This window comes from Neopelma chrysocephalum, unplaced genomic scaffold, assembly GCF_003984885.1.
Source record: "Neopelma chrysocephalum unplaced genomic scaffold, ASM398488v2 Primary Assembly neopelma1_138, whole genome shotgun sequence".
Taxonomy (NCBI): domain Eukaryota; kingdom Metazoa; phylum Chordata; class Aves; order Passeriformes; family Pipridae; genus Neopelma; species Neopelma chrysocephalum.
The window spans coordinates 2,395,603-2,466,409 of record NW_020897800.1 but is presented as its reverse complement, the minus strand read 5'-3'; the positions used below and the strand labels follow the sequence as shown (position 1 = coordinate 2,466,409).

Below are 70,807 nucleotides of genomic sequence, written 5' to 3'. Positions count from 1 at the left end.
AAAGGGGAAGGACAGACTCGGGTTACTGGGAGCTGTTAGGGCAGAGTGTGTGTGTGTGTGTGTGTGCAGTGAAGCAGAGGAGACCTGGATATGCTGGGCTTGGAAATGACAGCAGGGATGTTTGGCATCTCTCTGGCCTCGGAATCTCAGAGATGGAGTCACAACTCCATGTCCTCCATGGAGCAGGACACAGAAACAGGGCTCTGCTCTGCTGCCACTGCAGAGATTTATCCCAGGATAAATCACATTAAACCAGCTCAAGCTTCATCCTAAAGCAAGCTAGGGAGTTGCTTTTCCTCCCCCAAGGCTCTATCTACAAGTTAAATTATTTTAGAAAATAAAAACTAGTTAGAGAAACAACTAGTCCCTCCTTGCTGTCCACAACTAATTTCATTTTCCATTTATATGTAATATTTTCACTTCTCTCCCGCAAAATTTGCTCTGGCTGTGAGAGGGTGGGGAGGCCCTGGCACAGGTTGCCCAGACAAGCTGTGGCTGCCCCATCCCTGGAAGTGTCCAAGGCCAGGTTGGACGGGGCTTGGAACAACCTGGGCTAGTGGAAGGTGTCCCTGCCCATGGCAGGGGGTGGAATGAGATGAGCTTTAAGGTCCTTCCAACCCAAACCATTCTGTGCAGCATTTCTGTAGCCATTTACAGTATTTACTCCCAGTTCCATCCCCTTTTTAGTTGTATATCTTGAATTAGGTGCTGTGGTGACAGCGCTGAGACGACACAGAGCTGTTAAAAACCCTGATGAAGGACCCATGATTTCCTCCACTCTTTAAAACCAGAGGGAAGCAGGTATTCCCCTACATCCCCCCCACACCAGAAGGCAAGCTCTGAGTTTTGTTTCTAGCAGGAACTTGGCACTTTCCCTGTGAGACCTCTGCCTTCACTTGCCCTGCATTTAGCTCTTTTTCCCGCTGATGATTAAGCCCTTCTGAGGCAATATTTAGAGCTGCCTTAATCTCCACCCCATGCTGATGGCAGAGCATCACCAATTCTTCCTTCCTTGCTTGCCTTTTTTTTTTTTTTGTTCTGCACCTGAAGAACTCGGGGCTGGTTATTTTAGTGCCCATTGCAAGGTTAGTCAGCCTGGCTTTTGACAGCTCTGATTCCTCCACGCAGCAACCTCCAAACTGCTGCTCTCTGCTGATCTGGCCTGGTTCCCCAGCCCTTGCAGGCATTCTGATGACTGTTAGCATCCTTTTGAGGTGGTTATTCATCCAGCTAGAGCTGGAAGCCTCCCTTGGAAGGTGTCCTCGCCCCCCACCTCTCAAACGTTTTGAACTCTGCTGGTTGTTTTCTTTTTCCTTAGAAAAATCTCAACTGCAGTTGCTCCTCTGAGCTCCCCAGTCCAATTTTCATTCCTGCGGATTTCTCTTCACCAACGAGGATTTTGCCCATTTGAAACCAAGGACCTTATTTGCAGGCTTTGTTTGCCTTTCCATTTGGTTTTAATTGAATCAGCAGTTAATCTCTGAGGCCAGGGTTGCTTTCTCAGTACCCTGCCCTCCTTGCTTATCAACAGCCAGGCCAGGGCAATGCCTCCCCTCACTGGTTCAGTGCAAACTGGTGAAGAAATTCGCCCTCTCTCACATGCCAGAATATATTCCCTACTGTTATGAGTGTCACTGATTTTTCAGGCTAAATAAGGGACTCGCTTCCTGAGTAAAAACCCACTTTTTCAGTCTGTATCAGGTGAATAATTTTGCAGGACTCTCTGTCCCCGCCCCAGTGTGACCCTGGGAATGCCCAGCACAGCCCCCTCACAGTGCCAGGACCAGCCCAGCTTTCTTTCCTCACTCATCTTAAGCCTTATAGATTCTTTTTGCAGCGTGTCAAGACTTGGAGGATTCTCACTATAAAGCTCTGTATTGCCCCTTCTGCTCTAGATACCTTCAGGGAACTGTAATTGTTTCAGATCTGGTCTCAGAGCAAGGTTTGCAGCTCTCCTGCTCTTCCTGCACCTCATCAGAGACACGTTGCATCTCATGGTGTAAAACATCCTCTGCTGGAAAGCAGGATGGGCTGCAAATGATGATAAAATGCAGTTCCCTGAACTGGGGAGCCACTGAAACCAGGATTCAGCCCAGAATAGACAAGGTTTTACCTTCTCTCTCACTTCTAATTCCTCCAGCTCCAAAACACAGACTTAAAAACCAAGGGACTATGCTTGGATGTAGTTCCTGTTAAATTTTCCTCTCAGTCACCATAACAGCAGCTGCTGGATAAGTACAAAGAGCTGGTGTGGACACAGGGCAGTAGCACAGAGCATCCAGCACCTTGTTTTAATGTGTGGCAGGGGTCATGAAATGATACAGAAATGAGCTCCAGCATCATTTACAGCACTGCAAGAAACAAAACCAAAGCAATCCATGCACAAAGGGGATTTGCTTTCCTCTCCTTTTAATCTGTTATTTGAGTTCCTCTTTAAAAAAAAAAATCTTCCCTGATGTTTCTCCCTGAGCTCTAAAGCTTTCCTCCAGCCTGCTCAGGTGGGCACCAGGCCAGGCTGCTCAGTGATACTGTTTGCTTAGCTTAGCTCTGGCTCCTGTCAGGAGCAGCCTTGCTGGCTGAACACACTCTTTGGGGCCATATGTGGTGTTATTTACACGGGGAAAGGCAAGAAAAAAAATGTATCTTTGTGAAATACGAGGCGAGAGGGAAGAGGGAGAGGGGTGGGACAGACACCTCAGCCCAGCCCAGGGGAGGAATTAGCACAGATAAGGACACAGCTCCTCAAACGTCCTGGGAGGGTCTGCAACAACCCTGGTAATGGGAGAAGGGGCTGGACAGGCCTCTGGAATGGCTGCATGGAAGCTCTGCTACCAGCTGAGAGACTAATTCACTTTCTGTGCTTTTTCCCTTTTTCCCCATCCCCGTTTTCTGTGTGAACAGCAGAGGAAGGAGGGCACGGGCTCTGCTCCAGCCCGGCTCAGCCAGGGGCACTGGGGGGAGAGAGAACATCAGACAAAGCTGAACGGGCTCTCTTAGGCTGGGCCTGAGCTAAAACACTGAAGAAGAGCACAGCAGGCACTTGAACTCCCCAGCAGGTCCTGGCCTGTCTCCATCATTACCTTTGTGAAGCAGAGCAGCCCGAGGACTGTTCCAAATCCCACAGCAGCTGTGGCAGGGAATGAATGAAAGCAGAGAGAGGTGGGCTGAAGACATGAGGTGTTCTGTCATCTCCTCTTGGCACAGCAGCTCTCTGCTCTCTCACTGGTGCCCAGGTTTGGGCTCCCAGCACAAACAATCCCTTCCCAGCACAGCCCGTGTCAGTACCCAGCTGACAGACGAGAGATGCTGTGCCACTGGAGGTGCCATCCTTCGGAATAAGATGTAAACCCAACTGCCTGACAGCTTGGACTAGGAAAAAAAACTCCCTTGGCAGCTCCTGCCCGCGTTATCTTCCTCCCTCAGCCAAATTCCAGGTGAGGAGCCGAACAAAGCAGCAGTGATGAGCTGCCAGTATTTTAATGAGCAGTTCCCACAGACACCTTCCTACCTCTGCCTGTGATGAAACTCCCGAGCAGGTGCACGTGTGAGCTCCCAGAAAGGAGCTGTATTTACCTCTCACTTGTTCAAACAGCAGCAGGTACAAAAAGCCCTCTCTCATAACCATCACTCAGAGCGGGGAAGTGGCTTATTTGGCAAGGAAATTGTCGTCGAGAGCAGTTTGCTGGGGATGTTTACACGGTGCTTCTGAGGGTATAATGAGTGTGCTGATAAGATAGTGAAGGAACCGGTGACTCCGACGAGGAGGGAATAGGATGATGGGAAGCTGTTGGCTGTGTTCTGCAGGCTGTTTGGGAAATACCCTGCCGGCTCCCTGCAGAGGGAACAGCACTTAACTCCTGCAGCATTTCTTTCAGGCCGTTTAGGGAGAAGGTCTTTCCAGGACAGAGAAACAGGACTGGGAGAGCTGGGATTTCCAGGATCGTGTTTTTCTCTCCCCCATCCCAGGATGGAATGTGGGGTGTTTTCCGTGCTGTAAACCCAGCGATCCCTTCCCAGCTAATGTGGGGCATTCCAGCAGGGAGAAGGAGGGGAAGAGGTGCTCTGTTAACCCCCCAAGGAGCCCTGGTAATGCTGGAAGGGAATCCTGGAGGCACCCACCCTGCCAGGGACGTGCAGGACAGGCACGGACCAGGGGAGCAGCACATGGGGAGCAGCAGAGGCTCCTGCTGTGCTTTGGGGCTGGTTCAACAGCTCTGCTGCTCCCCAGGGCTGTGTTTCAGTGGCAGTGGATTTACCTTTCTGTCAAGGCACAAGAAAGACAGGAATATTATACCCAGGAAAGCTCCAGTCGTGTCCTCTGCCCCGACCTCACTGTGGGCATGGGGAAGGCCCTTCCTCCCAGGGACACCAGGGATGGACCCATCCCTCCGGGATGCAGCCCCGGGCAGGTCCAGGCATCCACCTCACCACCAAAGATTGGGATGGAGATAAACATCACCCCCACTCCCCCCCTTGCTCAGCCCCAGGCACCCGATCCGACCCCAGCCGGCACCACGGGCAGGTGGAGGGGCACCACGGGCAGGACCCGTCGTGTCCCGGAGGGATTTTGCAACACGCCCAGATTTTTGGGGCCCCCGACACCCGTGTGTGGGCCACGGAGGACACCTAGTGGCTGGCAAACCGGGCGGGGTGCCCTGCCCCACAGCACCCCGTCTGCTGGGCACAGCTCTGCATACTCAGCTCCCCTCTCCATGCCTATTTCTGCTCTCCATCTCCCCTTTCCATCCTCATCTCCCATCTCCATCTTCATCTCCCCCTCCATCTCCCCTCTCCATGCCTATTTCTGCTCTCCATCTCCCCTTTCCATCCTCATCTCCCATCTCCATCTTCATCTCCCCTCTCCATCCTCATGTCCTCCGTTCATCTCCATCTCCCCTCTTTATCTTCATCTCTACTTTCCATCTTCATCTTCCCATCCTCATCTTATCTCTCCATCTCCATCTCCCCTCTCCATCCTTCTCTCCCCTCTCCATCTCCATCTCTCCATCTTCATCTCTACTCTCCATCTCCATCTTCCCATCCTCATCTCATCTCTCCATCATCATCTCCCCTCTCCATCATCATCTCCCCTCTCCATCTCCCCTCTCCATCCTTCTCTCCCCTCTCCATCTCCCCTCTCCCCTCTCCATCTCCCCTCTCCATCCCCAGTGCTCGCACACAAGCCCCAGGAGCAGGGAATCCACACGGTCCCACACCATGGAGGGGGAAATCCGGGCTCAGCACCTGTGACACCCTCCCAGCCAAGTCCTGGCACAAGCAGGATGTGTGGGAGATCCCTGGAATGCTCCGTGGGGTGGGCATATGGATGCAGACAGCCAGGAAGGAGGAATAAACATTTCATGTGTCCTTCTAGGCTGGATTTACAGTCTGGTGCAGGGCACGGGGATGGGCAGGGGAAGGGGAGCTGGGATGGGCAGAGGATGCTGGAGGATCCCCCTTCCAAGTGTGGCAGAGGGAAGGAAGAATTTGGGTGGCCAGCAAGGCTGCACCAACTAGCCTGGGGGGTCCTCTCCCCCACCACTGGGGTGCTCAGAGGGTCCTGCTCTATAATAAAGTCACTCAGAGTGCACTGGGAGGGACAGCCCCACTCACTGCTCCATTTTCCCCCACTGCACAGGCAGGATGTGAAAATCCTGGAAACTCCAGACTCCGGGAAAAGCTGAGCACTAAAGCCTCAGGTGACAGACATGGAAACCTTCCAGCAATGCCCAACAGCCCATTGTCCCTCACAAACAGCCTCTGACAAACCAGCTGCTCTCAGCTAGTGGTGAGCAGGGTGGGCGAAGGCGTCCCTCGTGTGTGTCCACACGGACACACTGCCCTCCCTCCCACTGCCACGGGGCTGGGAGCCCTGCAGAGCTTCAGCCAAGTGGGTGAGGGCACTCCTGTCGTGCCCTGGGTGGCAATGTGTCCCCCTGCCACGGGGAGCTGCCCCCAGAGGGCAGGATCACCGAGGGCACAGGAGGATGGGAGGCAAAGCCGAGCGCGCCCTTCCCCGTCCCAGGAGGGAGCTGCAGCTTCCTCACCCAAATCTTCCTCCACCCCCTTGGCTCCCCTCCCTGGGTGCCAGCCAGCCCCATGACGCTCCATTAGGCTGTGCTGGGACTTGATGGAGCCTCAAACTTCGGTGCAATTAATGTAATGAAGCCCAGCGAGCAGCGCACGCCAGGCTCCCGGCGGAGCAGCAGCTCCCTGCGTGTCCCAAGCTCCGGGTGCTCCCTGCCCGTGCACAGCAACATCCCTTCCCCACTCCTTGGCTTTCCTGCACGGCTCAGAGCTGCCTGGGAATCTCCCCCACGGTTTTACCCTCTTTCACAACCGTGCCACCTACGAGGAGGCCAAATCCTGCCTGGCTGCTGGAGGAGCAGGCTCTGCCAGGAGGGAGCGAGGTGGGGAGGCAGCAATGGGGGAGGCAGCTTTTGGGCCCTCTGGGTGCTGGGCACTTTCCAAAGCTCACATGCAGCTGCAAAGGACTTCTCCAGCCTGATGGGCCACCCTGTCCTGCAGGGCCAGCAGGCAGGGGTGGTGGCAGTGCTGCCAGGAGGATGCCTGGCCTCAGGACTTGCCCCTTGCCATGCTCCCAGTGCCCAGGCTGCTCCCCTGCACCTTGTTACGGGCACTTAACTCACCACACACAGCTCCTACTGTGGTGACAAAGCTGCCACCAAGCCCAGAAAGCCCTGCCCTGAGGGGGTAGGTGAGAGGATGGCCAGGCAGGGATGCAGCAGGTGGCAATGCCTGTGCCACCAAGAAGCTCATTACCCTCCCCTGACTTTGAGTTAGGTCCTGCTGTGGGGGTTCCTTGAGCTGGAAAACCCTTCAGAGGTTTGTTTTCTGCCACCAGACCACATAGGAGTGAAGCAAAGAACCCCCAGTGCAGTTGGCAGGATGGTGGGGGCTGTCACAGGGGGGCTGTGAGGGGGGGTTTGGGGTGCAGGGGATGCTCTGGGCTGTCCTGCTGCACCTGAGGAGCTGGGGCAGGGAGCTGGGGGAGCTTTCTAAGAGGTGGAGGCCGAGCTCTGCCATCTGACAATGGATTTGGAAGGAGACACAAACAGGTGTGAAGCCCATGAGCTCAGTGCCACTGACGTCAGAGCCGCTGTGATCCGCCTGTCCCCGCATCCCTTCCAAGGCAAACATCAGACATTTTCCATCAGACACTGCTCTCCTTGGGTGCCAAATCCCACTCCCATTTCTGCAAGCCAGGGCCGGTGTCCACACGCTCCTGTGGAATTGCAGGTCCCTTCCCAAGCCTCAGACACCGAGAGGCCCTGACAGGAGCAGGTGAGGGACCTGGGAGGACGAGCTGTGTCCAGGACTACCTGCTCCCACTCCATGGGAATGCCAGCAGCCAATCTACCCCGTTCCTGGAGAAAAGGAGCCTTGCTGGCCTTCCCTGCAGCCTGCTGATCCTGTTGTTTTCACCTGGAAAAGGGGATGGCATGACACAGTTGTTTTTCCCAGGCAGCTGCCACCACCCTAAACCAGGGGGTGGGATTGGGCTGCAGAGGGATAATGCTGACCAAGGGCAGGCAAGCCCAGACAAGGCAGCACAGTGCTGCTGCTGCTGCTGCTGAGTAAGTGGTGGATGCTAAAACATTCCCCCAGGTCTGTCCTGACCCTCAACCTGCCTTGGCTTCTGTCACGTTATCCTGAATTTATTGCCATGAGTAAGTGAGGGTCAGGCCCCGGGTTCACTCTCTTATCTGGGTTTTATATTTCTCTCCCAGAATTGTTCTGATTTTTTCGCCCCTTCTCCCTTCTTTTCCCAGTGTTTTCCCCCTTGGTCTCTCCCCCTTCACCTCTGTCTCATATTTCTTTTGCTGTCCTATTTTTTTCTCATTCTGTATTTACAGTGGAAGGGGAGAGGGGAGTAAATCAAGAGACACTCGTGCACACACACACACACACACACACACGGGCTGGATATTTGTCTTGCTCAGTCACAGGGTGAATAAGCTCCCTTGTTCCAACATGTTTTCAGATTTAACTTCCCAGGGGCTTTTCAGAATGAGAATTCCTCTGAGCAGCCACACACAAGGGCTGAGCTCACAGCCATTTGCTGTGTGGGGTGGCCTCATTCCTCAGGCTTTTCCCCCCTCGCTATGGATTTCCAGGAACCCAACAATGACAGGGAGCCCACCCAGAGCCTCCCCCTAAAGCCTCCCCGTGGGCAGGGCAGCCCAGCCAGGCCAGGCTCGGCTCCTCAGGTGGCTCCTGGTGTGACAAAGCCTGGGCAAAGCCTCTCAGGGAGGTTTTTTCTGCCCCCTCCACAGGGCAGAAGGTACAGGAAGCAGAATCTTGGCTGTGGGGATTCTCCCACATCTGTGGGATGCTGCCCTGAGTGGGTGATGGTCCCATCCCTCTGAGCCCAGCTCAGGACTCTGGGATCCAACTCCAGACACTGAGGCTTTTGCAAGAGGTGAAGAAACTTGTGGGGGACACAAGATTTGCCCTTAGCAATGAAGCCACTGAGCAGAGCTGACCCCACAAAGCTCTGTGGGATCACCCCCAGCCCCTCACCAGCAGCCAGCCCATGAGCCAGCCCAGTGCAAGGGCAGGAAGCCCCTCCTCAGCCTCACCTCAGAGCTCTCTCAGGGCACAGGTCACCCTGTCCTGCTCTCCCTCCCTCTGTGCTGGGCTGCTGCTGACCCTGGAGGGCTCGGCAGGGACAGAGCCACAGTCACCAGGAGTGTTTCTCCACGCACAGATTTCTCCTGCCCTTGCCAGACCACTGCCTGCAGGGCTGCTTGGCTTCATGTTGCCAAATACAGAGGATTTCACAGGATTTCACGGGTTGTATTAATAGCTGTCTGTCCTTTTTCTTCTTTCCCTGCCTGTCCTTGTCCTGCTCCTCTCCATCCACCCGTGTTTCCCCACTTTCTCTCCGGGCTGGGCACTGTGAGTCACACACATCCCAGCAGCCCCAATCCCAGACCTCACCAGGGACTTGGATTTTGGGAAGGCAGAGGCTGCCCTGAGAGGGAAGCTGGGGAGCTGCTGCTGCCCTGTGAGGACATGGATGCTTGGAGAGGGAAAACAGGGAACTGTGGGAGCTCAGAGAAGGGAAGACCTTTAGAAGGAGACCAAGGAGGAGCAAGTGATGCTGTTCCTTCTAAAAACCTCTTGTCACCCACCACACAACCACACAGAGCTTCCTCCAGCTCCACTAGCACACAGTTCCTGGCCATCAAGGAGAGAACATGGAGATCCTGGGGGCTCTAAGCCCTTGCTGGAACCTCCACCTCAGGAGCAAATCTTTCTAGGGAAGGAGGGCAATCTCTTGCAGCTCTCTAGATATCAATACATTCAGTCCTGCCAGCTGCAGAATAGCTAAAGAGTGAATAAAACATAAATAAAACTGAATGTTTCATTGTACTTCTCCAGCCCCCCAAACCACGAGGTTATATAAACTATCAATTGCACATAAATAATACGTCTCTGTTGTAACATGCTTTGTTCCCAAAGATCCCAGAGCACTTTAGAAGATTATAAACAAGCTGAAGCAAAACAATCACAATCTCCCAGGTTTGCATGAGGAACCAGCCATGAAATCCCCCCTCCTGAGGCTGAAAACTGCCCCCAAGGAGCCAAAGCAGATGGTAAAAAGTCTCCAGTGGGCCTTGCCAACCCAGCTAAGGAATATTCCTTCCTGATCCCAAATTTGGAGATTGTGTTTTAGTGCTGAGCAGACACTTGAGAGGTGCAACCAGCCCCACCCAACTTCCCCATCTCAGGCTGGGCCAAGTGCATGAGAAGGGGGTGGAAAAGAAAACAAAAACTGAAAACCAATGACACAGAAACCAAGTTAATCATCAAAGTGGGGGCTGGGGGGGGAATCCTTCCCGGCCTCCACAGGCAACCAGCAGGAGCCTTGAAACACAGGCTTAATTAATTAATTAAAACCAATATGAACGTGGTGCAACAAGTCTTGTAAGCACATTGGAGGCAATGCAGGATCCTCTGTACAGTTATGCAACGTGTTGATGACTGCAGCAAGCTCACCCTGAATCCTGGGTTCTGGTGTCCAAGACTGCTTCAAAGGCTGTCCCTGAACTCTGCCCCTGTGATGCTTTTCTGATTTCCAACCTGCATTTTTTAATGGCCAAATTCACCCTGTTTGATGTGACAACAGCATCGCCCTTCAACTCAGAGCTCCCCTCTTTAGCTGGCATCCCCCTTCCTGTCCTCCACACCCATTTCATGCTGAGCTGTCATTTCCCTCCTTCAGCCTTCTCAGAGCTGAAGACTCAGCAGAACCACCAGAAAGGGGTCCTCCCCCAGGCAGCAAATCTCCTCCAGTTGCTGCCCTTGTCCTGCCCCACAGCCTCTCCCTCCTGCAGTGAATCACCCTCCTCCTGCACGCTCACCCGGTATCGCTGTTCCAACACGGCCATTTGTGTCCTGCCTGGAACTTCTTCCAACAATTAAGATTCCCCAAGGTCCAGCTCATGGCCTGCAGGCCTGATTTAAGCCCTGGGAAGCTCGTCCTTGGTCAGCTTGGTACCCTGGAGGAGCTGTTTAGATGCCCACGCCACCCCAAAAGTCCAAGTCCTCGTACCTGGAGTCAAATCCTGAGCAGGACTTGAGCGGAGCTGAGCCCTCGGTTCAGCAGGTGCCCAAAGGTGAAAATGCATCCCCCAAAGAGGATCCTCCTGATTGAGTTCTCCTTCCCCTCATCACCTGCTGGGAGACACGCAGCTGATGGGTCACGTGGAACCCACGTTGTCACAAATATCTGAGCTTCACTTTGTGCCACATCAGTCGAGTCTGTCTCACACAAACTCAGCACGGGGAAGAGGAGGTGTGGTGGTGGCAGAGGAGGCTCCAGGGAGACATCACTGGGGTCTTCCAGTACCTTAAGGGGGTGTCATGGTTTGAGAGCTCCAAAATCCAATTCATGAGTCCAATGCCCCTTATAAGAAGGAGGGAGAGGGACTTTTTATATGGGCGGATAATGACAGGACAATGGTTTTCAACTGGAAGAGAGTAGGTTTGGATTTGGTGTCAAGAAGAAATCATTCCCTGGGAGGGTGGGGAGGCCCTGGCACAGGTTGCCCAGAGAAACTGTGGCTGCCCCTGGATCCCTGGAAGTGTCCAAGGCCAGGTTGGAGCAACCTGGGGTAGTGGAAGGTGTCCCTGCCCGTGGCAGGCGTGGAACAGGATGGTCTGTAAGGTCTCTTCCGACCCAACCCATTCCATGATTCCATGAAATCCCAGCTCTGAGTGCCTGCAGAGCTGCTCTAATCACACCCACAGCAGTGGGGTTGTTTGCCCCATGCTCTCTCTGCCAGGAGAGCTCCACTGATCCACCGGGATGCTTTGCTGCCTGACTCTGATCCGTGTGAGAGCAGCACGGAGCCCTGAACTCGTTCTGCCAGCTCTGCTGTCACCCTGGGAGCTGCTCAATGCCTGGGCATTGCTCAACGGGCTCCACACGCCTGGCACACGGATTCCTGGGCTCTCCTGGAGCAGAAACAGCCCCGGCTGCACCTCGGCCTCGCATCTCCTGGGCCGTGCATTGATTTTGTGCAAAGGTGGAAGAAATGAGAAAGGGCTGCAGGTATGTAGGATGTGAAAGCAGAGTGGATTAGTGGGTAGAGCACAGGTAATTAGCAGGCAGGTTCCCTGCTCCCAGTTTGGTTGGAGCTGTTGTGAGAACTGGGGCCAGTGAATCATGGGCTGGTTGAGCTAATTCTCCGTGACTCTCCATGACTTCATCAGTCCTTGGTGTTTGAAATTCTCCTCTGGAGCCTGTCTAAAGGAGTGCCCTGGGGTTGGTTTAACTGTTTCTATTCTACTTAGTTGGAAATGGACCCGATTTTTTCACTTTTTCATCCCGGGGAGATTTGGTTTTTAGGCACCAGCCCACGAAGACTTTCGTGCAGCACATTCCACTTCAGCACAAGCAACAAATATCCAAACTTTCTGCTACAGTGGAAAAAAAATGATGTTCAAAACAAGAACAGCAGCATCATAGACTATTAAATATTAAAAAAAAATCAAAGATTTAGAGCGGTCACAATGATGAAAAGAGAACAAAACAGCCATTTCAGGGGGGGGGAAAAAGCTCATTTTGCTGAAAAAAATCTGTTGGTTCCACAGTACGTGCCTCAGTTTCCCTAATTGCCACATGGGCTTAGCAACCCAGACCTATTTTGCAAAGGTGTTGTCAGGTTTAATTTGCGAACCTTTGAAAAGCTGCCGTGAGTTTGTAGAGATGAAAGGCCCTGCAGATGCCAGGGGTGGGTGTGTGCTCTGAGTCACAGGCACAGCCAGGGCCCATCACACAGAGCACTGCAGAGGAGACTGTTGTCCTGTGCAGGGAACGTGGGGAGAACCAGCGCAAAAAAATCACTTATACAAGTGTGAACTCATGCTGGAGAAATCAGGAGCCACCCTCTGGGAGGTGCAAAGATAAAGAGACATCCAGGCTGGGCTGGACTTTGGCTCCTGAATTGCTCTGGAAAACGTGTGTGTGTGCGTGTGCACGGAGTGTGAGACCCCCCTGGGACAGTGTGCACAGATCCCAACATAAGGAGGATGTGGAATTGTTGGAGCAAGTCCAGAGGAGGCCACAAAGGTGATAAAGGGGCCTGGAGCACATCCCCTGTGGAGACAGGATGGGGCTGGAGAAGAGAAGGTTGTGTGGAGACCTCGGAGCACCTTCCAGTGTCTGAAGGGGCTGCAGGGAAACTGGAGAGGGACTGGAGTGACAGGACAAGGGGGAATGGCTTCAAACTGAAAGAGGGGAAATTGAGGTTGGAGATATGGAAGAAATCCTTCCCTGTGAGGGTGGGGAGGCTCTGGCACAGGTTGCCCAGGGCAGCTGTGGCTGCCCCATCCCTGGAAGTGTCCAAGGCCAGGTTGGAGCAACCTGGGCTAGTGGAAGGTGTCCCTGCCCGTGGCAGGGGGTGGAACTGGGTGAGCTTTAAGGTCCCTTCCAACCCAAACCATGCTGTGATTCTGTGATTCTAAATGTTCTAAACGGGAGCACAAGTCGGGTAACAAACTGCCCTTCAACTAAAAACCTGTCCTTTAACTCCAGTTCTCCTCCTGTGACCCCCAGGCAGAACTACCCAGCCCTGGCAGTGGTTTTGGGCACCAAGACAACCATGTGCACCCCGAGTTTCAGACAGGTGTGGACAATACACTTCTCCAGGAAACAGCAGGAGAGAGGTGGGCCCTGCCTGCAAACCATTCTTTTTGGCATGAAAAAGGCACGAGGAGGTGCAGAGAGATGATGGGGCAAAGATGGGCTCGGCAGAGCAGCAGTGCCGGGGTGTGTGGCAGCAGAGGTGACACACTTCCCTCTCCCAGGCCACACGTGCCCCTGCCAGGGTTGCACAGGTATTTGCCAGCAGGACCTGCCCAAGGCACTAAGACCAGGCTTGTGGGTCAGCTGAGCTTGAAAGGGGACCAGTGAAAGTGGAATTATGCAGAGGTGGCTGGTGACAGCAGGGAATGCTGGAGCATTCCTTCCTTCCTTCCTGCAGGCTCAGCCCAGACTAAGAGCAAACATTCTTTTCCAAGAAGTCCATTTGCAAGGATCCAGTGGTGAGGCCCTGGCACAGGCTGTGAACTCCCCATTCCTGGAAGTGTCCAAGGCCGGGTTGGACAGGGCTTGGAGCAACCTGGGCTAGTGGAAGGTGTCCCATGGAGCAAAATGGTCTTTAAGGTCCTTTCCAACCCAAAGCATTCTGTGACTCTACGATTTACTCTGCATTTGTGTCAAGGTCTAAAAATTCAGCCCTTAATCTTTTACCTGCCTTAACCCTCTCCAAAATCTTAACAAAGCAGCAGGAGAACAAGAGAAACCAAGGCCACCTTCTTCCACATTAGACCTCTTCATACAGCTGTTTTTTGTTCCTTAGGTATTAAATGCTGGCTGGAAAAGCTCTGCTGAGTCTCCTCTGTACACGTGAGAACAGGCACCTCCACCCTCCAGTATTTTTAATTACTTGGAGATCTGCAGGGCTGTTGATGTTATAAAGAACAGCTCAGCCCAGACAGCCAGGGGGGAAGAAATACATGTATGTCAGTCAAATTTTTCTTTTTATGAAATTGGTTTCTAAAAAATAGCATTGCCCTTTCCTACTTGTGACTCATGAAAGACTGTGGCCCTATTAATAAAAAAATGTCCATTTGAAATCACTGCAAAAGGTGTGGCCTTTCCCAACAGCTATTATCCAAAAAATCCTGTGTACTGAGCCATTTCTCATAGACAGAGAGCCACAATGACATACAGGCAGTAAGAGGCTGGATCTATAAGCCAAGAAAAATCTAGGAGACAAAAAAAAAAAATCACTTTCCTTTTGTCTCCTTTTAAACAACAAAGCCCTTGGAAACTATATCTGTAAGACAAGCACTTGCTGGCTGTCTCCTCTTCCTCTCAGATCCAGAATGTATCCTGGTCCTGCTTTGGGTTGTCTCTTTTTCCTCAAAAAGAGCTGCAGACCTGGACTTTTCCTCCACTGCTTAAATCACTTCCAACAGGGGTTTCATGATGGATATTTAATGAGACATTATTACAGCTAAAAATCACACTCTCCAGCAACACCACCATTGCATTCTGTGAAAATGAAATTAAGCACAAATCTTTGGTGTGGTTAATTTACTCCCTGGACATTAATCTCAGAGAAATCACACTGAAATCCAGGGCATAATCTGAAATTATGTGATAGGAGATCAACCTCCTCCTTTTGAAGTTGCTGGAATTCACCAGTGCTTATAAAGAGCCTTTTTCTCCTGAAATCTGTGATTCCAACAAGGGAACATTTCCCAGGAATACAGCTAGTGGAGCCGGATCTATTTTTAAAACTTCTTTTAAAACTTTTTAAAACTTCTTATAAAACTTTTTAAAACTTCTTTTAAAACTTTTTAAAACCACCAGTTCTTTTTTTTTTTTCCTTGCAAGGAATATTTTGGCCACGTAGCTACAAAACAGTTCCTCTTCCAGGTGTGTTCCAGGTGTGTCTCTGAGCTCAGCGGACATTTATGGGAAGAGCTGCATGGGATCCACCTGAACCCTTATCTCAGAACACACAATGGAGGTTTTGTTTTACTGGGGCATATTTTGGATATTCCATGGCCTGTGGGAAGAGCACGACCAGCCAATTTTCACTGTGTTGTTCTGATGGTCGGGCCATTTCCAGGTCTAGATGGATGGGCCTTGCACAAACCCCAAAATAAAGATAATGGGGTTTTTTTTTAAACCCAGTATTAACCATATTTCCCCTCCCTGTCCTGCTGAGCACGGTGAGCCCTCGGGGGAGCCCCGCCGAGGAACGCTTTCTTCTGGGCGTTCGTTTTAATTACAGCCCTAATTATTTTGGTGCATGTGGATGACCCAGTTAACAAACCCATCCTGGGCATCTCGTGGTCTTCTCCACCCCTGCCCATCTCTGCGAGGAGGGAACCTCAGCCCCTGGCAGCTGGGAGCAGAATTATTTTTGAAACAAAGCGGTCGGACTGGTTGCCACATCTTAATGAAAATGATTTTTTTTTTTACAAAGGCATTTCTATGTATATAAACAGCCCTTCCTCCCAAACCTGGTTAGACAAGAATGTTCCTGGGTGTGGACTGCCTTGTATAATTAACTGCACAGCTGTAGCTTCTGATCCCTCAACAGTCTGCTCCTCTCTTCCCCCCTGCATCTCCCCGGCATAATCCAGGCGTTCTCCTCCTCCTCCTCCCCGCCGGGAGCTCCAGGTGCGTCATTTGGGCAGAAGGTTTCCTGCATTCCAGAGCCATTCCCTGCTGGGACAGGGCAGAGGAACCCGCTTTGCAGAGGGGTTGAGAGGCAGGAGCTGGAGGAACGACGAGCGAGCACAGGAGCCACTTGTTTAGACCATGGAAACGGGGAGCGCAGCCAGGACCAACGGGACCCCCGGGAAGGCCGAGGACGTGAAGAGCCCAACCACCCCAAAGAAAGAAGAAGAAGCCAAGAAGGCGACGAGCCCTGGCGGGGCTGAGAAAGAAGCTATAAAAGGCACGGGCGGTGCTGCGCTGGAGACGGGGCAAATCAAGAGCTCCCTCTTCTCTGGGAGTGACTGGAAGAGGCCCATCATTCAGTTTGTGGAGTCATCCGATGAGAAGAGGTCAACCTACTTCAGCATGGACTCGGCTGACTCCAAGAAGATGCAGTATGCCAGCGGACAGATCGGAGACATGAGGAGGCCAGCCCTCTCCTTCCCAGAGAAAGGCGACCTCAGGAAGTCCCTCTTCTCCTTGGATTCCAAAAAGAGCTTCCTGCCCAGCGACGGGGAAGGGAGGAAGTCCTTGTTCTCTGGGGGGCAGATGGGGGACCTGAAGAAATCTTCCCTGCCTCTGGTGGAGACGGGGGACCTGAGAAGACCCTTCAACAAGCCGGACAGAGCAGCTGGGTCACGGCCCAGGGTGAAGCTCGAGGATGTTCTGTGTGACTCCTGCATCGACAACAAGCAAAAGGCTGTGAAGTCCTGCCTGGTGTGCCAGGCTTCCTTCTGTGAGCTGCACCTCAAGCCCCACCTGGAGGGAGCAGCTTTCCGGGACCACCAGCTCCTGGACCCCATCAGGGACTTCGAAGCAAGAAAATGCCCTGTGCATGGGAAGACCATGGAGCTGTTCTGTCAGACAGACCAGATGTGCATCTGCTACCTCTGCATGTTCCAGGAGCACAAGAACCACAGCACAGTGACAGTGGAGATCGAGAAAGCAGGGAAGGAGGTAATTAATTCTCTCTTTGTTTCGTGCTCCCATCACTCTGTAGATCTCGGTGTGACACCCCAGCCTTTGCTCTCCAGCCTGCAATCTCTGCTCAGGTCATGTCTGTGTGGAATCCTGGGATGCAGGGGTGGTGGATGGGAAGTGTTTAGCAGAGGACTGCTATTGCCTGGGTGCTGCTGTGATGGGGTTGTTGTTCTCCTGATGGCTGGTTGCAGCAGCACAACGCTGGTGGTGTGTTGCAGATTTGATTTGGGGGATGGAGAACGTGGTTTCCACCCCTGGTTTCACACCTGACTTTAAGCAGAAGGTGAATCAAAGCCCTAGAAAAACCCAGTCTGGAGTTTTGACAGTGTTTGTGCAGTGTTACCCACAGCCAGAAAGGTGGGCATCAGGTTCCTCCAGAATACAGGTGGTCAGATCAGAGGGTTGAAGTTACTGGTGGGTACTGGGTGACTGTTGAAAATTGCCACCTCAGCTCCTTGGAGTGAGATTATGGTTCTTTTACTTATCTGTTATGGATATAATAATGAATAATGTCGAGCCATACCTGTGGGAAGAGGGTTTTGAAGCTTAGCTGAAGAAAAAACCCTGGTGCAAGCACAAAACATGATCATTTCCCCTGGAGTGCTGCTACAAGGGGTTTAGAGGATGGACATCTAAGGAGATGTGGAACAGTGCTCACTGATGAAATGCCTTTCACCTTTGTTTGCTCAAAGCTTCATGCTGTTTGTTTTCTGGGTGGGTGGATGATTATTCCACAAGATCAGGGTCTCACCAGGTTCACTGATGGTAAAAGCATGTCCTGGCCTAGAAACCTTCCAAGCAGACAGGGCAGGAGAGGTGGCAGAAAGGAGACCCAGGACATGAGAATGGAAAACAATTTGCCTGGAGTCCCACAGTGGCAGACACTGGAAGGGAACTCAGACCTGCTCAATCCTATTCTTAGGCACAGCCCAAGCCAGTGCTCTGATGTGGGGAACAGGCAAACACAACTACCTGCTGTTAGAAATCCTTAATGGGAAGACCAGTTGAACTCTTTCTAAGGAGTTGGCAAGATTTATCTCATAAGGCTGAAAGAGCATCTTATGTCGGGCTTATCTCTGTCTCCCCATTTGGTCTGTCCTTGCCGTGTCATCTCCAACCTGCAGCTTTGCTGAAACCAGACAAAGCTTCTCCCATGCCCCAGCCAGCCTTTCTTCAATTCCTGCAGGGCTTGCCAGCCTGCTGTTTGTTCCATAATTGCTGCTTCTTGTGGTTTTGATGTCAGCTCTGAACATCTCACGGTTCTAACATGAAGCTGTGTCTGGTGTCTGCCAGGGTGTCCGATCCCTCTGAGCTGTTTCTGCTGGAATGAGCTTAACAGTTGCTTCCTGAGGAAGCAAAGCCAGCCAGATCCTCTTCCTGTGGCTGGATGGATCGACAGCACCTTGCTTTTAAAGAGGGAACCATAGTTGAGCAGAGAAGACCTCACCTGTGATTTAAATGAGGTTTGATTTCTCTCTCAGAGTCCTTGGAGTCCTTGTGCCACTCATGAGCTCCATGCTTTAGTTCCTGCACTGTCCTGTGCTGATCCTGCTGCTGCTAAGCCTGAAGGATTTAGGGCTTTATCAATATGAATCACACACATGTGCAAGTTTCTCCTGGCAACGAGTTCGGTCCTGTTGTAACTTGAGCGAGTATTCACTCAGACAAAAACAATTAACAGAAGAGCTGTTGCTTACAAATGTTTATTCCTAAGCCCTGATTTATTCACCATAGGTGGAGCCTTAGCATGAACCACAAAGAGGAATGAACATTTCCAGCCCTTTGTGTGTACCACCTACCCTTATCAAGCCTTGCAAATCACAGCTGGAATGTGACCACAAATTGGGAGAGTGGCTGGTGCTGAGGGCCTTTTGTGGAAGGGATAAGCAAAAAACCCACAGCAGGTCATCCCTATCCCTGCCCCATTTCCACAGCTTGGAATCCAAGCAGCTCCAGGGGAGCTTTGCTACCTCCAAATTTGCTGACTGTGCCACTGGGCTGGTGACCAGAATACAGAGAGGCTCTTTCACACGGTGCTGGATGTCAAGGATTAACTGGTTCACCTGCAAGGTTTCCCTAGTCCCTGGCTATTCCATGACTCCAAAACTGGAGAGGATTCCAGGAGAACTAGTGTTTCTATGTGGTGCTGCACTGTCACTCTGGCTGCTCAGAAATTTGATGGCACAAAACTGTCCCATAATCAGGTGGTTCAGGCTCATCTGTCCTTTTGCACTGCAGAATTAGTGCAGGATTCAACCTCTTCCATGGGTCTGTCTGCTACAGACCTACAGAGATTCTGTGCTTCAGTGTTGGGAAAGGTCCTGCTGTAGAATTAGGAAACTCTGCTTGCTTCATGGTGCAGACAGAGCTTAAGAGGAGAGGAATGCAAACAAGCCAGTAGACACACACCTACTAGTTAGAGCATTTAGCAAGCAGTGGAAAGGCTGATATCTCTGTCTCAGACAGAGAACACAGCAGCATCTTCCACTTTTCAGGAGCCTGGGGTGAGAGTCACTCACCCCCTTCTTCCTTTTACACCAGGGAAAGGCACAGGGACTCAGACAGAGCCATTTGTTCTGAGTTTCCACCCAGTGCTATTTGCTTATTTTACCCAGCAAACCTTTAATGCCTTCCCCAGATCCACTTTGCATTAGTTTCCTGCTAGAGATTTAAAGGAAAAGGAACCCCTACACCAGAATCAGTGCAAGAAACAGCCAAGGAAAAGTCTGTGAGGCTGGGAAATAACCACTCAAGGCTTGAGAAGTGAGAATTGTCTGCAGCAGCTTGTGGGCTGGAATAAAACCCCGTGGCCAGCTTGATTTATCAGCAGAACCAGAGCCCCCCTTGCAGACAGCATCCTTCATTTGGAAAGGGGATCCTTCATTCCAAACCTGTTTTACAAGCCTGTTCCCAAAAACGAGACAACTTCACCTCTGCCTGGCAGTGCCAGAGCTGAATAACCTGGCAGTGAATACCCTGGCAGTGAATAACCTGGCATCACCTCCCAGCACCAGCCCTGTGCTCAGTGGGGCAGGTCAGCTCTGCTGAGAGGCACTTTGATTTTATTCTTTTTTGTTTCTTTGAGTCTTTACCTCTAAAGAAAGGTTCACACTGTCCCTCGGGTGCAGGGAATGGGAGCTGGATGTTCCTGCTTTTAAAAGGGGAGACTTCACAGAGGCTGAACCAGGCTTTGAAGTCAACCATTCCCCAGGGATGGATCCAGAGGGATTTCCATCCTCCCTGTCTTGCTTTCACTGACCAGAGAGCAAACAGGAGTGTATCAGTATGGCAGTGTCATGGAATATCATGGGATCAACATGGAATGTCAGCATTCCACTGATGCAGTGTGGCTGTGAGACCTTATCCACAGCAGTTGTGGGTCATCTGTGGACACAGTTTAACAGAGATGCTCCTTCCCCTGATGTGGTGCAGTCACTGCAGGATGCTCTTCCTCCTTGGAAAGCTGGGAAAGCAACCTGCTGGAAGCTGGGATTTGAGTAGATTTGCCTGTTTGCTTGCTTCCTGCATTAATGCCCCTACAGCGAGGGCAGAATTCAGGGAAAATCCACCAGTTTGCAAGTCAGGAATTCTCTTCAAACTGTGCAAAGAGCCTTTCCCGGCCTCTGCTCCCACATTTTTGCAGGATGCTGGCAGAGCCTCCAGAGGTTTTAGCCCACTGAGGGGAAAGTGCAGTTGTAAAACCAGCAGAACTGATATCTCAAACAAATTCCTGCCTCCTCAGCCGTGTCACCTCCACTCCTGGCCCTGCACTGGGACAACTCGTTTGAACAGCACTTCTCCAGCTTCATTACTGGGCTGGGATGTTGCTGGCAGTAATTAGCACAGCTCTCCCAGGCTGGTGACACAGGGGTGTTCCCTGATTCAGGCCCTGGGTTCCCAGAGCATTAAGGGCATGATGATGCTTGTACTGCTGCCTTGCAAAAACGAGTTGCGTCATGATGCAAGACTCGTAATCTCACATCTCCAGGTCCTCTCCACAGCACAAGGGCTGGGTTCAGTTGTGGAGGTTTAGGTGTACACTCTGAACTTTCACTTAGGCCTCTTGGCTGGCCTAATTAACTTAGACTCTACTAGGGGATCCAGTCTTAGCTCAAGGACTCTCAGTGCCATCATTTCTCAACTTGCTCTACTCAAACTGAATGGTCTAAACTTGGATTTCCTGGATCTTCTTCACTGTCACTGTTATTTCTGCACTGCAGGGACTGCAGTGGGTGGTGTTTCTGTGTTATCTGTCGCTGGGATATTCTGAACCCCAATCCCACCCAATGGATTTGTTCTGGATGGTCCATCACAAGAGAATCAGGGTTTGTTGACCCTGGAAAATCTGAGAAATACAAAGAAAGCTGGGAGAGAAGTTTCCTCATAGGGGAGGAAGTTGAGGTGACTGTCCCTAGTACCTCTAATTATATATATATATATATATATATATATATATATATATATGCATATGTGATATACTGGACAGCTAAACCAGCCTTTCAGCCAGTTACAGATTGAACCGAGTCTTAAAAACATCATGAAATCATGATGTGGTCCATCTCCAAAGCACCCCTATGAATCCTTATGCCCATGTCACCAGTTCTTGCACTATTCCAGAGTCTGCCTGGACCTCCTTTGAACACTTCTTTCTATGATTTGGGGTTTTTTTGTTGTATTTTTTTAATGTTTGTAGTTATCACACAACCACACCTCCCTTCACCTCCCCTGCCCTTGCTGGTGTCTGTGCTGGTGTTTCCTTTTGCCATCAGGGGGGGTGTTTTAACCCCTGCCAAACCTGGATGAGTGTGGTATTTGCATTCTGGCTATTGGAACTATCTCTGTAATTTCCATTTGCAAGTCATAAATCTCTCACTCTAAATTGTTGTGTGGGTCTGCCCTTAAATAGTTGTTACACCCCATCCCAGAGGCACCCAAACTATCTTTCTGGGCAAAGGGATGTTACAACTGCAACCAGCTCAGTATCACTTTTGAGCAAGTAATAGTTTCCAAAATTCCTTGGAGACCCATCTTAATTAAAAAGGACTATAAATGTATCATGTTGTTATCATCACCTTCCAGCCATCACCTGATTTTTTTTTCCTGTTATCTTTCTCTTTAAGTCCCTTGTGTTTGGGAGTGTCTGTGTGGCTGTGAAAGGTCTCCTCTCCTCCAAAAAATCCCTCCAGTGCTTCTCTGTATGATTTCACTTGCATTCTTGCCATAAGAATATCCTGATATTTAGGGAAAATAATTGCTCAGGAGATGTGCTTTTTTAACTGCTTTGCTAACAATTAATACCATCTGCATGTAGCTCTGTGGCTCCAGAACACAACTTGCATTTTAGTGTGATTTCTCACATTGGTTAACGCAGTGCAGTGGAAAAAAATGATCTAAAATGTTTTTATCTCATTGCATTTTCCTGCTGTGGAGAGAGTCTTGATGCAGAGGGCATTCTCACATGAAAAAATCATGGATTTCTCCAAGTCACTGTCTTGGAAATGTGAAAACTATTGGATCAAACTCAAGTCTTTATTCTTTTGATCAGTAATAGAGAAGATTTTCTCATCTTGAAGCCTGTGTGGTTGCCTGATGAACCTGTACCACAAAACCCTTTCATATGTACCCTGAAAAAGATGAGATTCAGCTCATGACCTCATTCCATTCACTCCTGAAGGCTGTCAGGGTGTTTGGATCACATTTAGAGTGCTCTCCTAACTCCCAACAACAGGGACAGTGACAGTGTGAGGATGCAGCTTCTCTGGCCCTGAGACAATTCTGAGTGCATTTCCCTTTTTTGTTCCCCCTTTTCTTGTGTTTTACGAGGCAACAAAGCAACTGTGGAACTGCTTTCCCTCTATAAATGGAGATTTCCTAAATTGGAGCAGCAAGAGTCCACGGCTCTCTGAGGCAGCTGTGCCTGATTCCAGCTCGAGGGGATGTTCAGACTCTGCTGGGACTGGCACCAGGACAGGAGCCCTGATGGGCTGGTCTCCTGCTCTGGGCTGCTTGACAGCTTGTTGCCTGCTCTCCATCCTGAATGGAGAACTGGAACGTTTTCAGCTCCCACTCTGAGGGTGACTGTGATCAGCACAGACCCAGATTTTCACATTCTGTTCTGGACAGCTGGGCGAGTCGTGTGGGAGCGGATTTATCCCTCCAGCACCTCCCCTGCCTCTAATTGTTGTTCTCAATGTCAGTGGTTTTGGGTCACTCAACCATTTGCCACAGGAGCAGCAGGTTTGCAGGACTTTTCTGGCCCAGCACAGCCCAGCTGCAGATCACGGGTCATTTCTGCCAGCTGGGGAGTTCCTCAAGAGCTCTGGGGTGAGTGTCCCACAGCCAGATTGCCCGTGGTCACACATGAGACACGGGAACACCTTGGGATGCGTCAACAGAGGCTTTGTCATGATGTGCTGGGCAGGGAGGTGGTGACTGTGAAGGGCCCAGGGAGGGGCTGCCCGGAGTTAACGGCACAGGGCATTACAGGGCATTCCTGATCCTGACAGCCCGGCCCTGGGCATCCCTGACAGCCTGGCCCTGGGCTTCCCTGAGAGCCCAGCCCTGGGCATCCCTGACAGCCTGGTCCTGGGCATCCCTGACAGCCCGACCCTGGGCATCCCTGAGAGCCTGGTCCTGGGCATTCCTGAGAGCCTGGTCCTGGGCATTCCTGAGAGCCTGGCCCTGGGCATCCCTGAGAGCCCGACCCTGGGCATCCCTGAGAGCCTGACCCTGGGCATTCCTGATAGCCCAACCCTGGTTCATCCCTCAGCTCCAGTCCCATGGGCTGCCCTGCCAGTGTCTGCTGTCAGCTTCTCTGGGAAGCCAGTGCACAACCAAATGCAAATGAACCCCAGGGAAGTTGCTGATCTAAGCCAAGCAGGTTGACTACACCTCCTGCATCTCCTCCCTCCTCCTTTTGTGTTCTTTTTTTTTTATTATTATTTTTTTTATTTTTTCCAAGCATTCCCCAGCTTCATCATAACATGAAAGCTCTCAATTCAGAGCAAATTAATCCACAATCCTGTCCAAACAGAATTCCTGCCGGAGGCATCATCCTCCTGTTGCAACACTCGTCCAACGTCATTCCGTAATTAGCTGGAAACTGTTATTGCTGCACAGGCACACCCTGGGACGGGCCCTGCCCTGCACACACAGCTGAATTTTGAAACAGGGCCTCTTCCCCCTCCAGCTCCTGCCTCTCATGTGATTAAAGGAGGCACGGTGGTAGGTGGGTGCTGCTGCTGAGCGAGCTGGATCTCCTGACCCAGGCAGCAGCTCTGGGATGCTGTCCAGTGGCAGCACATGATCTCCATTTCAAGCAGTGCCAGCAGCCTGTGCCTCCCAGCCATCCCTGCTCGGGGCAGTGGGAGCACAGAGCTGCTTTGAAGTGGGCCACCCTCAGCCCCAGCTCATGAGACTCCCTCCTTCCCTTCCCCTCTCTCCCAGGCCGAGCTCTCGCTGCAGAAGGAGCAGCTGCAGCTGAAGATCATCGAGGTGGAGGATGAAGTGGACAAGTGGCAGAAGGAGAGGGACCGGATCAAGGTGTGTGTGAGATGTTAAGGTCACTTATCGCTTTCTTTTCCACTCTCCCACATCTTCCTTTCCTCAATTTCCCTGCCACCTCCAGCTCTGACTCACTCCATCCCTCACCCTTCGCTCTGCCAAGCTCAGTCCTGCCAAACCTTGACAACAAAACTGCTGCTGAAGCCACCCTGTGACACGTCCTGGGGGAGAGCAAGGAGAGGCAGCACAGCCCTGTTACAAAACCACCCCAGGCACCTCCCTGCTCTGGGTGCCTGATGGTTCTTCAATCCCCAGCAGCCAGGCAGAGTCAGAAAGAAAGGTGTTCTGCTCCTCTTCCCACCAGACCACACACAGAAATAACCTGCAGAAGGGCTCTGGGTAACCCAAACTGAGATAAGGAAGCACTTCCCCCAACAAACATCTTATTTATAGTGGAACAGCTTATTTCCATACTGATATAGGGCTCCTTTATAATTCTTTCACCATGGTAGGGGTTGGAATACAGCAATGGTATTATTTTTTTGTCATTTATACCCTAACTGAATAGAGCAGGGAAAACACTATTTGGAGACGCCCCAGAAAATTTGCATAATATTAATAGACAAAGCCATTCTTCTCCCTTTCATGTGGTGCACACACACTGGCTCACCAGTTCTGCTTTTCATCTGCTTTATTATTATTATTATTATTACTATTATTATTATTATTGGAAACCTGACCTAGAAATTTTAACTCTGAATATAGTCACATCCACAGTCTTTCTGAGGAATGTTTCAGTGGGACCTCGAGGTCAGGTTTGTAAAAAGTGTTTCAGCACCTTTCATCCTTTGAAATGGGAGGAATTCGATGTTCAAATTGTTGAGGAGCCAGAACCACGATTTAGAAGGTTAAACAGTGTTTTTAAATATCATCCAAGCGTGCAGTTTATGAATTGGAATAAAAGATCTGCTCTAACAGTCAGGAAGACAGCATGCCCTTTGGATTACATACACATAATTATTGCAGGAACAACTATTACTTCTCTGGTGCTAAAACTTACCTACCTGGAGTCTCCATAGTCTAAATGCTGAGAGTCCTTGGACATATCCCCCTGTGTCCCTCTGTTAGCAAAGTTATTCCTTGAAAAGTTGAATATTTTCTTTCTCCTGTGTCTTTGCTGCTCCTCCTCTCTCTGAACTCCCCCTCAGAATTACACCACCAACGAGAAAGCCACGGTGGACCAGCATTTCAAGGAGCTGATCCGTGACCTGGAGAGGCAGAGGGATGAGGTGAAGGCTGCCCTGGACCAGAGGGAAAAGATTGCATCAGAGAACGTGAAAGAAATCGTGGATGAGCTGGAGGAGAGGGCGAAGCTGCTGCGGGAGGACAAGGAGAACAGGGAGCAGATCCACCAGATCAGTGACTCCGTGCTCTTCCTGCAGGTAACTGAGACTTCACTGTAATTTTCTCTTTTCCCACGGAAGACAGGATTTGCCCTAAGGACAAATCCCAAGTGAGTTCAACACGTGTTCACCTTCTCCAGTTCAGTGCACACCTAAGTCAGGAACTTAATGTTTGGAGCTGTTTCTGCTCTGGGAGGTGAAGGATGAACTTAGACATGCAGGTTTCTTTACAGATGGCTACAACTCATGGACAGAGCATTTGTCTGCCCCCTCCATCTCCATCTCTCATACTCCTTGGAGCCTAAGATTGGCCCTGGGATCTACCCTCCAGCTCTCCTGTTCCTCAGCAACCTCTGCTCAGTTACCTCGGTAACCCTTCTTTTATTTTTTTGGCAGGAATTTGGGGCTCTGATGAGGAATTACGTGCCCCCTCCCTCTCTGCCAACCTACAGTGTGCTGCTGGAAGGGGAGAGCATGAGCCCATCCATGGGGCTGCTCAGGGATGACCTGCTCAATGTCTGCATGAGGCACGTGGAGAAGATCTGCAAGGCAGACCTGGGCCGCAACTTCATCGAGAGGAACCACATGGAGAACGGTAAAACAGCCCAGAAATCCCCCCTTCCTCCTTCCCTCCCAAACCCAGGGGAGATGAGGTGTGCTGAACACGCTCTGCATGGTGGAGAAAGCAGAAAAAACAGCGGGAGGAACACTGCCTGTAGCTGGAATTCTTTCTGGAATATCAGTTATCCCACCACACCTATGCGGGGATGGAGCCAGTTGAATTTAAAGTACCAAGACATCCAACCCAGCCCCCCTTCCCTGACTGCTCTTGGATGTTATGGCTTCACAGTATTTAAGGGTTCAGCCACCTCCTGTGTGGGACTTGAGAGCAAGATTTCTTTTTGGGGGTCATGAACCCTTCCCTCCTGCAAGAGGGACGCTCTGCCTCATGCCAGGCCCCCAACAAGCCCTTCCAGTTTTAGCACCACAGTTTCTACCTGGAGGACTCCACACATCCACTGAGGCAACTCAGTGCTCACTGGGGGCAGTGGAGAAGGCAGGAAGGTGAATGAAAGCACCTCAGGAGGGCAGTTCTGAAACCCTCTTTGTGCAGCTGGGTGTGATGTGAAGTTTTAAAACTGCCCATTCCAGTTGCCTGCCACGAAATGCTCCTGCCAGCCCCTGCTACTGAAAATCTAATACTTGAAAGCCTGATTTTCCAAGTGGAAAGGTCTCCATTTTGGTGGTCAGTTAAGCTACAGCTTGAACTGGAATAAAAATCCCTCTGATCCACCTGGCAGAGCTTTCCTGCCTGCCCTGATCCAGGGGGCTCAATGGTCCCTACACCCCAGTGATTCCTGAGGGCAGCTGATGTTCCTCAGGTGAACCAATGGTCATTATCACAGCACTGCAATGACTCTTCTAAGGTTCTAACCCACTTCCTTTCAGTGGCTCCCAGTTAGCTCTGAATAAGGGATTTATCTTGCATCAAGCTCACACCTAAGATTAGGAGGACTAAGATTAGGGCACTGCAATGGGGCTGAGCAGCCAAGGTTCACTTCCCACAAACAGCCTTTGTAACCTTGGGCTTGTTACTTAATCCCATGAAATGACCTCTTGCCCCAAGAATAACAGGGATGGGAATTAACAGTTATCTCACCAGGCTGCTGGAGGATATAATCTATTAGTAATTGAGGAACCCCAGATACCAGAACAGTAAAGGTCAAGAAGCTGGATATGTAACGGGAGGATAAATTGTACCCTGCTCTTCAGGAGGGTGTGTGCCTCAAAAAGATGCAGGAATAACCTCAAATCCAGTTCATCCAAATCTGCTGCAAACCTGCAAGATCCCTGTTGATTCATTCGAGCTCACAGCACTTACATTGCTCCTGAATTAATACACTACACTGTCTAGTGCCACCATCCTCCATGAGACATGAATTAGATGGACCAGATACTTCTGGAACAGAGAACCAACCTTGCAGAAAAGTCAGAGACCACACTCCAAGTGCTCATGATGCACAGCCAGGTTTTAAAACTCCCCCTGCCCTTAAAGTATTACTAAGAATTGAACATTATTTACCTTTCAGCAGTTAAGGCTGCAGCAGTCCTGGTTACATCCTTCATACTCCTCATGCTGAGAAATGTGGCTGTAACTGTAACAAGGAGATGACAAGCAGCTCAGATCCAAAAATCACTCCTGTACATTGTTCTTCCTTCTTTTTTTTCGCCCAAAACTTTGCAGGATTTCCACCTGCTGAGCTGGTTTTTGCCAGCCCTGAGGCAAACACGTTTTTGCTTGGCCACTTGTGCAACCCAACAAGATTCTGCCCGTGCTCAGTTCTGGTAGCTCAGGATAAAGACTGACTATTCCTTGATACTTGATCACTTTTAATTGGGGTCTCCTCCTTTTACTGATGCCAGAAGCCCTCACTGGTACTTGAAATCCGTGGAATTCAAGTACCAGAACATTTCTAAACGCTGCCAGAAACTTGGGTACTTCCAGAGGCTTTAGCAGGGATTTAATGGCCACAGCTTGGAGTCTGCCTAATGAAAAGAACAGTGGTATCCACTCAGTTGGGAAATGTTATTTAAGGTGAGTCTCAGGAACTTCAGAGCTCTCCCTTTTCCAAACTACAGTTACAGATGAAAGAGGGCAGCACTCTGCATCCAGTGACTGCAAGGAAATAGCTCCACAATTACTTAATGGATTTAATTAACTCGGACTCCCCCCTGAGTCATTGCAACAAATTCATTTGCTACTGGCTTGATGTTCTGGTGTAAAAACCTTCCCAGGAAGAAATATTATATTAATGGAATGAAACCTGCTTAATAGCAGACTCCAAAGGGAATCCACTTTCTTTTAGTTGTCATAACAGGTACCTACGTAGCAGAGTGGCAAGGAGACAAATAATCAGGGAGCATCCAGGGAGTTTAAATAACACAGAAATAAATTGGAGAAATAAAAGAAAAGTTTGTTCAGCGACTTGAAGAATCAAAGAATAGAACTATTTAAACATGGGAACCAAATTTACTTCCTTGCAGAGAACAATAGGTTTGTATAGACCTTCAAAGAAAGTATTTTTATGAGCAAGTGTACTGATAAAACATCAGTGTCAGAAAACCAAACCCAGGCTGTGAAAGAGCTGCCAAAAGAGCAGATTTCATCCACTTTACATGAGGCCTGAACCAACCACCCCTGTCCAAGAGTCTAGAGCTGTTTGCTGCTTTATTTTAGCACCTTTCTCTAAAAACTGCAGGAGCCATTGAGCCCTCCCAGCTCTGACTTTCTGGAGCTTCAAATAGTGGCAGTTGTAGAGCAGGGGGTTGAAAGCCAGGCCTGTGCTCAGGTTAAACACCACAGGAGCCAAGCCCAAACCACTGCTTTTGAAGTGGGGGACATCTTTGGCCCCACAGCAGCGTTTTGGGAGGAAAATGCCTCAAGCCTCAAACCTCCCTCTGGTTTTTAGGAGATAGGGGCAGCTCCAGAGTGGCCAAATGCTTCAGCTGGGCTGTGCCAAGGGAACCTTCTGGTTCAGACCCTGGGCAGCCACAGCACTGCTTTGGCTCCATTAGAAAAATAGAGGAACTTGTTTTCAAAGAGCAGAATCACTTCTGCAGCGCTTGAGGAAGCAATCCCACCCTGTTATCCCCTTCCTCCTCCTCCCCTCCCTCTCAGGGCCACTAAACCTCCCCCTCTCTGCTCTGCTCCTCCAGGTGACCATCGGTTCATGATGAACAACTACGAGTGGAACCAGCCTGACAACTTGAAGAGGTTTTCCATGTTCCTGTCTCCCAAAGGTATGGCACCCTACAGGGGGTCAAGGCTTCCTCTAAACACAGCTTAGGAAAGGAACTTCACTGATCATGTGTCCCAAAATTTGCTTTCCCTCCATCCCTCTGCACGTTGATGCCGAGTCTTCTCTCCAGCTCACGGAGCTCTGAGGAGGTTTTGGCTTTTTGTCTCAAACAGGGCAGAAAAAGAGAAGAGCTGGAGTGACTTCAAAGAGTGTAGTTTGTGAATATTATGGTTTTAAGATGTCTCACTGGGTTAAAGTCAGTGCTATTCTCCACCCAAAGCTTATCTCACTGTGCCATCGAGTGTGGAAGCTGCTCTAGGCCTGCTCTGCATTAGGATTTCACTTTCACCAGCAAACATGCTTTCTCCTTACAGGAAAAGGACAGAAGAAGTGAGAAATGTGTCCTAAAAAAAACCCCAGGAGGCTGGAGTTCCTTTCTGAGCTCTGGCAACAAGAGCCCTGGTGATTTGCTCATGTCCCAGTTGTTGCATGACCCACTCCAGGATGAGCCTTCGGAGGGAAGGAGGGTTTTCAGCACATCCAGTTCCAAAAGGACAGTTGCCATTTCTAAATGAGCATCAGGAGTCTCCAGAGTGAGGAGCTGAGGGTGCTGAAAGCTCAGGCACAAAATAAGTGACCAAATTTCAGCCCTGCCAGGGTTTGCCAGATGCTTCCAGCCAGCTGGTGGGCAGGGATGTGCCAGCAATTAGCAGTGGCACTGCCCTGGGGGTGTATTCCTGCTCTGCCTTGGGGTTTCCTGGGGACAGCCCAGATCCCAACACTGAGCCCTTTGTCTGGAGCTCCCCTTTGCCCTTCTCCTCAGCTCCCTGCCCACGCCTGGCAGCCCTGGCAGCCCTGCCTGGTGCCCAGGGGGTGAGGAGGTTGTTTGGAGCAGATGCCAGGGGCAGGGCTGGCATTCCCAGACTTTAGCAGGGCTGCTTCCTACAGGCCCTCCAGATCAGGGGGCAGAGGGGCATCTTGCCAGGGGTTGGTTTTGCCTGGAACCTGTCTCCAAACACCTCCCAGATGGTTGGTGCTGCTCTGCTGCCCCAGCTGTCCCTGTGCAGTCAGGGAAGGACCTGTCCTGCTGAGCAGAGCTGATGATGCTGGGGAGAGACCACAGGCTGCACCCCAAAACTTTCCAGCCTAGAGGGAAGTTTGAAAGTTAATTCTAAAATTGCAGGAGCTGAACCCAATCTCTACCCAAAAAGGGAAGCTTTGAGTTCAGGTGGAAACAGCCCCACAGGCATTTGGGGAGTGTGGATGGGAGGAACAATGTCATCCTGCTGTCACTGCTGCCACGTGTGTCTGGGACAGGGCTGCACCCTGACATGGCAAAAGGAAGGGAAAAGCCATTTTTGGCAGTGCCACAGCACTGTAGTGCCTGAACTTCCTCTGCTCCTCCCTGGAGGATCAGCTGCAGGCACCTGGGAGTAGAAGTTCCCTGGCTGCCTGCTGGGATCCAGCATCCCAACCTCCTGAAGTGCCAGGAGGGATCACCAGGCACTGCTAAATCCAGGATTCCCCCTTTGGAGATGTCTGCCCTGAGCACTGTGAGGGCTGTACAACAATGTCCAGCTCAGTGGCCCCACAGATACTGGGTGAACATTTATTCCACCTACACAGCTGAGAGCACAGCTCGTGCTGCCTTCCAAATTACTCATTCCCTGTTTTCCACCAACAAAGTCACTTTGTTGTCCAAAACAACTGAAACACGTGGTTGCACTGGGTTCTCCAGCAGGGTCAGGGCTCCAGCAGGACAGAAATGATCCAGCTGCTGAAGCCACAGTGGTGGGGAATTTGGGAACAGAATGAATCAGTAGGCAAAGCAGGAGATGTGACCCACTTATCTGGCACGCTGGCTGGCCCAGGGTTGCCTGATGAATAATTCAACACACCCATAATCATTTAGCTCTCTGGAGCTCTCTGTGCTTTCTCCATGTGACATGTCCAAGTCTGGCACCACAGTTGATTGCATCTTTTCTAAGGAATTCTGTGAAATGGGGGGGAAAAAAAGAGGGCCACCCTTTGCATTGTGTCATGTGCACGGAATCCTTGAGGATCTCAGGAGAGTTTAGGAACACACCCTTTTTTCTGGCTTGGTTTGGGTCACTGCAAACTCTGCCTGAGTTGAGGAATGCTGCCCAAGTGGTGCTCTGTGCTAATTGCAGTGACCTAAACTAAGAAACTGCTTGGATTTGAGCTGAGCCTATGAGGTTTTAAGCCCTGCTTAAATTCAAGGAGACTTCCACTGCTCTTGTCCTTAAAGAGAGTACCATAAATAATGGTTTCAAACTGAGAGGAGGTGTAGGTTAGATATTGGGAAGAAATTCTTTCTTCAGAGGGTGGTGAGGCCCTGGCACAGGTTGCCCATCCCTGGAAGTGTCCAAGGCCAAGTTGGAGGGAGCTTGGAGCCACCTGATCTGGTGGAAGGTGTCCCTGCCCGTGGCAGGGGGTGGAACTGGATCATCTTTAAAATCCCTTCCAAACCATTCTGTAATTCTAGCATAAAACATTTGCCTGCAGGGATGACATAATGAGGCAGAGGGGAGACATAAAATGTTTCAAAAGATAGAGGAACAATTTTTTTTCAACTGCTCGATGCTCCTTTCTGTCCTCTCCCACTCAGCTTTCTTCTCCTGATGCTGCAAACAGTTTGGCCAAAGCCAGAAGGAGGTTGGAAAGATCATCTTGTGCCTTTGGAACCCTTTGAGTGAAGAGCAGGAGGAACTCAGGCAACACAGAGAGGGAGAGAGAAGTGTGAATGGAAACAGGGCTTAAGCAGAGCAGCAGCCCACAGGATGGCAGCATAGCAGCTCCAAGTGTTCAGCTTGGGTTTGCTTCACTGGGAGCCCAGTGCCTCACAAAAGGGGCACAACAGCACCAGGGTGAGGTCCTGGGGAAGCCCTGGAGCACCTGCCTGTCCCAGTGCTGAGCCAGCCTGTGCTCCTGCAGGAAATGTTCCTCCCCTTGTCTGTCCCGAGCTCTAAATCCAAGCTCTGCACGCAGATCCCTCTGCAGAACAGTCCTGTTGAGTAGACAGACCTGAGCTGGCGATTTTCTGCAGCTTGAGGCAGCTCTGTGGCAGGGAGAGCTTTGTTCTCTACATGAGAAGTCAGTTCACCATTCCCTAGAATCCAGGGAAAAAAGCCCAGGCTTTCCTCTGCTCCCTGGACCCAGATTTCTCCCAAATCAGCAGGGACTGTTTCCTAGAGCAATGCCAGGCCCAGGCCTTTGAGCCAGCTCACCAGGAGCCAACTGCTGAACTGGATGCTCTTGTTTTACAGCCAATTTCAACCCACGGTCATGGGAATTTTCCTCCTTCCAAGCGACTGAGGAAACACTTGGTACGGGTAATTCCCACTTCAGTTCCAGAGGATCTAACCCCCCGTGCCACAGCTTTCTGGCTGCCTAACCAACCTCTCCTGCTTCCCCTCTCAGCTGTCCTGTCACCTGCCAGTCCCTGTCTCCCAGAGCCAGCCCTGAGCTGGCTGATCAGCGCTGTCTGCACACCCCAAACCCAGGGAAAGGCATCCCTGGTTCTCCTCGTTCAGGCAGTGAAAGGAGGTGGAAAACACAGGAGCCACAAAATCCCCATCCGAAGCACTCTGTGTGGAGGTTGTGGCAGAACCAGGAGAGGACTCCCAATACTCCCAGCCAGTCTCAGAAGCACAAGGCTGATCCTCTCCATCCCATAAACACCTTTTACTTAGTTCCTAAGTTCTCAGAGGTCCTCACTGCCTGCACAGCATCCAGCAGGGTGGGGAAAGGGGTGCTTTGAGCACCGAGAACCAGCAGCAGGGAGCCTTTTCTTCCCAGATCCCCATCTTCCCTTTCCTCACCTGTATTTTCTTTCTTTGCTTCCTTCATGCTCAGAGGGTCCAGCCTTTCCCTCCACTCAGAGGCAGCCATGGCCACCCTACCTGGGGGAGCTCTGGTGACTCACAGCCACACCCAAGCCGTTCCTGCTTTCCATGCCACAGGCAGGGCTGTCTCCCTCTCATCTCTCTGCTCTCAGATTCATTCTGGCAGCCAGGGCCTGACCCCGAGGAGGCCAGGAGGGGAAGCCTTGCTTTAATTTCAGTGGGCTTTGAATAAAGCCTCAACTGCTCGGAGGCAAGGGGAGCTTGGGCAGCCGTGGAGTCATTACTCCTGTCTCTGGAGAGGCAATTTACCTGCGAGGAAGCTGCTGCTCCTCAGTCACACCTGCCCTCTGGGTCTCTCAAGAGAAAGGCTCTTCCCTGCCTGGAGCATTGGGATCACTCCACTCCCACACACTGTGCCCCCCCAGCTGACTGCTCTCATCTGCCTTTTGTCACCGAGACAAGAGGGACAAAGCCACTTGTTCCCTCCCCCGGCCGGTCGAAGGCAGCTCTTACAGGGTGTGTTTTGAAAATGCTTGGGCTGCTCCACTGCAGCCTGTGGAACACCATGGAATAACACCACGGAATAACACCACCTCTTCTATCTTCCAGTAGGCAATGGTACTAAGCTGCCTTTTCAGTTCTCCTCGGTGGGACAGAATCCGCCCGGTGACTTCAGCAAACAGTCTGACGGGAGCCTCTTCACTAAGACCGGTACTAGGAACTGAGTGTTCCCCCTTCCTCCTGCCCCTTTTTGAGCTGATAACACACCTCATCCTGTCCTTGCTCCCCCAGAGAAGGCCTGGAGCAATCCTGACTGCCAGTCTCTTAGATACCTGCACGTGTTTACATGAGCAACCCCGCTGAGCCAGGGCAAGGGGAGTTTATTAAGGAGTGTTAGCAACTATTGCAAAGTTTTGTCTAGTGAAGAGGTGAAGGGATTTTAAATTTCGTTTGTAATGATTTAGATTTTAATGATTTAAATTTTAGATGATTTTAGAGGCGAGAAAGATACCAGGGAATGATGTTCATGGCCATTTGCCCCTCCAGCCTCACCAGTGTCACCCTGAAAGATGAAGAGACACTGAGCACAACCTTAAAAAAAAAATGCAGTAGCCACCTGTCCTCTTTCAGCTGAACCAGAATCCCACATTCACCATCTCATCCTCCTCTTTTCACGAGTTCAAGGGCACCAGAGGTGGAATCCAAGAGCACCAGCACCAGGGAGAGTCAGGTCTGACTAATTTGCAGATGGAGATGGTGGGGAAAGGCCATTGTCTGATCCCCTGGAACTGGCTGTGATACAGCAGGGCTGGTGTTATTTTTGAGTCAGAACAGAGCTGGTGTGGCAGGAGGGGGTTAGGGCTTATCACACTGCCAGAGGTGCTGTCATGAACCCCAGGCCTCAGCTCTTTGCACTAATTAAACAGCCCGGAGTGCTCTTTGCAAGAGTCAGAATGCTGAGTTTGGGATTTGGCCTGACTTTAATTGGTCTGATTGCATTCCACCTCTCTGCGTTCCTCAGACATCTTAATTAGCCAGACCTCCTTTACTCCCTTTTCCTAACTGATTGGGTGGTGGAGTAGGACTCTGTCTGATGGCTGTCGTGTCCCACCCCAGGAATGGCTGCATTTCCACGGGAAGCAATTGCAATACTAATGATGTGGCACTTCCAGTCCTGCTGCTCATCCCAACGCTGGCCAGGGGACACGGGGGTGGTGGCAGGGGCTGGTCTGTAACAGGCTGTTTTATGTTGTCACAGCTTATCCTTCCATAGTGAGACATCAGTCTGCAAAGGTGACGCCACAGACGTGGAAATCCACCAAACAGTCTGTTTTGGTAAGAAAGAAATCTCTCCTTGGTGGGAAAGCTTGTGCACATCTCCAGCAGCAGAGCTGCCTCTTGTAGGGACACCTGAGGCAGGGATGGGGCCTTTGGAAACGGGAAAGGAAAAGCTCCAAGTCAACAGCTCCTGTCAGGGATGCAGAGGAACCTCCCACCCCCCCAGCTCTGGGCTGGGGGGATAATCAACACTGAAAAATGACATTTTGGAAAGGTTTTGCACTACACAAATACTCTAAGCACACACATGCTGCTGTCTGTAGGATTCTCCTCCCTGCAGGGATGTCGTACACTCTTATTAGTCTGTGACATCTAGAATGTGTAAATGACACCAAAGACAACCATATACAAGGATCTTCCTAATTATGTCCTGCAGTAGGCAAATGCAACATCAGAGAGGAGGGGTCAGAAATCACTAGAACATCTCTAAGTCACTCATTTTACACCGTTAGCACAAACCAGACAATTTTAAGAGGCAGAGGACAGTGATATTTTAGGTCTTGTGATCTCAAATATACAGGGTTAACAAACAGTTAATGCATTACCACAGAAGCACAAAGTCAATCTATTTTTTCTTAACATCCATTCACACCGTGCTGCATTAAGGTCTTGCATGATCTGAATTAAGATTGTCAAGCTTTTGCCCCCTCAGATGAAATCTGTTTTTTTTTCTTTTTAATTTCTGGTTTTCCATTTGTCAAAGAGTATTTACTGTTCCATGGAAATAAGGAGCAGAGGGTCAAGAATTGAGAGCATTCCCACACTGAAGGAAAGCAGAACAAACACACAGCAGTTAGAAAGTGGCTGCCTGAGGATTGCAGCTGTATCTGCTCAATTTTCAAGGCTCCCCAGGAGATGAATGCCTGGGAAAGGGGATGTTCCTGGGCAAACTGTGGCACTTTGAGGGAATCCAGACCTGAATGTGCTACAGCAAAAGGTATCTCCAAGGAACAGCAAAGTTTTGCAATCCCTTCTGTCTTGTGTCTGACCACTGCCTGCCTAGAAAGATCATCAGGAGAAAGCCTGGGGAACTTCTCCCACACAGTCACCGGTTTTTTCTGTCTCCCTTCCTCTCTGATGCTCCCATTTGTAATGACTATTTCATTTTTATAACCTCTATTCACCAGGTAGCCCTGAACCCAACAATTGAACTGATAAATACAAGCATTTTAAAGTACCAAAATAGAAATGCGTGCTCTGGACTGCAGTATCTCTGCAGGAGCTTTTATGGTCTATTGGGCAAATAATCTAGCTTGTAAAATAGTCTTAAATGTGTATTTAAGTAATATACATTCTAAAAGGTCTGTAAATATGAATTTTCACAAAGGACTATTCAGTTAAAGGAGGGATGTCTTTTTAACCCCCAGGAAGTTCTTTCAAACGAAGCCCCCCTCTTCCATATCTTAATTATATTGGAAATTAAAGCCATAAAATGAAAAGAATTTCAACAAAAGGGAACATTGAGCAGGAGGTGTGGGGCACTGAGCAGCAAGATGGGCTGGGTTTGCTCTGCCCATCCTTCCTGCTGTTCCTAAAATTAAACCAGTGCTGCACAAGAAAGGACTAGTGAGGTGTCTCCCACATTCTGCATGGGGGATCTGGGCAGTGGATCAAACCTAAGACAGGCTGGGCATTACAAAACCCAATTGTCCCTGATTTCCACGCTCTCTGCTTCAGTGGGGGGATCATTTTCTCACCCAGGGCTGCAGGTTCTGCCTTGGCCAGTGCAGCCAGTGGCCACAATAAATAAATAAATAAATTGGCTGTTGTGTTTGCAGCCCTCCAGAGCCAACAGGAGGCTGCACAACACACCTTTGCCACGTGTGGCTTGTTGTGATGGTGCAGATAAGAGTGAAAATGCAGGGGTGGGTCCTGATGAGATGAGATACACTCAGGGACTGCAGTAAAATGAGCTGGAGGGACAGAAACCAGCAATTCCTGTAGGATCTGCCCCCGTCTCTCCACTTACACAAACACTGAGCACTGGGCAAATAAAAACCACACCACTGTGAGGGTATTTCCATGCACAGGAGTTTGGGTTTGCCAGCCAGAGAGCACCAGGGAACACCTCACAACTTGAATAACTGCGCACAGCTTCGAGTGTGAAAACTCCCCTGAGTTAGTGAGCAATTCAAATACACTGACAGCAGCATAAAGGTGACATTCCTCTCCTCCCAAAAAAACCCTCATCAAGCCATGAGTCACAATCTGAGCTTTTACACGATGCAGAGGCTCATTTGGCTCAGGAACGAGGGCCAGGCAAATCAGAAAGCAAAGCCATTTATCTGCATCTGGTGTCTCCAGCACCTCCAGCAGTGAAGTGAGGCAGAGGTTCCTCCAAGCCCCAGGTGTTCAGGAATTTGTGAGATAGGAATGGTTGGGCTGCCCAGGAGGGTGAGAGGTGTAGGTGGCCAGAGAAAGGAGGTGGGTCAAACTCACGTGCCCCAAATTCTCCATTGCAGTCACATTACCGCCCCTTTTACGTCAACAAAGGCAATGGAGCCACTTCCAACGAGGCACCTTGATCCCTGAAGATTTAGGGAAGAGCTGGCAGCACTTGGAGTGAAGACTCAGCTGCGGATTTTCATGGATGTACCTGCTACTATATTAACCTTACTGCTCTAATCTCTGCCAGGGAGAGGGAAGGTGCAGAAGGGAATTGCCTTTTCTAGAGGAAACAAGGACTTTTTTTTTCTCCAAATCACCCAATTGCCTTGAAAGCTCCGCAGGCCTTAACAACGTAACCCTCTCCTCTGCTGTCCCCTCCTCGTCCCCTCCCTGTTCCCTCTGCTGCTCTGCCTCTCCTGGGAAGCATGCATGCTTGGGTAGCAGCCCCTGCCAAACCACTTGTGTCCCCTTTGCCCTGAGTGTGTTTTTAGGAGCTGTTCAAACCCCGGTGAAGGTCCCAAGCTTGGGGAGCCCAAAGCTCTGCCCAGGATGGAGAGGTCCCAGCCAGCCCCTGGGAGCAGTGACGGGCTAAAAGCTCTTCCTGTGCCTCTTCTACCCTGTCACTGGGGACACCCAGCTCTCACTGGGAGCAGGTCCAGCACTGCCACCTCCCTGGAGCCCTGCAGGTCCCACCACGCTTCCTCAGGGTCCTCCACCAGCTCAGCTCTGCTCCTTGCCTGCCAAAAAAGCCACGACAGGAGCTCTGCAGAGCTGCTGCAGCCCAGGGCCGGCTGCTGGTGGAGGGCAGAGAGGCTTTGCATCCCATCAAAGTGCCCCTCCAGCCACCTTTTCAAATTAAGAAATAAAAAGAAAATCCATCCTGCTAATACAAGATTGATTAGATGCCACAGGTGTTGGGTGCTTTTCTGTTTTCTAGTGGTTTTTCTTAATTCCCCTAAACCAAAATTGATTTATATACTGTAGTTCAGGTGGGGTTTTTTTTCCCTGCAGTGGGCAATGAGAATTAGTCCCGTGGCTTTTTGCTCAGGATAATATTTTTTATTTGTCCCCTGGACAGATGAGTCACATCAGCCTGCAAAGCAGCCAGGGCTGGTTGAGCATTCCATGATCTCCCTGAGATGATTTTCCCTCTCCATGGACAGGCTGAGGGGTAAAATCCATGCTGTGCAAAAGCCTCCCTGGGTCAGTCAGTGGGAGCAGGTGACCCATGGCAGGGTCAGGGCCCTCCAACCTTGATGAGAGCCAAGACCTAACAGCTACTTTTCATGGCTTGCTCTGTTCAAGCAGGTTTTGGAATGGCTTCCCCCCCCTCCTCCCTTTTCTGCCCCCAAATGCCTGAGAGAGGTCCCACCTGTCATTCCCTGAGGATTATTTTCTGGCTAATCCCTGTGCAAAGATTCTGCTTTTTAATGCAACACCTCGTACAAAACTTCTGAGGCTGAACGTTGGTCGCTCCAGAGGACTTGAAATGTCACTTTATAATTTTTTTTTTTCCTTAATGACCAGAGGGGGAAGGGGCTGATGTGGTAGGGCAGGATGTGAAGAAAGGGAAAGTGGGATAGAGTTGCTTGGAAAAGCCCTGGAGGGTTGGAGTATGTGTGTGAAAGGAGAGAACGAGCCCCCTCCAGGTCTCGCTGGTTTGCCCCTGAGCAGGTTCCAGTAATCGCTTGGGTTCCAGTAAAAGCTTCCACCACCTCCTCTTTAGGTTCCAAAATGTGTCCTTGATCCCTCCTCTTCAACTTGGATGTTTAAATCCCCCCTTCCTCCCTCCCTGCCCTAGAGAGGGCTCTGTGGTGCCAGCTGGGCACCGCCCCTGTGACCACCCTGGGGACACAAACGTCCCTTTCCTCCTGCTGTCCCCTGTCCTGCCCCACCCCTGCAGCCCCCCCCCCAGCCTGTTTGCTCCCCATCCCCTCCTCCAGGGCCTCCCAGACCTCGCACACACAACTTTTCCCAGCGATTGGAGCTGCTCCTGGGGGGATGCCAGGCCCCCCCTGCCAGCCCTGCCGGTGTCCCCCAGCCCCTTTGCCCTGCCAGAGGGGCACAGTGGCACCTCCCAGTCCCGGGGGTGTGGCAGAGAGGCTTCAGGTGTATTGTGCATGAACTGTTTTTATCGTGTTTGTCTTGATCAGCAAAGCAAGAGGAATTCCAGCTCCTCAGACAGGACACGGCTGCGCTGATGTAAATGAGGCCCCTTCTCGTGTGCAACACACACTGCAGAAATAAAGGAGAGAGCTCCATGTCTGACCAAAACTAACTGAGGTCTGGCTTTGGTGTCTGTGTGTTTGTAAGAGTCTCAGGGAGGTTAAAGGCTCCGAAAAATATTCTTGATGTGAGCAACGGGTATGGAAAACCCATTTTTTTCCCAGCTTTTTCGCTGCTTTATGGATGTTTTAAGCCAAGGTCAGAGAAAATTCTCACATCCTTGAAGGTGAAAGCTGGTGAATGCACTTCTAATGCAATCCCTTGAGACTACCCTGCCCAGCTAGGTCAGTTCCCAAACGCTGGTGCCACTCAAGTCCTTCCTGCAAAGGCATTTTGGGAAACCCCTCAGCCTGTGGCTCTTCCCTGCCAGAGTTACACCTCAACAATTCCCACTGGACAAAAACACTTGTTTGGCACTGCCCAAAATCAGACTGTGAGGGGACATGCTGAGCTGGGGCACTCTTGTCCCAGCACAGACCCAAATCTCCCCCTGAGGTTGGTTCTGGGCACCATTTGTACCCTCCACCCACTGAAACCCTCTGGGGACCTCTGGTTCTGCACAGCTCAAGTGTCTTACCCACATTATGGCTTCTCCTGCCTCTGAGGGAGAGAGTAAAAGCCTTTTGGGCTGCTAAAGATGCAGATTCAAGGCCAGACACACCCTGACAGCAACTTAAAAGAGCAATTGTACATATCAACCTCTAGGGACAAGAACAGAAGCAGGCAAGGATTATTCATTTACCCCAGACAGACTAAGGCAGGGAGCTTTCCAGAGGATGACTGGCAGATTTGATCTCCCAGGTGCTAGATACCAGCTATTTTTCCCCAGACTCCTTCCTGAAGAGCAAGGATGCCACCAATTCACTTGAGAAGCCAGTAAATCCTTCTTATTTACCCCACATGGGAGTTGGCACAGAGGAGAGCTCAGCTCTTCCCCATCAATTCCACTCACTGCCTCCATTACTGTTATTACTGTGATTAAAAAGCAATCAAAGAGAAATCTTCTTCCTGTCCTGAAACCGCCTCAAAACATCTCAGTTCCACCATTTAAGCATGAGAAGAGCGAGTTACAAGCACGTCCTGCACTCCTGGGCCGTGTGATGCCAGAAAATAATAATGGGGCTCATGCCCTGAGCAGTCAGAGGCAGTGAGCAGTGGAGGGATGGAGTGATGAACCTCAGAGCTGCAGGGCTGTGGGGCTGGAGTGATGAACCTCAGAGCTGCAGGGCTGTGGGGATGGAGTGATGAACCTCAGAGCTGCAGGGCTGCCTTGTGCCCGCTCAGGGAATCCGGGCAGAGCAGCTCCAGACATGCTGGAAGGATCTTTACAGCCTGCTCTGAGTTCAGCACCACTGCACACCCAGCTCAGAGGGACAGGATGGCTCCTCTCCCTCTGCTCAGGCAGAATGGAGGGGTTGGATCTTGCTCAGGCATCAGCTCTTCGTCCCAGGAACATCCCTGAGAGAGGGGGGACAAACACTGGCACAGGTTGCCCAGAGAGGCCATGGATGTCCCATCCTTGAAAACATTCAAGGTCGGGTTGGTTTGGGCTCTGAGCAACCTGGTCTGGTTGTGTCCCTGTTTATGGGAGAAGGGTTGGACTAAATGAGCTTTAAAAGGTCCACTCCAACCCAAACTATTTTATGGTTCCATCGGGAATGGGGATGATGGGTCTCTCTGGTCCAGCCAGCAGCTGCAGGGGTGCAGAGAACACTTGGCCACCCAAAGGTGGGCTGTCAGAGCAAGGCTCAACAGGGCATTTACAGTGACTCAGAGGGAAATGAGCAGCTGGGACACCTCTGGATCCCAGGATCACAGAATGGCTTGGGTTGGAATGGATCTTAAAGCTCATCCCATTCCAACCCCCTGCCGTGGGCAGGGATGGCATCTGCCAGAGCCCAAACCAAATCCAGAGTGGTCTCTGCCCTCTTTCACCCCCAGAAATTTGCGGTTTCCTTACAGTTTAGAGGTTTAGGTACAAATCTCTTGGCCAGAGGAGGCTGTTTCCCAGCACAGGCTTTATTTGCAAACCCCCAAAGCCCTTCAGAGCAGCCCCAGGCTCTGCCCCTGCCCGGGGGGTTGGACAGGGAGGGAGGAGGCTCTGGTGCCAGTCCCAGGGAAGGAGGTGGCCCTAGGAATGCTCCCAGGATCGATCCTGGGGACAGGAGACAGCTCTGGGGCTGCTCCCAGGGAAGGAGGTGGCTCTGGGTCCGATCCCATGGAAGAAGGTGGCTCCATGGACAGTCCCAGGGTCTATCCCAGGGAAGGAGGAGGCTCCATGGACAGTCCCAGGGTCTATCCCAGGAAAGAGGAGGCTCTATGGACAATCCCAAGGTGTATCCCAGGGAAGGAGGAGGATCCATGGACAGCCAGAGGGTCATTCCCAGGGAAGAAGGTGGCTCCATGGACAGTCCTAGGGTCTATCCCAGGGAAGGAGAAGGATCCATGGACAGTCCCAGGGTCTGTCACAGGGAAGGAGGAGGATCCATGGACAATCCCAGGGTGTATCCCAGTGAAGGAGGAGGCTCCGTGGACAGTCCCAGGGTCTATCCCAGGGAAGGAGGAGGATCTATGGACAGTCCCAGGGTGTATCCCAGGGAAGGAGGAGGATCCATGGACACTCCCAGGGTCTGTCACAGGGAAGGAGGAGGCTCCATGGACACTGCCAGGGTCTATCCCAGGGAAGGAGGCGGCTCTATGGACAATCCCAGGGTGTATCCCAGGGAAGGAGGCGGCTCTATGGACAATCCCAGGGTGTATCCCAGGGAAGGAGGAGGCTCCCGGGCCGGTCCTGCCGGCAGGTGTCAGCGCTCCGCCGCTCCATCGCTGCCGGGACTGTTTCCATGAATTTCCATGGATCGCCGCCCATCTGAGCGCAGCCACCGCCTTTTGCCCCCAGAAATGAGCGAACCCGACCGTCACCCCGCTGACAGCGAGTCCATCCTCAATCCTCCCGGATTTATAATCCCAGGCTTCCAAACTGGAACAGTGCCCAAAGGAAACATCAATAACACAGGGACAGACCCACTCCTTGGGTGTGAATTCCCTGCAATATCCAGCTAAGAATCAGGGCAACCACCTCCAAAATATTCCCAAGAATCCATTCAGCTCACTCAGCCACTTGACTCCTGTCACCAGAGCAACACAGCCCACCGTTTTATCTTTGTAGGTATTAACTATAAAGTTTTAAAATGAACAATTCTTCAGGGGCATAAACAAGAATTACAAAATCTAATTGCTTGTGAACCTTTAAATTTCGGTAATATATTATAATGACATAAATTTGCCACTCTCCTGCACAAAGATAACACAGAGATAAAGTGTTTGAATTTGCTAATTAGCAGGCATAAAATACAGGGACGTGTTCTTAATGAAACTATTGGGATGTTCAATCAAAGACTATGATAGCTCCTGAATTTTCATTGCCAGGAATCTGATTTCTAGACTTTTAGCTCATCAGGCTACAGACCTTGATGCAGCTCCTTATAGGTTAATATTTCCCTTAACCTGGGAAAAAAAAATAAAAGCCCAGCATTTAAGGCAGATAAAACATGCATGGGTAGCTGTGGTAATTAATTTGCACATTTTAGTGCTTTTAAACTACTAATCTTACACACCTCCAGCAACCACGTATCTGCTCCTGGAACAGTGGCCACGGGCTGTTAGGCAAAGCTTCTTATATATGGGAGTAATGAAGGAGAAACGTTTTGTCCTTTCTGTTTCTTGTTATTGCTGGATCTTCAGTGTTTTGTAAATACGAGTTTTCAACACTTTCTCCCTGAGAAGGCAGGTGAGCGTGGCCTGCAGTCCCTCAGCAGCAGGCAGAGGCACAGACCAAAGGGAGCAGCTTCCCTGGCACTGCTGATCCTGAATCCTGAGCTCCTGGATGTGTTTCAGGGAGGACTTAAAGCAGATTCTGTCGAACTCTGCCTCAGACTGTTTATGGGGTCAGATAGAGCCTGATACCAGGTGCTTTATGCCAGTGATACCCAGTCTGCCTTGGGTTGCAGTGTTGGACAATCTTCCCGTGGCTGGCACCCTAAACCTGGTTAATCTGACTTGGATGAGCTCTAGGAAGAGCTTGCCAAGTCCTAGATGCCCTCAAGTCCTGCTGAAGTTGGGATGGGCTATCCCAAGGCAGCAGGAGGAGACTCTGCTTTGCTGTCAGGAGCTGCTCATCAACTCCTGCATCCGCATCAGCTCGCACTGATTCCATCCAACAGCTCAGCACCAGAGCTGCCTGGAAACTGCTTTTTAAACTCTGCAACTCCTGTGTCACAGCACAGCTGCCTTGGTTTCACAGGGACTCTCACAGAAGGTCCTTCTGTGGGATCCAACACAGAAACTCATCTTGAACCCCACAGCAAGAGCGTGAGCGCTCAGGAGCTCAGCCCTGCCTCTCCCTGCTCCAGCAGTTTGACAGACCCCATTACCTCCTCACATGCCATTTGCCTGCTGTCAGAAGCAAGAAAGCTTCTTAACAGGGAAACCTTTAAAGGCCACAGCCTGCCCATGTGTGCTCTTTACGTGGAGCTTCCTTCAAAGGAAAGATTTACTTCCCATTTTCTCCTCCTGCTCGGGACCTCCAGGGGACGATAGTTCCACAGCCGTGCTCTCCTGCCTGCTTATGGATTCTGTGAGTACTTTCCCGCTGCAAATCCTGGAGGATTTAATATCCACTCTGTAATCTACTGGCACCAACAGGCATTATCTAACTAAACCTTAAATTGAAAATGCTAGTCTTTTCATTTTCCCCGAGCCGTTGTGCAAAAGGCAGGCTCTCGTAGTCCGGTGTAATTTAGTCTCACTCTAATTAAAATACACCAGTCAGCTCTCCCTGGTACCACACTCAGCTGGCTGATGCTGTGAGTGTCAAAGGCACGTCAGGACCTGTGTGGAGCTGGCAGGTGGGACAGCAGTGCCCCAGCTCTGCAGCCTGACTCTGCTTTATCAGACCTGCCTCTATCCTGTCTCCCCACGCAGCAGGAGCAGCACAGGCTGGATTCCGTCCTCTGTTTTGCTCTCATCACTCAAGTTTTGGCTCAGCCTTGCCACTGAGGGCATCCAGCTCCTTGTCCCACCCACTCCCAAATCTCAGCATCGAGGAAACTGTTCAGTTTGTTTGTGTAAGCAACGGGAACTGATCCCTGTCCTCAAAGCCACCCTCAGTTCCCAGGCATCAGATGGCAACCACAGCAGCTCCCTGGCTGGGCCAGCAACCACACACAACTGCAATGCTCATTTATGGCTCTCAGTTTTAGTAGAAGAAAGGTAAAAAGCCTCAATCCCAATCAGGGCTGTTGTAGGTATCAGGTTTCCACATGGCTGGGGTATAGATCCTGCTCTGCAACGATCAATCCCACTGACACACAGCAAATGGGAAATGGGAACTTTGCAGGGGGAAATCAGTCAGGAGGTGCAAGAACAAAGGCAGGGTTGGAGCGAACTGCAGAGCAGGTCCAGCTGGTTCAGGAGCCCATCTGACAGTGCCAGCTGCTCCCTGGAACACGCCAGGAGACAGATGTGGGGGAAACTGCCTTTGGGGAGAGCTCTTTCCTCACCCCATCAGTGAGTACTTGGCTTATGTCCTTCATTAATACCACCTTTAGTATTTTTAAATGCTGAACTACACCCCTGATGTGGCTCCCTGTCAGCAGAACAGCTGAGCATCAGCACCTCTGGTGCCTTTATCTTCCCAACGCTTCCAGCAAATGTGAATCCCCATCTTACACCCCCAGGGAACAGAGGCAGAGAGAAGGTGAGCTCTGCTTAAGGTCAGAAGAGTAGTTTGTGGCAAGGCAGGGATTTGAGGTCTAATCTCCAGCCAGGAGAGGATTATTTCCCTCCAGTGTATCTAATCCCATTTTGAATCCCACTTGTCCCTCAGCTCAGGACTGTGGGCGAAGAGTTCTGGGTGATAAAGCTTTCAGAACAACATTGTGTGCAGACATTTTAGCACATTTGGGAACCACTTGGCACATTAAAGGTGTTGTTAGTGCAGGGAATGCAGGGTCACAGCACAGCTCCTCCTCCCAGCTGGAAAGCCTGAAGGCATCATGGAATCATGGAATGGTTTGGCTTGGAAAGGACCTTCAGGATCATCCAGTTCCACCCCCCTTCCACTAGACCTTCCACACCTTCCACTAGACCAGGTTGCAGTGCTTTGGAAAGGATGGAAAGATGGAATAACACACGTGATGAAAGAAGTAGAGGAACCTAAGCAGAATAATGTATTTTTTGGTGAAAAAAAAAATAGTATGAGAAAATGGAAGTTTCCCGTCTGAAACACTTATTATTTGATATACTTTAAAGAAAAATAATTTCAGGGAGAAGTAATGACTGAATATTCCCAAATCCATTTGCTTCTGCTAAAAGAACAGCTGCATGGGAAGGAGAGGGAAATAATCAAGAACAAAAATCTCACCCCAGCACACTCTCGTGTTCAGTGGGCATGAGGGACTTTTGCCCTTCATAACTAACATAATAACTTGGTGTTTTCATTACCCAGAGAAGGTATTAATCCCCATTTGAACCTCTCTAGATGCTCCACTTCCATCACATCTAACACTGCAAGTTTGACTGAAATATGGAGAATCACATGAGAAGGTCTGGGACAGAGGACTGGCTTAGATTAAGGAAATATGTGAATAAGATCAGAGATCTGGAGGTGTTCAAGGCCGGGCTGGATGGATCTCTGAAGGTGTCCCTGATGATCTTTAAGGTCCCTTCCAACCCAAACCATTCTGGCATCTCTTTTACAAATAAAAATGCAGAGCTCCCCTATGAGACCCAGCACAGCAGTTCTGGGCACCCCTCTCTGTTCCCACAGCCCCAAACTCCTCAGTGTGCAGCAAGACCTGCCAGGATATTCCAAACTCAACCAGCCAGGTAGGAGTTCAAAGCTGTATTATGTTATTGCAGCTGTCAGGAACATCTGCTGGCAGAGTTATGGCCAGTCAGCTCAGTTCTGCTAATTATTAGGAGGCTTTTTGGCCAATATCTTTTCATTTCCTAGATAAGAGCGTGCACAGTCACAGTTGCTTGGCTAATGAGTGGTAATTTGTTAAAGGAGCAATTATTTCATTAAGCACTCCATCCTTTCCCTGGCAAAGGGGAGGAAGGGTCCAGACTCTTCAGCTCCCGTCGCTTGTGGTGAGGAAGAATTTATCTTTCTGTGCTCATTGCAGGCAACTAAAACCCGACAAGGAGGAGTCCCTGTGCCAGCCAGGCAGCAGCACAAACTGAGGAGCTTCTGGGCTGACAAAATGTGATGGCCACACATCTGGGTGACCCTTTTTTCCCACCCTGCCCTCAGCATCTCCCTTCTGGCCCCCAGAAATGTTTGGAAGAGCCCAGCCCCGGCCAGGAGTGAGGCTCCCTCTCCAAGACAACTGCATTATCAAGGAGAAATCACACAAGAAATCACACAAGAAATCACACCAGCCCTCTTGATAAGCAGCAGGCAGCCCTGCTCCTGCCAGCTAAAGGGATTAATGGCAATGCACACAGACACAGCTGGGCAAAATCAAAACACTGTGCAGAGACTAAATTATGCCACTTAATGGTAAAATGTCTTCGAGCCTCCCAGCCCCTCTCCCTTTGCTGCTGCAGCCACGGGAGGAGGAGAAGCACCAGTTCAAGGACAGGCAGAGCTCAGAGGGTAAATCCAGCCACCCAGTCCTCACAGGAGCAGCAAAAAGCCAGGTCTTCACGTGCCTGACATCACAGCTAGCAAGGGTCAGGAGGGTTTGAAGCAGTGGCACTGACTCTTACAACAGGATGTGGCTCTGTGGTCACCACCACAGGCTCTGCTGCCAACCAGTTAACACCAGTGACCAACCCAGTGCAGCCTGTGGTTCCCCCCAGCCACAGCAAACAGGCTGTGACACCAAAGGGAAAAACCTCCACGTGCTGTGGAGGTGAAATGAAAATAAATGTGGGCGTGCAAAAGGCTGGTGCACGTTTTATATGGTCAAAAAGAAAAGCCACTGAGGCAGTGCCTGTGGATTTCCTCCTCCCCCTATAGAAACCAGGGGGTCTTGAGGCTGGGAAAGGTGAAGTTCTGTTGTAGCTTCCCCACCCCGGGGTCCCTGCACAGTGGAGGGGAGATAGGCAGTGACACAGCTGCAATCACAACGTTTTAAAAATGAAATTCAGGCACAGGGGTTGCCTTCCTGACCACACCTCATTTTCACCCCGTGCACATCTCATTTGTCTTGTTTCTCACCAAGTTCTGTGTGGAATTAAAGGGAAATGTGGAATTAAAGGGGAATGTGGAATTAAAGGGGAATGTGGCTGTCCTGGCTGATGCCCCAGCAGCAGTTCCCCCAAAGTTTGTGGTGCTGTGGGCCAGGAGAAGGATCACAGCTGGATGTGTGCAAGGGAACAGACTTGGGACTGCTGGGAATGCTTTGGGTTGGCTCTGCCCCACTGCCAGAGCTCAGCTGGGACCAGTAAGCCAAGCGTGGGCTGGCTCCAGTCACACTGCAAACAAGACCAGCCTGACTCACCTCATGGGAATTTTCCTGGCAAGCAGGAGCTCAACCTCCTGTCCTGAAAGCACAGAGACCTCAGGATGACCAGGGAAAGGTCACATAATTGTGTCAAACCACCCTCCTTCTGGCCACTAATCCAGGCCAGGTTATGAACTGCTTAAACTCCACGTGGCTGAGCTGCTTCCCAGTGTTTCCTAATGACACCTGTGCACTTAAGGGGAACACCCTTCATCCTCCAGAGACAGGGATGATGTGATCACACCAGAACCTTTGTGGTTTCAAAGCAAAGAATCCCAGAAACACTCCTAAATTAGAGGATTTAGGGGGAGATGGGAAGAAACAATGAGCAACTTCCTCCTCTGAGCTGCCCTGAGAGAGATCCAAGGAGTTGTAGAGGAGGGAGATGAGGCAGATGCTGAGAGACTTTGTGAGGAACCCAGAACCCCAAAATAGAAGCTGCTTACCAGCTTCCCAAACTAGCAATAGAAGTGAAGCTTCTGCATTTTAGTATTGTCAGTACTATGTGCCATTAAATTTGATTAGACTGAGCTCAACAAGGAAAAACAATGGTAAACTAACACTGGTCAGCATAATTATGGCCAGATTGTGGCTTCTGGGTGGAATCTCCTTCTGATTTCATGAATATTAATTGGTGAGAATTATACCACCTGGTTATGGGGCTCCTCTTTTTCCTTTCACTTAGAATTTTCCTTGAGGGATGCAGTTCAGCTGCTAAGGGTTTTCCTGTCTGGAAGCAGGTCCCTGGTGGGCTGGAAAGCCAGAGCTGGGGCTCAGGCAGTGCAGAAACTCTCTGGTCCAAGTTTGTGTTTCCTCTTTGAGGATAACTCTGTCTGTGTTTCGCAGCAGAAGGGAAAGATGCTTTCTATTTAAAGCAGATGGGTTAAGAGTTCAGGAAAGGAGGATGAAAAGAGATCATGGGATGGAAAGGTTCTTGGAGATGTAGGGATTTGGGAGTGGAGATCGGCTGGCACTTGGCAGACAAGAAATTAAAGGGCAATTTGTACTAAGAACTGTTCTGACCCATCTTAAATCAGTTCTTTGGAGTCTCCCCCGAGGTACCACAGTAATTTCCTTCAGCTTTTACTCAAAGGCCAGACTCTCCTCTAGGCAGCTTCTTTTTCACAGGTTGTTTTGGGGATCTTAAATGGCAATTGCATTACCAGTAAGACCAGTTTCCTTTATTTCTGCCAATCAGGGCACTGCAAACTCTGTTACCTGCCACAGAACACAAGTTCCTGCCCGGGGCTGTTGTTTCAGCAGCTTTTAAAGCCCCAAGTCCCCCTTAAACCTGATGCAATGGGCAGATCCCCAGCTGGGCTGAGGCTCCCACCCCTCCTGCAGCAACTCCAAGAGCCTGTTTGGCCTCAGCTCACGGGGCAGAGCAGGATGTTCCCTGTCCTGCCTCACCCTGAGCACGTTCCTAAGGGGTCACTGCTCCCAAAGTGCCTTTGTGGGTCTGCTCTGGAAGTCTTTCCAGGTGCCACATCTCCACCAGCAAATTATCTGCATTTCTGTGGCATTCTGGGGGTGTCTGTGTCTCTAAACACACAGTGCTGGCACCCAGAGTCCTCTGGGACACAGGATGGGCACGTGTCCCTCTCATCTGTTATTCCCTGCTCCATTTTCTGCAGGCAGCCCTCATTAAACTGTTCTTTCCAGGCATTTCTGGTTCTAACTAAAAAAACCCAGCCTGTCTCACGGCCTGTTTTCTGCAGTGTGGGGTTGGGAGCACCCTGGCTGGATCCATTCATATTTTATATCTTTCAGGCATTAACTAGTCCCACCATGTCCGTGTCAGGTGCACAGTGTTCAGAGAGATCACACTGCTCATCATCTTTGAAACCTCTTTTTTCCCCCCCCTCTCATATCCCTCTTAATTGAGTGATGCTTACCTTGCCCTCCCCCTTTTCAGCAGATTTGAAAAAACAAAACCACTGGTTTGATTTGCATGTAATTTTTTTTTCCCCCTTTCCTAAGAGACCACAGAGATAAACCTCCCAGTCCCAGCAGCAAATCAAGAAATCCTGCAGTACAAATAACTAAAAATATCTTTTACAATAGTCGTCTTGGTATTTACATATTTGCTCCCAGTGTCCCCATCTAATTAGACTCTGAATCCCATATTCACTTATGCTGGCAGAGAGCTCCATTGTTTTCCTGTTTTGGGTCTGTGACTGACTGGAGGGCTGTGGTATAATCCCATTTATGCCTTTGGAGGAGGATGAGGCAAAAGCAGAGAGAGCTGAATACTCAAGTGAGGAGAAACCTGTTTGCAAAGGCTGTTGATAATGCAGCTGATAGTTATGGAGCCTCTGTGCAGGGCTCAAATTTGGGGTAAGGACCAACCCCCTCATTGAATTCATCGCTGAATTAAAAGATCTTGGAAGATATTTTGCAAGAGAGAGAAAACTGCCTGGAGAAGGCCTTAAAATAAACCTGAGCTTTCCTCTCTGAAAAGCCAAGCAACCAGATCTGCCTCAATATCTATCCCAGTGTCAGGGTCAGGCTTATTGCTGCTGCACCTTCTCAGATTAAAAAAAACAAACCTAAACCCCTTTTTTTTTTTTTAATGTCAGATGATTTGGTTTTGACTAAGGGCAAAGGGGAAAGGGATGGGAAACAGCCCAGGGAAGAAGCTGTGAGAATACAGCAGGAAAATGGAACAACCTGAAGAGACACGAATTGGGAAATTTTATTCTCACTCGTTGCCTCTGTTTCCTCCCACGTGAGAGGATGACAACACCTCCACCTGAGGGACAGGAGCAAGCTTGCTTCAGCAGTGTGTGCAAAATCTCCCTGCTAGTCTTGCATAAAAGGGGCTCCTAAGAAGTGTGGAGCCTTTCTGAGACACTGTCACCACTCTGAAAGTCTCTTTTTCCCCACAGCTGCTGGTGGGGCTGAGCCAGGGCTGTGCTGCTGGCACAGACATCCCACCCTGGCATTTTGCTGTTACAGAAACAAACTCAAGCTTAGGATTTATCTCCTCTTGGTTAATGCACCAGTCAGAAAAGCAGCCAAGAGAGAGCCCTGGTGTGCCATGGAGCCACCCAAGGGGAGCTGGTAGCTGAAGACATCAGCTAAAAGCCAAAGAAATCCTGGCTCCCTAATCCTGACCTATTTGTTTGCTAATATTTAGAATCCAGATCACTTTGATCTTTATGCAGGAGCTGCTCCAGGGATATGTATTGGCTCAAGGGGCAGCTAAGAGACCACGGAGCCTTTGCACCTTCAAGCTGGCAGCAAACCTGCCTGGTTTTGTCACCAGGGGATGTCCCAGGGGCTGCCAACCTTGTCACCACCACTGGCACGGGAGTTTTAGGCTGGACAGAACCAAACCTGTAATTTGGTGATCTCTGCAAAAGGATTGTTGCCAGAAAACACCCAGCAGTGGGGAGATGGTGGTTGCTGCTTATCCCACCAACTCAAGGCTCACTTTCTGCCCCACCAGCCTCTCTATACTGTGCTGTCCCTGACCAGGGAGGGATAAAATAGAAAGATTCTTCCTCAAAATGCATTTGCTGCATTTTCTCTGTGCTGGGAATCATCTGCCCAATTACATACCTTGTCTAGGTAAATTAGGATCTTGCTGACCCCCAAACAAGGAAAGGAGTTTCACAGCACAAGAACCCTCCTATACTTTGGGACTGTTGGGGCTTCAAGGAACACAAAGCCCTGAAACACTAACCCGCCTCCACGCTCCCCTCCCACTGAGGGGAATTGTAAAGGAGGCAGCAGCATTAATTATTGATCCCAAATAGAATTAATAAAGAAAGAACATTTACTACAGCTGATAAAATGTTCCATGTGAGATCTTTATCCTCAGGTCAGAGGCAGAAACAAGACAACAGCAGGCAGCTCCTTCTGTGCCAAACAAGATGTGAGTCCTTGTCCCTCCCAAGGAGCTGCTGAGGGCACGGAGAGAGTTTCCATCAGGGAATCAAACTTAGAATCATGGAATGTCCTGAGCTGGGAGAGACCCACAAGGATCATCATGAGGAGAGGCTGAGGGAGCTGGGGCTGTTCAGCCTGGAGAAGAGGAGGCTCAGGGGAGACCTCCTCACTCTCTACAACCACCTGACAGGAGGGGGGAGCCAGGTGGGGGTTGGTCTCTTTTCCCAGGCAACTCTCAGCAAGACAAGAGGGCTCAGGGTCTTCAGCTGTGCCAGGGGAGGTTTAGGTTGGATATTAGAAAGAATTTCTTTCCAGAGAGGGTGCTCAGCCATTGGAATGGGCTGCCCAGGGAAGTGGTGGATTCTCCATCCCTGGAGGTTTTTAAGAAGAGACTGGATGTGGCATCAGTGCCATGGGCTGGGAACCACAGCGGGGTTGGATCAAGGGTTGGACTTGATGATCTGGGAGGTCCCTTCCAACCCAGCTGGTTCTATGATTCTATGATTCTGTGATCATCAAATCTAACTCCTGGCTTTGCACAGGACACTCCAACAATCCCACCCTGTCCAAACACTCCTGGAGCTCTGACAGCCCCTGGGGGAAGAACCTTTCCCTGAGATCCAACCTGACCCTGCCCTGACGTAGCTCCAGCCATTCCCTGTGTCAGATGTGGGTGGGGTAGGGTTGCAAAAAGGCAGCTGAAAGCCTGGGCAGGCTCGTGGCTGCTTGGACAAGCATTCCCATGTCCCCTGGGAGCAGCTGGAGCAGCACTTGGGACTCGGGGGTGTGCTTTGCTGAGCTCTCAGGAGGAGCTGGCTCTCCCCTCGCCCCAGGGTTGGAACAGCAAACCTCCTGGGGTGTTATTACAATTCAAGGCTGCACTGTGCTCAGTGCTTCTCACTTTTCAGCTTAAAGATGGTTTCTCATTCAGCTCCTTCCCAAGGCAAAGATCCTCCAGAGACTCCACTCACTGTGGACATCTCTGACAGCGACACAGTTTTCCCCCATCCCCTCGGTGGGCACACGTTGCCACACACATAAATATTGTCAGGGCGCATAAATCTACATAAATTACCCCCCCCATCCCTCTCCCAACATCTAGCAAAACTCTAATCAGCAGAAAAGAACAGATTAAAGATAAAGGACTAGATCAGATTGCATCAAGTGTCTGCAATTCTCTGAGTTCTGCTGAAGTTATTCTGATTACACCTGATTCTCCCATTGCCTCGAGTCAGGATGTTTTATGACCTAGTTGCATTTATTTGTACCCACAAACTAACCTGCGTTGTAAATTATAGCAAAGGGAGGGGATATTTTTCTCCTTCTTCCAGAAAGCTTTACATTCATCAAAGTTAATTGTAATCGGCCTTTAGCTCCCATAAATAATCAGTTATAGTGCTGAGACACAGCATAAATCCACCCAAATTATGCTAACAAGGAGGATTTGGGAAAAGTTTAATCAAAGTTTTGATGTGGAATCGCAATCAGCAAAAAACTGCCAGATTTTAAAGGTCCCCAGTCATCTCAAACCTCCTGAAACCAGGAAATAGAGGAAGGTTCAAGGGTTGGGTGGTGGAAATCAAATTATCAAGGCAATGGTCTCCTCTTCAGGTCTCTATATTGCCCAGAGCAGCATCACAGCAGTACCACGTGTCCTGCTGCTGCCTAAACAAAAGGGATGAGGGGATTTAGGAACAGGAAAACAAGGGTTTGGGCATCTATTCTAGAGCTGTTTTATCACAACCTTCCTGTTGCACAGTGAAGAGCAGCAGCAAACACCTTGTTGGGGCTTTTCCCCTCAGCCTGTGGCCCCAAACACCAGCTCAGTTCCAACCCATCACTCCCAAGAGCTCCATTTCTCCCAGCAGTTCCCATTCTCTCCCATGAAATTTTTTATGGAGTATGGGTGCCCCCCAAAGCCAGGGTGGTCTCCTCCCCTCTGCGTCTCATGGGGCAGAAATGGGATCTTTCTGGACTCTGAGAAAGGCCCCTATTCCTCCAGTCCTTGCTGGTTGGGTGATAAAAAATACCACTGCATCCTCCTTGCTGCCAAGAATTGCCCACACAGACAAATTCCTGGGAAGTGGATGATGGGACTCGTAATTTCATGTCTTGTGTTGTCAGGGAGTCACAGCAAACTCAATTAAAGGTTGAGACAAGAAGAAAGACACGGGGAAAAAAAAAAGGAATAAAGAGAGAGATGTGTGTACCCATATATATATATATATCTGGGACAAAATGATGGCTGAAGCATCCCTGCACCCCAGCAATAGGAAGTGTCTGCTTTTGATGAAAAACGGGGCCTGCAGAATGTGCTGAGAAAAAGCAGGAGCACGGCCGGGAAGGAATCCAGCTGACAAATGACACCCAGGAAAAGATCCTTCCAGGCAACAAGTCCCAGCTCTGATTGAATGGACTTGTTCATAAAAATACACTGAGCAAAAAAAAATAAAAAATGAAACAGAGAGAGAATCCTTTCAAATAAGATTTGAGTCCTGACTTAAATCTGTGCCTCCATTTGTGAGCTCCTCTGTCCTTGCAGGCTCAGCAGGACAGCAGAAGGAAAGGAGAGGGAAGTGAAAACAGCCTGGAGAGTGTCATGTCCCTCCCCAGGTGTGCCACACACACAGTGGTGGAGCCACCACAGCTTTAGAAAGATCTTCACACTCTGGTTCCTTTAAAAGTGCCCTTTGTTTTCCTGGCAGTGGAAGCTGTGTGATGAACCCTGGGCAGCATCAGCAGCCATTCCAGGGGCAGGGTTTGACTGCCAGGTTTGGAAAACCCCTTTAGTGGCCCGTGGGGGAGTGTTAGAATTGGGCCATGACGTGGGACAAGGGAAATCCAGAGGTCCAAGGAGGCAGGAGGAAGGATGTAAATGGTGCAGGACTGGAACTGCTTGGAGGCACAAACCTCTGCTGCCTCCTGTCCTGAACTCATCACCCTCACAGGGATGTCAGTCCACTGGTTTTCCCATCCCACACCTGGGTTTCTCCCTGCCCACTCCTATTTGTCCATCCCTGTCTGGCCCCCGGGGAGTTTTGGCAGCAAAACCAGTGACCAAAACCAACGGGATGAGAAAAACCAAGGTCCCCAGTCACCTCAAACCTCCTGAAACCAGGAAAGAGTGGAAGGTTCAAGGGTTGGGTGGTGGAAATCAAATTATCAAGGCAATGGTCTCCTCTCCAGGTCTGTATTTATATTGTCCCCAGCAGCATCACAGCAGTACCACGTGTCCTGCTGCTGCCTAAACAGAAGCGTGTTTCCAAATGCCCACAAAGGCTTTTTTTTTGGATTTTGAGGCCATTTTTCAGCCTCTCACACACTGTCAGCTCCTGCTCCCAGGGCTCATTTGCCACCTGAGGCCCAGGAGAGTTTAATGGAGCAGGGATGAGGGGGAAGGAGCTGGAGATTCTCAATGTTTCAGAGAACTCTCCTGGAGGAAAACGTTTGCTTCCTTCAGCTCCTTTGCAATCCTTCACCCGACACCACTGGGCTGATCCTGTGCCAGCTCCCACCTCCCTGAAACCTAAATTCCCAGCTTTCCTGGCAAAACTGGCACCATTCCTTTCATCTCAGCCCATTAAGACTTCTGAAAACTGCCCACCCCACCTGTCCTTGCTTCACTTTGCTGCTTGGGCTGCTTTTTTTTTGCTGCCTCCTTCAGCACACGAGCACGGGGAGCACCACTGGAGGGCCCACAAGTTGTTTGAAGGAGTCTATCCTATATTTGCCACCCCCTGGAGTTAAAATATAATGAGCCCTATAAATAATAAATAAATCAGCAATTCTTTTTCATGTCTTTAGAAAGGCTATTCTCTAAGGCTACACAGCTTTTAGAATTTTTAATGGGAGTGCAAGGGGGGAGCTAGAGAGTTTTTCTTCTTGATTTTAAAGATAAACACATGATTCACGGAGGTGAAGCTTTAAGGAAAGGGGAAAAAAAATCAAGGAAATCTGATGAAATCATCTCTTTCAGTTCAGTGCAAAGACAGAGGAGAAAAGTGGACTAAGTTTTGCTTGGAACCTCCTAAGAGAAACATTTACTCCCACCAGGCAAACAGATCAAACTTTTTTACTGCATCTATACATGGCAGGTTGAACAACTCCTCTCCGTGTAACACAGTGTTTGAAAAGATGAGCTCAGTGTCTGACACATCTCCAAAAAAGGGAGACACTAAATGGGGAAGAGGAGACTGAGCTGTGCTTGTTATCCTGGGCCTTGGGAGTCTTTCTGTGTTGGGAAAACAGTACAAACCTCCTTTAGGGTCCTTCAGCTCAGTGTGCAGGGCAGTGGGTATTAATAATACAAATCCCTCTGTATCTGAGAGATGAATGCACCAGGTCAGTTCAACCCAAATATCCTTGATGGAACCAGCACATCTGAGTGGAGGAACAGCAAAAAAAAAATAAAAATCCAATATCACCCCCCTAGGTCCTGTCTCAGCAAAGCCTGCTCTGCCTGCTTCCCTCCTAATGAGGCATTTTACAATGCTGATGAGAGAATTCCCTGGTGGAACAGAAGCACCAGGGTGGGATATTCTGAAATTTATACACACTGAGATGAAGGCAGGCACACAGAGAGGGGGGGGAAAAGGTGGAGAAATGGATGGGAATCCAGTTGACTTGCACTCAGTGTTTGCAGTGTCCCTATTTCCATCAGCCCCCCAGAGAACAAACCAAACCAACACTGGCCTGGGGGTTTTATTTATGAGAATTTCTCTTTGGTTACTCCTGGCCCAGCAGAGGTGTTTTTTATTTTTTGCTTTTGTTTTTCCCCAAGAATCAGAACTAATCCTGCAGGATAATATTAATGTAATCAATATGATTATGCCCGTGAGAGAATGTCAGCCACTGAGAAACAGCACAGCCAAAGGGATCCAGGAACGGAACAAAATCAAGGGCAGGAGCTTATTTTGGGATTTGTTTTGTTCTTCTGTCATTTTCTATCCACTTTCCCCCTGTACTATGTAAAATAGAAAGAGATAGAGTAGAATTCTTGGGAATTACCAAAGAAAGGCAGTCTTTGGTTAAGGGGAAATACTACAGAGAAACCCTGGCTTGAAAATCTTCTCTTCAGGCAGTTGGAAAAACATACCTGAAGTTCTGATTTCCCTGCTGAACCCCTGTAAGTGGTGCCCAAGCTGCCTGTCAGTCAATGGTAGGGTGTCTAATTACCTGTACATCACCTAATTACCTGTCTAATTACCTGCACCACTCTGACAGGAGATTATCAAGCCAAGCCTGTTGCTGCTTGGCTGGTTGGGCAGAGCAGAACCCGAGTGTGGCTGTCCCAGGACATCCTTCCCATGTGGAATTTGATCAGCACAAGACCAGAGGCTTCACTTTCCAGCTTGAGAAGTCTGGAGACAAGCACAGAACAAGCAGAGCACCTGAGATCCTGAAAACACTTGCCCACAGAACTCTAATTAGGTGATTTTCCAGCGCTCCCACGGCCGTACCTGGATGGGAACTGGAGTCCTGCGCTCCTATTCCAAGTCTGTGTCTGTGGAATGAGTCATTTCCTGCCAATTTGGGAAAACCTGGGGTTTGCTTTGAAGGCGTGGGGGGGGTTTCTTTCCCGAGTGCTGCAGAATGCAGAGCTGGCAGGGGGGGTTTGTCTCCAGTAGAGCTGTGTCTGCATTTTGGGTTGCTAGGCAGGTTCTGACAGTGTGAGTGTGGCTCTGGGAGCAGCTGCAGAGCTGAGAAAACTTCTGCTAAAGTTCTATTTTTTTGGAGGTCAGCATCCCCCAGCCTGCACCAGCACCAGCCTGTGTCTTCATCTTCTTAAATCTCCCATTACTGTTTCTTCTGAAAGCTCTGGGATGGTCCCCAGGGGCCATACAAGGAAACAGAAATGGAGTGAAGATTAAAATGCTGATCTAGAGCTGCTAATGCCCCTCAGGAGTTACACAAACATCCACTTGGAACGAGGCCCATCTGGATAACAGCAAGAAATGTTCAAGAACAAACCCTGAAGGTTAGTCAACAAAGGAGCTTCCTCTAGATTTTACATCCTCTTTACTTTCACCCCTGGCCTGGAGACCTCTTTAAGTCTCTGACAGTGGCCACAGGTGAAAGTTGCCCCTGCCCTGGGGATTATTTGAGCCACTGGTGGGCTGAGAAAGCTCTGGATGCTCTTCCAGGATGTCACAGTGTCTCCTGGGTGACTGGTCAAGCCTCCCCACCTCCCTGAATCCAACTGCTCTCAGAGGATGAAGGATTACAGCACAGCTGGGAATTCAGTGCCATTTAAGAAGGGCTGGACTCAGACTGTTGAGAAGCAGGGAGAGCTTGTCAGGCGAACAGGAGAATTTATCTTGCCCCTTAAACAGCATCAAAAACTCAAAGGGCCATTCATCTCTGCCAGTGGAGGTGCCCCTGGCACAGAGGTGGGTGTGCTCATCCCCCAGCCACCTCACCTGGCTGCTCCCGACCCAGCAGGGAGAAAGGGGCACTTTTTAAGGGTCAGACTTGCCTGACTCATCCAGAGTTTGCTGTGGATGAGCCCTGGTGCTGTTCTCTCTGTTTTGCTGTGCTCAGCCCTCTCTGTCCTCAGGCAACTCCCTCTTTTCCTTCCCCATTTCACCACGTCCTCCTTTAATGCCTTGGCTTTTGTCACAGGTCTTTGTGTGTGTGTGTGTGTTAAATCTGGGCAGGAATGTGTTTGAACATTCAGCCAGATTAGCCTGGGATTTATTTATTCTTTGCTGGGACGTGCACTCCAGCCCCTCACTGACATTATATTAATTGTTTCTCTTTCTTTATCCTTCCTTACAAGGAAGGGGGGGTGGGGTGTGAAATGAAGAAAGCCTCCCATGTCTTGCTAACATGTTTTATCTCCCCTTTGATTCCCCACCAGCCTGTTGCAGCATCAATCCCCCCTTTGATCTGGCAAGGCTGGTGCTTCCTGCCTCCCCCCATTATCTGTTCTTCCCTCTCCAGGAACATGCTGCTTTCCCACTCTCTCCTGCTGAATCCCTCCTTCTCTCCCTGGCCTGCCAAGCTCACCCTCCTCGGACTTCTTGCCCCATTCCAAGTTATCAACCCCACAATCACGGGGAGACCACCATCCTCTGCCTCCCAACTTGGGGTCTGCACACAAATCCTCATGTTTGGGTGCTGGGATGAATCTGGGATGCACCCACAGCAGTGACCTGCTGGCACCTTGCTTCTTTTTGGAGCAATAAAAGCAGCAGCTACCTGGTGCCCCTCGCTGCCTTTCTGCTGGCAGGTTATTTATATGTAAATGTCTTCTCTGTTTGCTGCTCATAAATACAGCAGCAAACCCTTCCTGGAGATGGGATGTGGGAGAGGCACAGGAGGGCCCTTTGAGCCGGGCAGGAGAGTTGGCCCAGCATTATTCACAGCCAATTAGGCATTTTAAGGCAGGAAGGGATGGCTCTGCACTGAGACACAGCTCATTAAACTGGGATTGAGGTTGGGAGCTGGGGAAGGCAGAGGAGAGAACCCCCTAGAAGTGTTTTCAGCTACAATCAGACTCAGGTGAAGCAGCAGCTCTTGCCCAGCTCGGTGTCAGCAGAAAGGCACCACTGGGATCCCTGTGGTTCCTGGAGAAGGTGTTGCACTGTGGTGTGGGACTGCAGTGACATCAGCTGAGCCCTTCCTGCCCAACCCTGCTGGGGTTGTCCCTCTCCCCTTCCTAAAATTCAACTGCTGATGTTCCTTCCCTCCCAAAGCTCTGCATGAGGTCCAAAGAAACACCTTCTCCACAATTTTTGCCTCTGTTTTGTGTGCTGCAATGTGTGTCCCCAGTTTCTGTTGTCCATCCAGTTATCCATCCCAGAGCATCTCCAGCCAAATTCCCTGGAGCCCCTCCAGCCTCATGGAACTCACAGCCAGGTCCTCTCCCTGGGCCTTTGCAAAATGAGCTTTGACTAAGCAAAAATTACATGTTTTAAGATTCTTAAATGAAAACTATTCGAGTGGCTGTGAGAACTGGAGATTCACAGGCCTGAAGAGGCCACACTTGGAATGAAAATTCTCTTCCTGTTCCTATTGGGCTGCAATTGCTGTATGAGCAAAATCATGCCATTTTTAAAAGCCCCATAGTCTTGAGCTCAATCCAGAGAGGTCCTGGATCCTTAACAAATCTCCTCAGCTGTCCATTACTGCCAAAAGTAGCACCTTCATCCCCTGCTCTTGATTTAGCACTTGCAGTAGGTGTTGAAAGCTGCAACTGTTTGGTTTTTGGTTTTGTTTTTTTTTTTGTTTTTTTCCTAGGAAGACAGGACCAGAAGGGGAGAATTCCTGGGAGGGATCATTTGTCTTTGTCTGGCAAAAAAAAGTGACTTGTGCCCTAAAGTCCCTGGAAAGGTGGGGCTGCTTTCCAAAAGGTGAGTCTGAGTTACCCAAAGGTGCAGGAGCAGGAACTGGGGTCTCTCTGCTCTCTCGGATCTCCCAACCTGCTGGTGGGAGCTCCTTGGCCTCTCCACCAGCTCTCTCAGGCCATACCTGTTCCCCTCACCACTTAAGGAGCTGCTGTCCCTCCAGATCCCACCTGGACACAAGGGTCAGGAATTCAGGGGCACCTTTCCTTGCAAGGAAAGCCTCCACCCAGAGGCTTTGCTGTGGCTCCTGCCTCCCTCCACACCCCAGGGGCCATCCCTGGTTCCCATGGCTCCTAAGGAATGTTCCTTGATGGGCTGGGCCACGTCAAAGCTGCCACTCATTCCCTGCACTCTGCCAGAGAGGGCTGGAGGCAGCTCCTGTCACAAGGGGTGTCCCTCACCCTGACAGACCCTGTCAGCCCCCACTCCCCCTCCCCTGACAGCAGCAAGAAGTTCAGAGGCTCCCCAGAGCCCCAGGCACTCCAACCTGTCTGTTTGCAGTGACTCCCACTGCTCTCTGAGAAGGGAGTGGTAGGAGGGAAGAAAGAGGAAGAGAAAAACTGCTCCAAGAAAAAGGGAAAGATCGGAAGAGTTCAACTGAGCAGAGCAGCAGAAGACAAGACTAAGCTCTGTCATGCAATTCTCCCTCTGACCAGCTGCTAAAATACATATAATTCACATATATAAATGTAAATAATAAAATTATTAGTGTCATACTAATAGTAACAGAATAAAATATATAATTTCATGATACAGTATTAATATTTATGTTATGTTGAGATAATATAATCTTATTGTATTCTTATATAAATAATATAATATTAATATTATATTATCTATTTTATATCATATTATCTTATCTTATATTATATTATATTATTATATATTAACAATATATAAATTATATATAATATAATGTATATATTATTATATATTATAATATTATATTATTATATTTATTATATTATTATATTATTATAATTATTATATTATATTATTATATAATATTATATATATAAAATATTATATATAAATTATATATAAATATATTGTATATATTTATATAAAACATAAATGTACTATATTTATATAATATAAATAATATAATGATATAATAAATATATATATTTTTATATATAATATATAAATCACATCTCTAATAACAAAGAAGATGCTCCTTCCCTCTCCTCATCCCTTCACTACCCACCCAGCAATGCCTTTGCCATGGAAATGGGACCTTGGCAGCTCTTAAATAAACTCTGGGCCTGGTTTGCCTCCAGTTTATGCCAGGTGAGGTCAGCAGCCCTCCCACAAACTGAGCTGGCATCACCTGTACCTGCATCCTGCTCATCCAAGCCCCTGCCCTGTGTTCCCTGTGTTCCACACCCCTTGTCCAGCCAAATCCCTGCCCTGGGCTTTGGGAACAAAGCTGTTGCCTCTCATGTTTTGTGTGTTGGTGAAACACTGACAGAGGTTGATAAACACTGGCTGGCTCCAGGGAGTTTGAGATGATCACTCTACAACCCACCCACCCTCCAGAACCCCTGTTTTCATTGCAGCTTTAATTACAGACGAGAACAGAGGTGTTGGTGTGAAGTTGGTCCCCCGGCCAAGCTGCCAAGAGCAGCTCTTTTGGTTCCCTCATTTCCTCTCCTCCCTTCAGCTCTTGGCTGCTGAGTTATTGGTGTGTCTTCCAAAGACACGGGGCTGCCAAGCCCTAAGATGCTTCTTTTATCATTTGTGTGGCATTTTGGAGCTTTCTTGTAGTCCAGAGAAGCCACCTGCAGAGCCAAACCCTTGTTTGCTGTCACAGCTCTCCTGAAAACAGCCTTGCAAAGAAACCAGTGAAGCAGCAGCTTTACCTGGGGCTGCATCTGTGGCCCTTCATGATAAACTACCCTTGTTCCTTGCCTTGTTTCTGTCTGTGTTCACTCTCTGTCTCCTGGCACATTTAATTTAAACTGTCTGAGGAAAAGACCATCCTTCTGCTAAGTCCTTATTCCTCTCTCAGCACCAGAGGGATTGAACTATACCTGAAACTCCTGAACAAAACCACTATACAAGGGAGATAATGATCTAATTTACAACAGCAATCCCATTATAACAACATCATCAGCTGTGGTATAAATGGGGCTCAAAATCTCTGTGTTCAGATTTTCCCCTCCTCTTCTTCTTTTTTAAATCCCTGCCTCATCAAAGCTGGGAGTGTACTTTGGGGACCACTCCAGATTTCAAGCCTGCTTTAACACTTTAACTGCTTGTGACAGAGGGAAAGGACATGTGAATAACTGAGGAAGTGCTGATTTCATGCACATCCCTAAAGACTGAGCAGAGGAAAAGGGGATCTGGGTCCTGAGCTTGTCCTTCACGATTCAGAAAGCCTCTCCACCTTCAGCCTGTGCTTTTTGGTGAGAGTTTTAACCTGGCAGATGGTGCCTCTTTTCTCTGGAGTGACAGGGAAGGGATGGGAAGGTGAGCCTTCCCTGGGAGTCAGACCTGCAGAGCAGCAAGGAGAACGGATGGAGATCTCTCCCCTCTCTCAGCACTCGCTCGTCAGACACCAAGTGAACCCCAGCAGGGCACAACCAGGCGGAGGGAGCAGCAAATGAGGCTGACAAGCTCTGTTTGCTGCCCTGGAGAGTGAGTTCCCCTGCAGAGCTGGGGACTGTGCTCTCTGGAGGAGCCTGTCAGACACCACCGGGAGCCGGGCGGGGATTTATGCTGGCAGGGGCACAATCCTTCACTTCGATGACACTTGCTTGCTTAATATTTGAATCGTGCTGTTAACCCCGAGACTCGAGACACACACGGGCTGCTGCCACCCTCCCCATGGAGCCTGCCCTGCTGGAGCCAAGCCCTGCAGCCAGTGCCAGGCTGACACATCCCAGCACAGCTCTCCCGGCACCAGGAGCATCACGCCCCAGACCGAGGGAGCCAATTCATCCTCTCCCGCTGAATTCGGGAAAACAACACAGAAGAAACGAGGAGAAAAGTCAAGGTCAAGGCAGCCAGGGCTGCAGGATTCCCTCCTGCATCCCTGCAGACCCCCGAGTGCCACAACCTGCAGGTTTTCCAGCTGAGCTCTTACAAACGGCTGGGAATAAATGCAAGATTCACAGGATCATCCATTGCCTCACAAATTTCCTGCTATTTCTGGCATTTAAAACATTTCTTGATACGTCCTGGATCTGTTTTATTTGCTTTCCTCGGGTTGGAATCATTGGGGTTGGAAGGGACTTTAAAACTCATCTCATTCCATGAGCCAGGACAGGGGAGGATGTGAATCCAAGCACATGCCTGAGCTGTGGAGTCACTGATGGAACAGGCACAGAAGCCAAGCCTGGCTTTGCCTGGTGCTGGGCACGGCAATCCCAGCCTTTCCCAGGGAATGTTTTCCCTTTCTTCCCTTCATCCCCAGTGCCACAACCTGCAGGTTTTCCAGCCAGTCCCGCACCAAGCTCTTACAAACGGCAGGGAATAAATTCAAGATTCACAGGATCATCCATTGCCTCACAAATTTCCTGCTATTTCTGGCACTTAGGACATTTTTTGATACGTCCTGGATCTGGTTTATTTGCTTTCCTCAGGTTGGAATCATTGGGGTTGGAAGGGACCTTAAAGCTCCTCTCATTCCATGAGTCAGGACGGATTGGTTTCCATGAGCCAGGACAGGGGAGGATGTGAATCCAAGCACATGCCTGAGCTGTGGAATCACTGATGGAACAGGCACAGAAGCCAAGCCTGGCTTTGCCTGGTGCTGGGCATGGCAATTCCAGCCTTTCCCAGGGAATGTTTTCCCTTCCTTCCCTCCATCTCCACGTAAACAGCTCTGAACCGGCCCCGGCTGGATGTGCAGGGAGCTGATTGATGCAATCAGCTCCTGTGTAATTAGTGACCAAAGCAATAAGGGCAGACTGTGCTGGTCCACTGGGAGTCTAATAACCACACAACCCCCATCCACAGGGACATGCAGGTGCCATTTTCCCACCCTGTGTTTACAGCTCTGCCCGTGCTTGGATGATTAAGAGCAGTGAACACTCCTGAGGGCTCTGTTTTGCTGTTCCACGAGGCCCTTCTGGGGGGATGCCAAGAGCTGATTGCTCAATGCCACGACCAGAAAGGCCACACAAAAATGTATCAGCTGTTACTTAAACCCACTGTGCGATTGCTGCTCTTTTCATTTATCCCATTTTGCATCGCTGTGTCTTTTCATAACGTGGACAAGAGCCTCGTTTGCCCAAGCCAAGTGTGATGCCACAGAAATCAATAGTGTGATGATAAATTCCCTGTGGCTTGGGATCTGATTCCCAATCTTTTATCTGAATTACTGCATCGATCGGCGGGGAAAAATGAATTACAAATAGAAATACAAGGCAATTAAATGCTTTACAATTAGCACTGAGCCTCAAGAAAAACGACTTAAAGACAAAGGGTAGGACTCAGGAATCAGCTTTTGTCTCTACTTTTTTGAAGGATATCAATCCTTGTGTTTCAGTGCTCAGACCAGCCTCTAATTCATGTATGTTTGGAAGGAGAAAATAATTCCAGTTATCCACTGGTGACCTCCTCTCCATCATCTGGAGCTGTTTGTTGTGGGAGGTAAATCCACTGCTCTGGTAGACCCATGGCTTGATCCTTTGGGGCTGTTTCCCTGGAAAGACAGCCAAATATCTCAACAAAAATCTGCAATAACTCCACTGACTTCAACGAGAGTGGGGAAATCTGGAATAACTTCATGCAGTGGGTTCATCCAGCCTGAAATGGGCATCGAGGATGGGATATTTCAGCCTAAATTAGAAAGGCCTCTAACACAACACCACTGGGAAGAGCTGAAGAGATCAGGGAGTGCTTGGGATGCTGTTTGGAAATAGGGTGACAGAAACAAAGAAAAACCAGTTGCAAATGAGTTCCATAAATCTCTGCATTTGCTGGTGTCATTAAGGATTTATGGAGGTGGAAAGGGAAGAGAAAGGGCAAGAGAAGGGACAATTGGATTTGCTACTTGGAAATAAGAGCAAGGCATCCACCAAAGGTGGAGATGTTTTGGGATAAGTGGAGCTTAACCTTTAGGCTCTGCTGTGGGGGCACACTGGGCTGGGATTATCCTTGGAAAGCACTGGAGCACAGTTGTCTAGAGGCATTTATTTCCAATACATGGGCACCTATGAGTCTGATAACTCACTGTAGGCTGATCCATGGCCAGAGGTCACTCTCAAATCTTCATTTCTGTCAGGTAATTCAATGCATCATTGATTTCAATCGAGGAGATGCTTATTAATAAGATTTAGTGTATCGGACTAAGAGTAGCAGAAAGACCAGCTACACCATCAGAGACATCCAGAAAGCTGATATAACTCATCACATCCCTCCAGAATGTTCATTAGGTGCTCGCCACAGTTTGCAAAGTTAACAGCTTGCTTAGGACATCTTGCTCTACTGCAGGTCTGGGGATGTGAATAATGTGAAGAATTCAAAGGCTTCTGTATTAGAAGAGATTAAAAATATTAAGACTAGATTAGTTCAGGGAGGGGATGAATAAAAGGTGACATGATAGAGGCAATAAATGGCACAGAGGAGGTCAGCTGGAGGCTCCTGGTTTTACTTTTCATAATACAGGAATCCAATTGCAGTAAAGAGTATTCATTTAAAGCTGATAAAAGGAAATACTCTTTTCAACTGCAGTGCAATTTGGCAGCAGCAATCAGGGCTGGGAGTGGTGCAGATGTAGAGAATTTAGGATTGCCCCAAAAATGGGAGTGTTCACAGAGGCAGAACAGGCAGAACAGCTCTTCAGGACCCCAGGTTTAAAGGGGATTCAGGCTCATGCCTTGGGCCAGGCACCAAGCACCAGAGATTTGGTACAAAGCTCAGAAAAGCTGGTCCAGAGACTCACTTTCAGTCCAGAAGGACTTGTTGGTGGAAGGAGTGACCTGCTGTCAATTCACTGCTGCCCTCAGTGGCAATGACACCCTGTCTGTCCTCAGACTGCAGCTCTGGCTTTTCCTGCTGCAAGTCCCAGACTAAGCACCCCCCAGCTGGAGTGTGGTGACAGTGACAGAGGGGAAAATATCCCTAATTCCATTCTTGAATGAAGAAAGTCAGCCTTAGAGTGAAGGGAGAGAACCTCATCCATCTCTCTGTCAGAAAAGTGAGTAATTATCATAAATCAAAAATAATGTGCAATGTTATTTCATGGAATCACAGACTTGTTTGGGTTGGGAGGGACCTTAAAGCTCATCCAGTTCCATCCCCTGCCATGGGCAGAGACAACTTCCACTATCCCAGGTTGCTCCAGCCTGGCCTGAGACACTTCCAGGGATGGAGCAGCCACAGTTTCTCTGGGAAAACCTGTGCCAGGGCCTCCCCACCCTCATACAAAGAATTTCTTCCCAATATATAATCAAACCCTAATTTCCCCCTTTTATTTATTAGCAAACCAGAACATGCTCTCCAGATTAGGCTCCTTTTATGTGTGTACACATGGTAAGATAAATTCTGCTAAAAAGCCCTCGTGATCTCAATTGAAATTAGGCACAACAGGTGTAAGGAACAAACAAATATAGCAATGAAAGAAAATGGGTAAAAGCTCTAAAAGATAAGAAGTGTCCAGAGGCTCTTCACGTTTGGTTTTTTCATTTTTTTATTTCTTTAAGAATCACAGTAAACGAATTGCCTGGAAAAAGTGTCTTTGACACTGTTTTAAGCAGATAGATGGCTGGAAAACAAAATCTGAGCTTCATAAGCGTTGATTTATACAGGAAATCTAACACTGGGATTTATGCTTATCCAATCAGGGATTTAAAATATGCCATGTAACTACAGACAAGAATCAAAGCTGCTCCAAATGCTCTTCCCAGACACTCATAACTGACAAGCTTTAGGCCAAGATTTATCAGTAGAAACTCTTTTTGAATCTCATGTTGCCAATACACACGTCTCAGAAAGTTGCAACTCAGAGTATTCACAGGAAGCAAAGCGGGTGAAACCGCCACTAAAAATTCATTTTGCATCACATGAACGAGGACCTGAATGGGACTGTTTTCCATTTGAAAATGCCATTCACTCAAAATCAAATTATGTTGTGAGATTGTGCTAATTTTGGCGGGGGGGAGGGTATAAAAGAACGTTGACAATGATGAGGTGTCTCGGTTTGGCAGTTCCAGAATAACAGTCTGATGTTTCTTTGTGAGATGATTTAAATTGCCATTTATCACCTGATAAACTACAAACATCAGCACTGAAAGCAAACCAGTCCAATTCTGAAAGCTGACCAAGTTCCACTGATGTTTCTTTGTGAGAAGATTTAAATTACCATTTATCACCTGATAAACTACAAACATCAGCACTGAAAGCAAACCAGTCCAATTCTGAAAAGCTGACCAAGTTCCACTTCAAAACAGTTGGTTGCCTTTTCCTTTTTTTTTAATCTGCTCCCGTTATATCACTGCTTATAAAAACCTTCTCATGTCTGAGCTAAATGTATTCATGAACCCATCTGTTAAGTCCTTTTTTAGCTGAAACGAGACGACATGGGCTGAGACCTACAAAAAGTCATCTGCAGGATGAACAGCACCTCACTGGAGCTCACAGGGGGGAAATCCAGTCTGTGATGGGTTTTGAAACCGAGTTTGCTTCAAGAATTCAAAGATTTTGGAACACCTCCCTTCCCCCACTGCACTTTGAAGCAAAATTAAAGGAGCTCTTTGCATGAGTGGCTGCCCTGTGCTGGGCTGCTCCTAATTTCCACAGCCTGATTGCAGTACAAAATCTGATGTTTTTCCTGTCACCCTTACCCTGAGTGTCTGAATTAAAAGGTAGGGCTGAAGGGGTTAAGAGATGTGTCCTGTCCTGTTGGTTACTGTGGTGGTTTGAGACCCTCGGAAATCCAAAACTCAGCAGAGCTGTTTTGGGGGTAAGACTGAATTACTTTCCCAAACCCCTGAAAACCTCCTTGAGAGGAGGGTGGACTTCCAACATTTTAGGGAGCCTCGAAATGCAGCAGCAGCTAGAGAGAGAAGAGCTGAGAGTTACACAACCTGATGCTTCCATCCTTGCAGAGAGAAGGACAGAACAGGGTCATTTCTGCCAAAACCTCACAGATTTTATGGGAGGGGAGCTCTCTGAAGGTGTGGCTTCAGCATCAGCTCTACCAAAACCTCACAGATTTTGTGGGAGGGGAGCTCTCTGAAGGTGTGGCTTCAGGATTAGCACTTTGGGATGGTGACAAAACCCAAAAGGGACTGACCAGCATGTTTGAGTGATGGAAACAAGAGCATCTGTGAAGTGATGGTTTTCATGTTTTGGCTTCTCTCCTCCCAAAATGGGTCAGAGAAGGCTCTGTTGAATCAGAGCTGCTTTCTAGGACAGTGGGGAGCCAACCTTCTGCCCTGCATTCCCACCAAAGCCTTTGCCCCAGCTCTCCTGGGCAGGTGAAGTTGCTCCCTCCCCCTCCTTTGGCCCTGTTCCACAACTCACAGCCCTCAGTGGGGTTTGGGGAGCGAGAAAACAAAATAGTGGAGCTAAACATGGCAAAAGCAAAGCAAAACTTTGCCATTTATCAAGCATTGAGGAAGATTGTGGGTATGTGTGTCTGTGAGTGGGGATTCTTGGACTGGGAGGGGGATTGGGATGAGTGGCAGCAGCCACTCCGGGCACAGCAGAGAGACGCTGCTGAAAAGAGGGACAGAAGGAAACGACGACAGGCAAAGGTGTGAATTCAGCCCACACAGCCCTGCAAAGTCCTGCTCATTTCCTCCCAAAATAGGCTCTAAACGCTGTGAATCACCCAATTCCCAATTTAATTCAGAAAGTTATTCAAGAGAGGGAGAACAACAGAGGAACATCTGTGCTGGGAAGATATACTGGGACCCAGATACTGAACATTATTTTAGTGCAAATTAAACTTTTTCTCCCCCTTTCCTCATTTTTGCAGTCAACAAGAATCTCCAAACAACTAAGGGGAAGGAAATAAAAGCATTTAGCAACAGCTCAGTGGGTTTTTTTTCCCAGACAGCTGCTCCAGCAAGGTTTGTGTCTGCCCAGAGGTTCCAGCTGACTACTTGTGCTAACGACAGCACCAAATAACATCAGAGCAGCTCTTCTGGAGAGGACAGACATCCCTTTATCCCCCTCCTGGTCTCTGTCAGAGAAAGGCCTGACTTGGAAGGGACCTTAAAGCTCATCCTGTTCCAACCAGGTTGCTCCAAGTCCTTCCCCCCAGCCCTGTTCCACCAGGGAAGGCTGGATGCAGCTTTAGGGATTCTCTTGCCTGACATCAGGATTCCCAATTACATCCTGGAGGCTCCTCGGGGCTGGAATAACACCACGAGGATCCCTGTGCTAACTGATGCTTCTGTGGCCACTGGGCCTTGAAAAAGTCCCCGAGAAAAGAGGAGGATTCTGGATTTCAGCAGAGTTTGACGGGGCTTGACAAGCTCAGACAAAACGCTGGGGAGGGCACTTTAACTTGCTGCTTCTCTGCATGGGCTCATTAATTAAGGACTCAAATCAAAGCATCCCATGGATCCCAGGCTGTTCACAGGGATGCTGCTGCTGTTCTTTCAGGGCTGTTCCTGCACACACACACCTGGGCTCTAAACCCACAGAGCTCCCCCACAGGAGCTGGGATGTGGGAGAGCAGCTCCAGCAGCTCGTGGTGCTGCAGTGAATTCTCCTTCTTTAATGACCTGATCCCTGTTTGATTGATCAAAAAGTACCAGCTCTCTGCATTACAACATGGAAAGGTTTGATTCATGCAGTGGCTTGTCACGGGAGGACTGCTGGCTGGAGAGGAAATCCTGGTGCTGTGGATGAAAGAGGTGGGGAGGAATAAAAGGGGACAGAAATATTCCCTTAAAATGCTCGTTTCAGACAAAAAGCATCATTTTTCCATGGTCATATTATATTTAAGATTATATACTAAGGTAAAAATACATCCCTGAATGTTAGGTTGGGCATTTACAGTCCTGGTTTGGAGATACACAGATCCCAAGAACAAGACAAATCTCCATCTCTTAGTAGTCCAAGCAGAAAGTCCAGATACTCCTGGATTTCCCTCCCGGTTTTGCTCTTTTTCTCCTAAGCCTCTCAGGCAACACCACGAAAACCAGTCCTGGAAAATGACCTTTTGGATCCAGCTTTGGGATAGAAAGGGATCTTTCCCTTCTTTGCTGCAGTGAGAGGAGAGCAAAGGGGATGTCTACAATTAATTGTGTCTGCAGAATGCTTTGAGGGCCTGGGATGTGACGAGCTGTGCATGACAAAAATGCCAATTC

At 49.6% G+C, this 70,807-nt stretch overlaps 1 protein-coding gene across 1 annotated transcript; it reads left to right on the top strand.

Annotated features, from left to right (window-relative positions):
* The first annotated feature begins 15,874 nt into the window (after positions 1–15,874).
* On the top strand, positions 15,875–39,821 carry TRIM29 (tripartite motif containing 29). The gene is made up of 10 exons (XM_027699368.1): positions 15,875–16,729; positions 24,200–24,295; positions 25,465–25,698; positions 26,056–26,254; positions 28,983–28,985; positions 29,377–29,460; positions 32,747–32,806; positions 33,935–34,036; positions 35,085–35,161; positions 37,627–39,821. Exons 1-10 carry the CDS (start codon positions 15,875–15,877, stop codon positions 37,687–37,689), a joined length of 1,773 nt encoding a protein of 590 aa, XP_027555169.1. The 3' UTR covers positions 37,690–39,821.
* Positions 39,822–70,807: the final 30,986 nt, after the last annotated feature.

Excerpts from the sequence above, each read along its gene's own strand:
- TRIM29 (XM_027699368.1), top strand. The coding sequence starts at position 15,875 with ATGGAAACGGGGAGCGCAGCCAGGACCAACGGGACCCCCGGGAAGGCC. Across the intron at positions 25,699-26,055 it reads ACTCCGTGCTCTTCCTGCAG|GAATTTGGGGCTCTGATGAG; the intron begins GTAACTGAGACT and ends TTTTTTTGGCAG. Across the intron at positions 35,162-37,626 it reads CCACCAAACAGTCTGTTTTG|TCACATTACCGCCCCTTTTA; the intron begins GTAAGAAAGAAA and ends TCTCCATTGCAG.